The sequence below is a fragment of the Apostichopus japonicus genome, chromosome 21 (genome assembly GCF_037975245.1).
Source record: "Apostichopus japonicus isolate 1M-3 chromosome 21, ASM3797524v1, whole genome shotgun sequence".
NCBI lineage: Eukaryota > Metazoa > Echinodermata > Holothuroidea > Aspidochirotida > Stichopodidae > Apostichopus > Apostichopus japonicus.
Genome location: NC_092581.1, coordinates 14823600 through 14890069, shown reverse-complemented (window position 1 = coordinate 14890069; position 66470 = coordinate 14823600). Strand labels below are relative to the sequence as shown.

Below are 66470 nucleotides of genomic sequence, written 5' to 3'. Positions count from 1 at the left end.
AAGGAGCCTACTATTGCTTTTGGTGGAGGTCATAGATCATTTGAAATCAACAAACGCCAAACATTTACTTTGATCCCCTCTTACGTGTCTCTCTACACTTACACACCTTTCTAAACATATTATTGCAACTTTTCGCAAGGGAAGCTTGGACAGATTGCATATTTGGTATGTAATTGTACCATACTGAGTACAAGAAGCCTAATGTTGTGGGCGGAGGTCAATGGTCGTTTGGGTTCACCAGAGGTCAAATAGTGAAAACCATGTTATACACAATATTTTTCAACAAGGTCAGATGTCATATTCAGTATGTTGATGTACATATCTATCACATTTAATAGGTCATTTGGAGTCACCAAGGCCAAACTGTGGAATCTTGTTCATAATCCTCCGTATCTCGGCCCACCGACCAGCCTAATAAATAGCACGTGCATTACTACGGAGAGCCAAACGTTCCATAAATGTCGAAAAAGAAAGTGAAGTGTCCAAGTTAAAATATATATGTCCAATTCGATATCAACATGTTACAATTCCATATGAACATGTCGAAACAAAATACCAATATGTCATTACGTCTATCAACATGCCAAATTCAACATCAACATGTCGAAAACTTGTAACAGCATGCCACTACTACATTGGTCATGTCAACATTGCTTGCTAGATACAATATTGACGTCATGCTATAATTTTGGCACTTCGGCGCGCGCCAACGTTTCGTTAATGCCCAAAACTGTCTATATATATGTCTAGATTTATATGAGAATGTCCAAAACTTGTGTCAGCATGTCGAGAGAAGGAAATAAAATATTCAAGCCACAGGGATCACGTTGATGCCTTTGTGCAATTTTTGGGCCCTGTGTCTATTTTCACATGATTAATTCCTGTGTGGGCATTTGGGCCTTTGAGGTTGCTGCATGGGCCCCGTTACAGTTAAAAAATGAAGTCGTTGGTATTTTGGATACCGCAATGTCCAATAGGCCCAACACCTCTAAAAGAATTATCCTGCTTTTTGTTAACATAATCAAATCATGTGTGGGCCATGGGCACTTTATGGCTGTTGCCTGGGGCCCGGTACAGATACAAGTCGTAGATGGTATTTTTTGGTTTCTCCAATGTATAAAGGGTCCAATGCAACTACAGGAATTATCCTTGTGTCTTTGCACATGATTAAATCACGTGTGGGCCATGGGCCCTTGAGGTTGTCTGGGCCATGGTAGAGGATAAATTTGTAGTCATACGTTTTTCTTTTTTTAATACCCGATAACCATAGGGTCCAGCGCCAATAAAAAGAAATCATCCTGCTCTCTTTTCACATGATTAAATCATGTGTGGGCCATGGGCCCTTTCTGGCTGCTGTCTGGGTCCTGGTACATCATAAAGTTGTTGTAATTGGTATTTTTGGACACCCCAATGTCCAATGTACATTACGTCTCATAAGACTAGGAGGCCTGTTGGCAATTGGAAATAATCTTATGGGCATCCGTAGAATCCAATTAAGACTCACGGAAAAATCCCCATAGCCATCAGCGCGTCTCTCTGGAGCATACTTTGGCTACATACGTTGTATTGCGTGCAAAAAAGGTGTACTCTTTGTTCATACAGCGGTGCTATTGGAAGGTTTCCGTCGTATTTCGCAATTGTCGAGATTCGATCACTGCTAAATAAAAACTTCAGGTTTGGATGTAGTTTCATTGGGGAAATGACCAGGCGCTGTTTACGACACTTAAGTGTCACCTTGTTAGATTTTTGACTATGATCAATCTCAATGCGAATTACTTGAGTAAAACGGTCGTAGTCTGGCAGTGAATTCACGAGCTGTGATCTCAAGTTGTGCAGTCTCTTCCACCAGGTGCAGCATAGCTAGTCCTTAAAATGGGGACAACTCGAACAAACCTGGCTAGGCCTAGCTATGGGCAATTTTATGTAATCTAGGCCAGTAACCATGGGGTAAAATTGGATTCGTTAACACAACAACGTGAAGAATACCAGTCAGAATACCAATACACTTAAGTTAAGCTGGAAAAAAAAAACATCTCATAAATTATTTCTTAAGGCATTTTCCTACATGCCATCAGTCATAATTCGCAATACATACAACAATTTAAGGAGTTTGGGACCAGTTTGCTGTTATTGCTGCTAGGAATTTTTGGAAGATGCTTTTTCAACCTTATATTTTCATTGCGTAAAAATCGCTTTGATTTAGGCAATGTAATGGAGTAATAACGATAATATTCACCAATTTGCAGCTAAAAGATTAGATAAATAATTGGGAAAACGTACGAATCGCGCCTAATCGAATAGCGGTTCGAAGAAGCAGTGAGGTACTGTATAGGCTTAGGACTCGCGCACGCCTATAGCACACTGTATAGTATATGCCTAGTGTATGCTAGTGCCATGGAGCCCTAATGTAACAGAAGCCAAGCTATCTTCGTAGGTATTTTTGCTAGTGTTCAACCGATTATGCATAACAGAAAATACCGATTACCGATTATTTTTTCCATAATCGTACCGATTCCGATTCCGATTCCGATTATTTGAAAATGAGAAAATATCCCGTATATACGAAATCGGCAATAAAGTTTGACAGAAACAATAATTGTTGTGATTTTCCCCTGTTTCCTTTTGCTTCGTTGCTATACAAGGCTCTAAGGTATCATTTTGTATGTACAAAATTACCTCTGGAGTTTCTCGAAAAGAAAATTTTAAAATTTTAAAATTTCCAAAATACGGAAATATGACATCCTACCTAGTCAGTACTGTACTAAGCGAATGGCCTAACCACCTCGACGTGACTGTCACCTGTTAATGGCTTGAAATGGGCTAAGAATAGTTACTCAAAATATCCATCTCAAAAAGTATCTCAGACAAACCATCCATCTTCAATCTTTACCAAGTGTAAATTTTAATGACATGTTGCCTTCATTCCGACATTATTTTCTACTTATTTTCAGTATTATACTGTTTATGAACAAATAGAAATGTTACGAACTTCAAGTTAAACATACCTATTCGTTACCTCTTTAACTCTATTCAGGTTCAATTAAAAAATGTAAGCTTAGGCCAATCAAACTGAAAAGCAAATTGTACCATCGTAACTTGTTTAAAATTACTCTCTAAAATATAATACCAGATTGATGTAAAGAAATAATAACAACTAGAAACTACTCCAATATAAAATATAACATTCCCTCTCAGGACATATCACTTACAGTACCTTCCAAACAAATGCCGATTTCCAGCAAATTGAAAGTTTGCTACGCCATTTTTTTTTTTTTGCAAACCGATGGTTAGGCTACATTTCTCATTGACTTAGTGTAGTTGTTAGGCTAACATGTGGTCGAAGATTGCAGTTTCCGTGGATATTTTTATTTTTTATTTGCGACACAACTAGAGCGAATAAACAGATGGCAAGGTTAGATTTCCATGCAGTTGACTTAGTGTGAAGTAAGGCTACCATGTGGTCGGAGATTTGTGAGGATTTTAGGTTATTTTCGCTGGTACTGAAATTGCTTCGTGCACGCCGTAATTTTCCACGGGTAACTTCCCGGGGATTGTGCGCGACCATACCGCACTGCTTCAAATTTGATGCGAGATGTGAAAACTGTTTGCGCGATTCGCGCTGCAACTGCAATTCCTAGCTAAAGCAAACGCATGTCACAATTAATTTTACACAGACACCTGATATAACGAGGGCGATTTTCTTATATTTCTTTTTCACACTCGTAATTGTGCTTTCGGAGGGCTTTTTAGCACATCGCTCCCGCTTATTTCCGACCCTGTCAAGCACATTCGTTAATTCGCGAAATTGGTATTGCTGCTATGCCTACTGTGCCAAGAAATTTGAAGTCACTAACCACGAGGGTAGCAAAATCGGCGACCCTGGCAGCGTAAATTGATGAAAGTATACACTGTGAAAGACCTATAAAGGGTGTCTTATTTTAATATTTCGTAGTAAAAGAACAAACCTAATACATCAGTTGATATTTTCAACTTCCATATGTTTTTGAATAATGATATTTTCACCTTCCATATGTTTTTGAATAATCGGTATGAAATAACTGGTATATCACGTAATTTTTACCGATTCCGATTATGTTCCGATTATGCAATATTCGTACCGATTCCGACTAGGTTACTCGGTTGAACACTAATTTTTGCAAATGTTTTATTTGTATTTGTTTGAGACGCTACATGCAGTAGGCTTAGCTGCCTGTTTATGATTTTGCGACATGTCTTACATTGTTCATAACTTACTTTTGGTGAAAAAAGTTTAAATTTCATACTGCAAAGAACATAATTTTCCAATGTGCAATTACGTATCACCATGTATCTGCCTAAGTGCCTAACATATTGTTCATAGAAAGTATTGATGTTGTAGATCTGTTCTATGGAGATTTGAACAGTAGTCATAGTGGCGAGTGAATTTTGCGTTTTGGCGAGTAGACTTTCAGTCGCGGTCACCAAATAGCGAGTACATTGAAACACATTTGTCAGGCCTGAAACCATTACCATTTCTCATGGTAGAAGTCATGGATACTTTCATAGGATACATGGTATATGGATTTGTCATATTGAGAACAAGAATCCATGTTGCGTGTGAGGTCAAACCTCATTTGAGGTCAAACTCTGAAAAGCCTTTTATATGATATCTAACAATGGGAGTCGTTGATACTTCTCATACTTGGTGTGGATGCATCATATTGAGTACATGACCCCTATTGTTTTTGGTGTAGGTGTGTATTGTCAGGTACAGAAGACTGACCTGTAGGCCTAATTGTGCATCGACACTAAGTGGTCCGGGCCATTTATATTGTAACAGCTTTTTTTCTGGTTTACAAGCAGAAGTCTATAGTACAATGAAGCCATCGAAACTTCAATGCGTTTTGCATTCTGGTTTATATACTGGCGCCAACGGGTCAGACGAATTACCCTATCGAAGAAGTAAAGGATCACTAGTTAGGTCGAAGTTTTGTAACCATGGACTGGTGGTCTGGCCATAAAATAGGAAGAAATGACGGCTGTCTGAAGTGATCGGGTAACCAGCTCCATGCATGTGGGTCTTTGTAGCGTGTCAATGTGTAGACGTACGCATCTCATTATAAACACATGTATGCGGGCAGACCCGTAGCCAACATCTTGAGGGTGGGGGGGGGGGGGGAGCAAAACACTTGTCCTGTAACTTATTGAGGTTTTGTAAGTAATCACAAAAGTTGTATTTGAGATGCAGGATTTTTTTTTAAGCTGGAGAAGAGATGTGGGTGGGGAGGGGGGTTAACGGCGGGGAAGGTCATGGGCCGTCTGATATTACGTCGTAAGGGAGTGGTTACCAATCTCGTAGGCTTTAAAATTGTTCAGAAGTTACATTGGTTGGATACGATAACGCGCAGTCGTCATGATCACGTGATTTTGCCAGTGTCCACGCTGATTCCCGGGAAAATGGTCCTGAGTGTAATATTTCGTTTTCAGTTTTTTTTTTTTTTATCGCCGGTGGCATTCTTGCAGCATTATTTCATAATCCAACTTTAATTTATCATTTGAAAAGTATATTCAACATCGCAATCGTCCTTGCCGTCAGAAATGACTTTTTGGAATATGCCCAGCTTCTTTCCCTATTAAGGTACCGGTTCTTACTAACAATGGATGAAGTACATTGTGTACAACTTCGGGTCATAAATTTTCGAAGGAGCAGAATTAAAGGAAACGCCGTGCAGGTTATCGGTAAACGTTCGATATCTTGTGTCAATTAGAACTTGTCATTTTTCTGTTCATTGATCACTACCTCCGGATATGGCTGAGCTCCCACTCAGTCTCATTTCTCTGACAATAAAAAAGTCTTTGATCCCACTGGGATAAACTTACTGGTCTGTATTGTCGATTACAGACAAACAAAACCCTGCAAGTTCACTTTCACTGTAAATAAGATACAAAACTAGATAACTTCGTGAACGATGTAGCATACCGATACCACGTGAGCGATGACTATGAACAGGGGAAAGGATGCGGCGGCTGTGGTTTAGAGTTATGGGGGCGGGGGGGGGGGCGGGGGTTAAAGGATGAGATAAGAAAAAGGATAAGATGGAGAAAAAATATAGTCATACCAAAAGCCTTTGTGATACTGCACGAATTTTCTTGATGTTTCTTTTGGTTCTGTTTTCACTACAGATATACCATTATCACAGTCCACTCAAATAACTAAAAGACAGGTATTACCACAGTAACATATCTGTACATTCTTATATTCTCGTATGATAACACTATAAATCAAATACAAACACGATAGTACTGTAGCTGCTTCTATCTTGGAAAAATGTGGAAACAAATGGCAACAATTCAAATTCCTGTCATAAATATATATATATATATATATTTATACATATATATAAACATATATATATATATACATATATAAATACATATATATATATATATCAAAAAGCCAAGATAAACTGGTTTAAAAAAAATCAGCTAAAGAATCGTTTTAACGCAGTCTGTCCCGATTCGGTAACGTGTATATATATATATATATATATATATATAGGCCTATATATATATATATATCTATATATATATATTTATATATATACATATATATTTAACGTTCCATGACCGTTTAATCATATACATGAAAAATACCGCATACTTTCGATCAAATTTGGTTGGATGCACAATCTCCCATTCAAACATTGAGCACAAACATCATATATGGCACTGATGACGGTCTTTTCACACCATGATTTGCAACAAGAACGAAAAGACATGGGACATGATTTTGTGAAGTGCAAGTTAACCTGCACTATACTTATTTATTTATTTACCTATTACATAAACTTAAGATATCAACAATTATAAAAGACTAAACTCCATTTGGCCCTTACTAAATCTGTTCAACTATTCAGAATTAAACTATATCATATCATTATCATTTAAATGAATTAAATCTATGGTTGCAGGAATATTCTGTAGTCAAATAATTTATTCTGTCATCGTTCATAACTTTTCTCACAAGTGAGGTTTTGATCTAAAATGGTGGTTAATTGATCGACTACTGCATGATGTTCCTTAACCCCATTTGCAGTGATGTCGTTTAAACAGTTTCCAGTTGGAGGAATGGAAATGCAAAACTGCCACACGTTTTGCTCTAGATGCAACTTTACATCGATTCTGCCAAAATGCATGCATGTGTGAACAGCAAAGTTGGCTGTCTATCAAATTATTTGTACAATGAAAGACCTTCATATTCTGCACATTTCTATATATAAATAGCTTTTCTATCATGTAACCCGTAGATTGGTTATGGCTGTCCAAAACCATGTTAAATGGTAGAGAAACATCATAACAGCAAACAATATGACTAGGATATGACAGTGACAGGCTGAATAATTCACATAGAAGTAAACAGGATTTGGTTACACAGTATGCAAAGTACATCAGGGTTTGGACTGGAACCTCCATCATATAAAATGGTTAAGTAGATTAATGGCTGGATAACTAACTGTATTGTTGGAGCCCATGACTTGTGTATCTGGCATAACCTATTTGAATGTCATAAAAAGCAATCGTTTCTTTGCTCTCTCCAAAATAAAATATTTAGCCCTCTCAGATAATCTGGCAACATTTATCTTCAGTACTGGCATAACCTTTCCAATCTTCAAAGAAATAATGAGCCTTTTGGAGCCGTGCAGTTTCACTTGCAAGATCGTACCTTCGTATACCATGGTACGTTGGCGCCATCTACCCTCTTCCTTTTATGGTGGTGCTCTTCCAATGGATGGGCGATTCTGGGCACATTTTCCTAACTATCTTCTGCACTACGGTACCTTTGGCGCTTTTGGAGCTTTGGCTTTAATCAACAATGTCAGTTCTTTTTGGTCATTCTCAAGCCTCAGTTTCATAAGTTTCTCAAATATGTCCACCCTTAAAAAAAAACAGAAATAAAGCAAATTCTAACATAAATCAACAAGAACATATTATATTGAAAATTTACAGCACCATCTCATGGTGCAGGTTTAGACTAGGTAGAGGGGGAAGGGGGGGGGAGTTCATTCTCACCCGCCCGCCCCTACAGTTAAACAATCTGGAGCAATATCTTGACAGTATTTATTAAAGGTACTGTAATTCAATGTATGCTGTTACCTGTGCTTTTCATTGGTGATTCCCATTTGCTCCAGTTGTAGAGTGGTCAACTGTACCAGCACTTTACCTGAAAACAGAACAAATTATCTTTGAGAATTTCATGTTCATATGAGCAGAGAGAAAACTTTGAATTGAAGGTGATATGTTGCACAACCCTCGATTTAATTGTAGCTAAAGTAGATCTTTTCATACATTTCATACATTCAGATTCGACCTCGGGTCTATTTTCATGAAGTCACAACTTATCATTATTATTATAAAACTAAGTATGTAGGTTAAGAGGTTTCCATAGACTGTAAAGTTTCATCGATATGAGAAAACTTATCTTTGGTACTCATTACGAAAATAATCCTCATACTGTATGGGATATGAGTTTTATTTCAAGTTCCCTACTAAATAGATATCACAAACTTCAACCTCTGCCATGTAAAATAGGGCTAGTCTAACCAATGTAGAGGAGTATTCACATTCTTAGCATGAAATATCATGCAACTTTCCCTTCTTGAGATATTGGAATACAGAGTTTTGCATACCGTTCAGTGCTTTCACCTCTGATGACTCTGTTCGTCTACAGAATATTTGATACGATCATGACACAAATTGACATTCAATGACTTGCTAGACTCCACAAGAACAACTTGGAATTGGTACTCATCGTGACAATTCCTCATATGGAATATGATATCCAATTTCAAGTTCCATTTCTTGAGGTATCATATTTACAACATAATTCGAACTCTGCTGACTTTTGCTGTTACATAAAACCAATAGGGTTTTTTTCCCTACACAATATGGGGCATCCACATACTACATATAAGATCATATGTATGATCAAGTTTCCCTTCTTGAAATGTCACCTTGACAAGGTTCTCAAGACTTTGACTTCTGCTGACTTTTCACCTCTTATTACACATTATAGGTTTTCATCTCCATAAATATGGGGCATCCACATACAACGTTACAGATTCATCTTCCTGAGATTTCAAGCAATGCATCACACACACACATATATAGATACAACTAGAGGAGCATACACAGATACACACACAATCAAGATTACATTTGATTTATGGATTATCATTACCAAAAACCATAAAAAGGATGATATTGTGCAATAAACTTGAAAACTGCAATAAAGAGTGATTGCTTTCTCTCTCTCTCCACCTCTCTCCACGCCTCTCTCTCCACATCTCTCTCTCTCTCTTACACAAATATCAAATATTAATTATAAACATTAGATGAGGTCTTCAGACTTTTCAGAACTGCTGATTGTGCTAACTTGTGACCATGATCAGTCACTTTCTGTCAATGTTTTTTTTGGCCCAATCATAGGCAAACAATTAGTCAGAACTACGTACGATGGGTGTTTTCACTGGCTGCAACTGTGGTTCTCTACAATAACGTTTAAGTAATTTGTCTGAAGTTTTTAAATATGTTTATGTAGCAGAGGGTATTAGTAGAAACAAACACATTAGCCAACTCTCAGCTTCATAAATAGCATGTTCCATCACAAGTCAATAATTTTGAATCTATTCATCTTAGTTTGGATTGAAGAATCATAATGTGATTTGTGATGTCATGCATTATCAACACATCTAAACGTCTTTGTCTTACATTGCTGCAATTAGGGCAATAGAAACCATTGCTTATATTTTGATATCTCTTTTCAATGTGAAAGATAAAGAAAATACTCAATTGGTGCAGTACATGCATGACACACTGCAGACCACTTCTCAATGCACTTATTCAAATAATAGAAACGAGTGAATATTTCAAATCTCAACAACAAAACAAGAGCTCTTTGAAGCTGGAAGTTCGATCAATGGGCTTCATTTCACGAGCAAACCAATTATGTGTATATTTTTTTTTAGTCTCAGACTTTGTTAATATCCTCTTAAGAAATGAGCTAAATTTGGTAGGTAGATTGATTCCAATGAGCTGCAAGCAGCAAGCAAACTGTTCATACTGTATATATATATACAGTATATACAGCAATTTATCATCTTGATCAAAATAGACAGAGAGACTCATGATTTAAGTCAACTGCCTTCTGGTCAAGACTTTAAAGGACTGGTAAACAAACTTCACAGAATTTTATTCCAAGAAATGATTGTAAAGAATAAATTGAGCTCTTCTCTCGCTGTTCACACTGTTTGAATCATAGTGACCTTTGTACGGCAATCACAAGAGCGCCCTCTTGTTACCTTTGAATCCAACAATACTTTACTGTACCTGTAATATCATTCTCTCTAAAATTCTCTCCATATAATCTGTAGTATGAAGGGTGATGCCGTTGCAGCCAATGTTGCACATCATGTGCATTCCATGTAAGAACACACCTTTTCTTCAACTGAAAGCAAATAATATAGGAGTGATTGTTGATGAATGTAAAGGAATATTAAGGTGAAGTATAATGCTTGGAGATAACCAAACATTTCACTGACGATTGCCTTGCTTAGTTTATGTCAACAAACTCATTTTTGAAGACAAGGATTGTCACAATATCATATATATATATATATTACGATTTCAATTATATATATATATATATATATATATATATATATATATATATATAGAGAGTTGGTTGGTTGGCGTCTATCTTGGCGTAGAGTGCTCTATGTCCAGTGGACAGAGAGGAATATGTGTTGATACTACTGTAGTTGAGACTAGTGGAACACTAAGTAGTAGTAGTTGTAACTCGGAGTTTCACGCGGTTTAGCGATCGTCAGACAACTCTTGTTGTCTGACGATCGCTTTCTTCAGCACTAGCATTTTTTAGCAAGTGCCTATAATGGTAAAGTTCTAATGTGTTCCTGTATGTACAGTCTATTAACACATACATGTACTGATGAGGCCTTGATTCAGGCAATGGTCTAGCCATTTATACAGTGTTGCTGGAAATATGCACTTTGATTTAAGATCTGAGTTTATAAAAGATTGAGTTGGAAGCCACCCGACGATGTGCAAGGTTGTAATCCATAAGCCTTTGTGGGCTTCTTCCACATTCGTGATTGCTCGTAAATATAACTGCATGATTATTATCATAACGAAACTTAGTGAATTACTTGACTGTGGTAATGACTACACTAATGTCACAACTAAAGAAGAATGACCTGCAAGCATTTGTCACTACTTATTGCAGTACTTACACAAATTAAAAAAAAAAAAAAAAACTTAAATCAAGGAATTTGAAACATCAAGAATATGTGAAAAGTGAACACTAAGATGTAATATACAATGTAAATGGTTTAAAAGTGTGAACAAGTTAAGTCTATAACAGAGCTTCAGGCATGTCTGTTGGGATAAATTATTGCAGCCAATCATAAAATAAATCCTGATTCTTTATATTCCTTATTTTAGCAAGAGAGAGATACAGTACAGATGTTTCATGAACCTTAAATGTCCTTTTTATTAACCCAACTCCAGTTGTATCTGGAGGTACTTTGTTATCTCTTATCTTTCTAGATGTTACTTGTTTTATACGAGCATTCAATTACCCTTTGTGGGGTTTAATAAAGTTTATCTTATCTTAATGAAATATTATACAAGGGAACAATGAACCAAGGAAATTATACGTCTTGTCTGATGAAGACTTCAGTAAGGCACAATAGAAAACAACAAAAGAAACCAAACCAAACGATATACAATAAGATAAAAACCAAGGCCCTCTTTTTTGACAGTGAAGGATTATTGTTAATGAATGCAGCTGTGCATCTCTTCATCATTGCAGCTAAGTTAGAGGACCACTGTGTGTCAGTGGCGTAGCCAGCATTGTATTGTTAGGAGGGCAAGATTTTTCTTAAGGGGGGCAACCCTGTGATGGTTGATGGTAAGAATTACCAAGAAATATATGTATTAATGGGCACCTCGTCTGCACAAATACACATCCAATGGTTCAGTGCAACATGACACACTTTCACTTTATTTGTGATTAGAACTCGAAAAATGTAAAAAAGAAGTATTTTGAATACATTCATTTGGGGGGGGGGGCAAGACTGTAGCACAAAGCAGATTTTGGGGGCATTGCCCCCCTGGCCCCCCTCTGGCTATGCCACTGCTGTGTGTACTTACTGACTCTGCATACTCACATCTTTTTTGGCAGCCAGATCGCTATTTCTATTGTTTTCAACCATAGTTCAGTGAAAATACCGGCGGACTGCTCCAAAAGAAAGAGAACAAAGGAACTATTGTTTAATTTGTTACTTAACAGTAGTGAAATTTTGTTTTTATTTTCTTCGATGTGCCTAAGTGTAAAGTCTGGCAAGCTTTTAGATCGGAGTAAAACAGGGTATCCAACCACGGCTTCATTTTCTTCTCTTTCTCTGGTTAACTGGAGTCACCATCTGCTCACAATATTCAATCAGTGATACAATTGTCCTTTTTGAAAACATACAGAATTATGTGCTTGCACTGAAAAAACATAACAAATGCATTCTATATCCTACTAGAAGTAGTTATTGTAAAACAACTTTAAGTTTCTTTTAACTTTTACTTTAAATATTATTTAAAGTACTGTAGAGTTTAATTCTGAAGCTAATGCCCCAATTTGTTTTGCTACACAATTTTATGATCAAACAGCATTACAAAATGTTTACCAAAACCACTGCTGATACTGATAAGCTGATAGGATGATTTAAGGCAGAAACTTAATTTGATATGTTGTGCAGTTGTTTGCTAGAAAATACTATTAGCTGTTTGTGTTTATTTATATCCCACAAGTTCTTAATTTTTTGAGAAATGACCCTTAAATGCAACACAAAACTCATGACTGTAATGGCCTCAAATGACATACATGTATGTGTAAGATGCACTCAAAATTTGTTCAGGACAAATAGTGTTGAATGTCACCAAGGGTACTGTGTTAAGTAGAAAGAACACATTGTGGCCGAGTTTTTTAAAATTTTTATAAAAACATAAATTAATATAACATTAAAGCAGATTTTTAAAGGTGCATATCTTGAAACCAGAACAGCTACAGAAACTTTGAGGAGTGTTAGCTCAGTGGTTAACACCGGTGCCTTTCAATCATAAGGTCCCGAGTTCGAGACACTCCAAGATTAATGGTTGTTGTCCAGTAACAGAGTTGTTGTCAAATTCATAAACATGGACATTAAATATGAATCTAAGAGACTGATGTCGGTCAGCTTGCAGCTTTGATAAGCCAATGATGACTTCGTCACGAGTTCCTGCTTGCAGGAGGATCCAAAATACAATACAACACAACTTTACTAATGTTCACTCTAAGTTGTGTTTTTACTTGGACTTTAATGCCTGGGCAGGGTCCTTGTTCTTCTGTAACATTAATGTGAGCACCATGTAAAGAGCAGTACTTAGACTTATGGCACTTTACAAGTTCATATCATACAGTAAGAGCTGTTCCATACAAAGTGCTGGACAAACAATGCTTTAAACTCAACAATTAAACTTGTAAATGTCAGTATACTTTCAGGTTTATCTTATGTGATGGCTACATTTTGTCTTTGACTAGAACTGTAGGGCACCTCTGTGTGGGCTTGCATGACCTTCCCAAGATATGTTGTGGATCTACAGTGTAGATTCTACACTCACAGCAGAACCATCCAACTATTCATTTTAAATTTAATGTACACAAAACGCTCAAAAGCTCCAACACACAAAGCGCTCAAAAGCTCCAACCTACGGTACCACAAACCATTGAGTAAATCAAAGTTTAACAGTGATAGTGTGTTTCATATTTGTGCACCACGTTTATGGAATGCCCTGCCACCGGCAATTCATCTCTTACCAACTTTTGATTGTCCCAATGTAAAACTCATCTTTGTATCATACATACTTAAAGTATATACTGATTTTTTTTTAAGGTGTCTTAAAACTTTGTTTTAAATTAGTTAAATATTTAGATTTTTGGATGTATTTCTTCTTCTTCTGAGTTCTGAATTTGTTTTAAATACTATTACTTTTGTTACTCTTATGAATCTTAAATATGTACTCTTCTTAAGATTTTTGCCCTCATCTCATATAACAAGTTTTTGATATATCCTTTCATGTGATATGCTATATCAATATTATTATTACTATGACTGAGGGGTCGATTATTTTGATAAATCTAAACTTAAAGGCATTGAAGACTTGCCCAAGCCGCGCTCTGAAAAAGTTAACTTCCGTTGCTTGCAAGTGAAGGTTTTTTCTTGTCGTTACAAAATGCAGACAGTAATGAAACGTGATACCTTGTTATCTTTATCTAGATCATTGTTGCTATGTACACTGTGTTGTGGGTATTGACCGTAGCTGTATGTATTAACTGTACACTAGTGTCTAATTACCGACGGTAGCAAGCTGTGTGTGTATTTTCTTGGATTGATGGTGGTGTCTAACACTTCTGTTACACCTCATTCGAAACTAGGTCAGATTACCGGCATGTGACTTTTCTTTGTGCGCGAGTCTTCACACCCCCTTTAAGTGACTGTGGAGTACGTCAATGGTCACAATTTTGGTGACCTAGACAGGTTAATGGCCATTCCACTGAGTGTTCATAATAAGTAAGCTCTGTTTTAAGCATGCATATCACAAGTGTGATCTAGGCCTATGCTATGAGGATTAACAATTATGTATATGACTTCAAGCTGGGTTATGTCAGTTGGTCTAGCATGACATGAACACAGATATTAGCATGTTACATTTGCAGTAGGTCCAATCTTATCACAACTGTGCATTATGCAGTTTATGGCAACGTACATCACCCTATCCCTTAAATTGGAATTTAGCCTTGCCTGAATAACCTACCCTTTCTGTCGCATATACGTTAAGGACACAAGACTGTAACATAGAGTAGGCTACCTTTGGTCTTGTCGTAAAAATGGCACCTTACATTCAAGTAGACATGGCCAAGCCTAAAGTTACGGCAGACTAAGCTTAGGTTAACGTACACTCTCCAGGGTAAACAATTAGGCCATGAGCCAAACGTAAGGCTTATTTGCGTAAGGCCTAACCAGGAAGTAGGCTATACCTAGGTCGGAACAGTTGATACGGGATCTCTCAAATTAAACGACGTTTTAGATTGCGACAAATTGCAGTGACAACTGTTTATTGGATACGAGCCACTCGATTTTTACTTACATTGTAACTTTAACCACTTCGGTCAATATTCGGCTAAGTTATAGTAACATCAAGCAAGTAGGAATTACTGTTTTAGAATCAGTAACGTGATGCCACAGTACGCAAACTTAGGTACAGCGTAAGTCTCAGCACAAACAATAACATAGGCCAGCTGTATTTCCTGGCGTATTAGACATGGAACGCCAAAAGCTACAGCTGCGGAAACGCTTGTTGAAGGTATAACCACCATATACGTGCTTGTCATAAATTTTATATGAATATTTTCTAACCATAGGCCATACTTTGATGCAAGTCGGGATTTTAAAATATGTCACTGTTTTGATGAAATGGTATCACTATTGCGATGCAAATGCTCTTAGATTATTCAGTGTAAAACACTGTACACACACGTTCATAGTGTACGGGATAAAGGTATTTGTGGACTATAAATCGTCAGGTTCAAATGTACATTGCTGCTGCCTTCATGATCGTCCCATCGTCCAAATTAATTGTTAAGAGTAGGCCTATACCGTTATTGATACGGGGCTCAGTAGTTAAAATTTGGGGATGATGTCGCCTGAAGAAAGAAAAAAGTTTCGCGATACTGCGTTAGTTCAAAAAGTTCATGATCCCATGTAGGCTAAATCTAGGAAACTATAAAATCCCCTATATTATTACCGGGAAAATATATTTTTTTAAATATACTTTCAAGGTTACGACAGGAATTTTGAAAGTTACAACCAAAGTTTTTTCAGTCTGTCGTCAAAAAAAATATAATCCTCCAAATTTTCGACCGTTTTGGGGGCACATAACGCAAACCCTGTATAATATATTTTAACAATAACAACCATAGGAGAACATTTGTCCTATAATTTGGTCGTCAGTTTGCAATATAGCTTGCTCTATTGATCAACAATTTTCGCTTTCCTTTGCATGGGTTTACTATGATAGCGCTTCTGAATCCTTGAGAGGTAACACATGACAGTTCTAACATGCATGACATATGTCTGTTTTACATTTATTTTAATGCTCAGAAAACATTCGCATTGTCTCATCAATATATATAGTTATTAAAGTTGTAAACATTCGACGATAGATTATTCGCCGTTCTAATTAAATGTAGAAAGAAAATGTACTCGTTGAAATAAGAAACTAACAGACAAAGTACTCATATACACATGTTTATGTTATATTTGGTGCAGTTACACGCTTTGTTTTATTAAGGTGATATATATATATATATATATATATATATATATATATATAATCTGGGTACATATTTATTACAGCAAGATGCATCTAAATGTATAATAATAGATACCTTTTAAGATAACTATACACTGGACAATTATTACATAAGTATTTTCTGGCAAAACAATTTTCAAATTCCGACCCCATGTACATCTTACATACATCACTAGGTTTAAATTATGCAATTATAGGAATATTCTATTGACAGAATTTGCAATTCTTAAAACAAATAATAATTTCCCACAGAACGCTGTAAACAGGTATAAAAATAAAACGTTTGATACATTAACATACATTATTTTAATCCTAGTAGCTGTAGATTAAGAATTTTTATATTTTCATTAAGTGATGTTGCCCTTGATCTCCGATTGTAATGTTTATGTTAATATTGGGTTTGCGGTTCAGTATGGTCCACTAAGGACAATTGGTTTGAACAGTCTCAAAAGAAACAAACCTATATGTTCAGTTTAACTATTAGCATGAAGTTCACAAATTCACTTCATTATAATAATACACTTTATCGGTGGATGATGTCTCAGTGGTTCAGAAACTAAAAAAACATGTTGATGAACAATTATTATTTGCAACCGTTAATAATCCATATTTTGTTTGGAAGATGTGTTACCGCTTTTCGTCTCTCAGTTACCCTTAGTATAATATCAAACGTGGGTTATTATGAAGTAAAAGTAACAAAAAATATTAACATGATAAGCCTCTGCTATTTTAACTGTCTTCTTTACTTGTGGTCATATATTTTTCATATGAATCGGCAGATGTATGAATGATAATGAATTGCTAAGCAATGACAACATTAAAACACACAACTGTTAAATGTAAACATAAACATTCAGTATAAAATACCAAAAGTCTAAATAGTATTACTCGTTAATTTTAATGGATGAATCTAATCATCTTATTTAATTTAAAGAAGTTAAAAAGAACCCTTCGTTCAATCATCGAATAGGTTTTATTTTTATAAATAGTATAGTAACACTGGGTACACATTAGTAACGCTTCTCCTGAACGGATATTAACTAATTAGCCTTATATTTATTTATACAAGCCATTAGGTAAATAGAATGCTACTGTTTCTTTCTCTATGCAAGATGCTGAATATAGGATTTTCTGGAAGACACCTAGAAAAGGCACAATATATATGAACTTTAAGTCATAAACCTTTCTGCAGCATGTAGCATAATTATAAATCTCATAATGGAAAAAAAATGGTACCAAAATGAAAATGTAAGATATGTTCAGTTCGCACGTTTGTCCACAAATGACTGGGTATCAGACAGTCTGAATTTCAGGTCAAAAGATCTTCTCGTACTTAGTTTGTTGGATATCGCTTCAACTTAGTACATCGTTTCGCCTCGCTGCAAAAGAATCAACATACATTTTACCATAAACATAATACTTAAATACGGCATTAAATCAATTACATGTATCATTGTCCAGCTGGGAAATGTTACACAAAGTTGGCAGAGAATGGTGCTAATCAAGATAATTAGTGGTCTGCTCATGTCATTACATTGTTTAATATATATATATATATATATATATATATATATATATATATATATATATATATATATATATATATATATATATATATATATACATACATACATACATATAAATATATTTGTGGATTCAACGACAAGGTGAGTCTAGACCTTACATCACGTAATCCAATTAAATTAACATACGACGTGCATTTCACATAACAATAACACTAGCTTACCTATGATAACAGAGGTCATTGTCTTAAACTCCAAAAGTCACAAAGTAGGATTAATATTCGGCATAATTTTTTTTAGGGTTGTGAATGAGTGGAACGGTTTGCCTGAGAAAGTTGTACTTGCAAGTAGTGTGAATGGGTTTTAAGAATGCTTTGGACAAGCACTTTAAGCATTGTTATCGGGTCTGAGTGTTTGTGTCTTCAGATTTTTCTCGCTCCTATAGGGTCCTTGATGGTGACTTGAGTTTCCCTCCTGATCCTCTTTTTCTACTAAACTAAACTAAACTAAACTAACAACAACCATAACATCCTTCCTTACTATCTTACAATACTTTTTTAATATTATTTATGTCGTTTTTAATTCACTATCATTGCTTACCTTAGAAGGTCTAAAAACATTGCCTCGACTATCTTCAAGGATTGGAGATGCTCTGGGTATTGGAGCCTGTTATTAGAAGAAGAAAAAAACATTTTCCAAATTGATTTTGTTTCTCTGACTTAAATATAAAGACATTTTTTCGAATTCATTTATAAATAATGACTCAAAAAACAAAACAAGAACAAAACAAAAACGCATAGATCAACGCAACAAACCCCCTGATCTGAGAACTATAGTGTCACGCTTGTCACGGATATATGCTGTCACGCATGCGTTATAAGCCCGTAACCTCAGTACCAGAAACTGGTAAGGGAGCTTATATATGATCTGTCAGCCTAAGGAATACATACAAGACAAATCCAATAATTTGTTCATGAAACACACTTGTGAAGCAGACACGATATTTGGTATTGTTTACTGGTATAATGTGGTATGTTCATATCCGGGAACCAACGGCAAATATACTTTGTCCTGATTCTTTATTGACAATCGGAGCGGAATAAAGAGAGATATTTACACACAAAGTATGCAATGTAAATGTGCGGGAATTCTACTTTTTCTTTCTCAAGAAGTGAGCTGTATTTAATGAAAACAGAGCTGTTCGAATGATAAGTAAGTGTTTATTAAACATTTGGAGTATATCGTTTTAAAGCGACCTCCACATATTTTGATAATGATTATGATACTATCCATTGGTTACTGAAAATATATATTGATAAAACGGAAGAAGAAGTGATAATAGTACGCAGTTTACCATCATCCGTTGATTGGCTGTCCGTTACTTAAACGATTTAATCTTTGGCAATTAGTCCAGATTACCATATTTCACTTTTGTATATTTTATGTGACATATTGACAAACAAAACAATTTTGACTTATTTGATATCATTTATGTCCACGTGAACAAGTGAACAATCAACATGGTCGTCTTCATAGCATTCTTTGTATTACTTCATATTAACATGGTACTTGAAAGCACTTTGCATCTTTCCTGAAGATTACTTCCCATACCCGAAGAGAAATGCATGATTGAATAACTAACATCATTTAGGAAGCCGATGTTGCCCATCACTATGTTTTATACTTGTATTTACGTAATATATAAATATATATATATATATATATATATATATATATATATAGGTATATATATATATATATATATATATATATATATATATATATATATATATATATTATTAGAGAAAACCAGAGAAATAAGATATGACTCATAATTGACAAATAAGGAGTAAGTTTTAGAAAATATATTGGAAAATATATATATATATATATATATATATATATATATATATATATACATACATATATATATATATACATATGTATGTATATATATATATATATAAATAAATGAATGAATAAAAAAAAGTAATAAATAAATGAAAACGTAATGAGTTGGAAATTTAGAACAGTGAAAAAACTTCCAGCCTCCACCGGGATTCGAACCCGGCGTCCCGCTTTATATGCGGACACCCTAACCAACTAGGCTATGGACGCTGATTGTATGACCAGAGGTTCGAAACCGGTTAGGAAGGTCGTAATTCCACTGTAGGCGTTTATCACCTGTATCGAACAATACTTGTTCTGTTTTTGGTGACATATTTGCCCTACTCGAGAGATCAAACACGATTCTAACCAACTCAAAGTCATTGTGTGATTCCTAAAGCCGGATCTCGAAAGAGATACTTTAAACAGACTTTTGTTAACGAAATGGAGGAAAACGACAAAGGCAAATGAATATATATATATATGACGTCCTGGGAGAGGTGGTGGTAAAAAAGTACATCTAGAAAAGAAAATTACCAGAAGTTCACCCATATTCTGAATCGTTCTAGCGATTGCTTGCAGCTGCTGATCTTGTGTAATTTCTTCTGTTGTTGTACCTTCAACATAAGTAATACTTTCGATATCACTGGAGTTCTCTTCACTAGCTTCAGCTGTCCGTCCAGCTGAAGGAATGTTCCCACTGATAGTTGAGACGGGAAGTGCATCCCTAATACTAGGGGATGGGTAATTATCATGGTTTGTCCTATTCTCATTTGTCTTTCGTTCTGTCAACTTTGATCCAATCACAACGAGAAGAAACAAAATTCCAAGGATGATGCCTAGTGCTGTTCCAATGCACAAACCAATGATGAGGGCGTAATTAGGTCTGTTCAATTCAGCTTAAAGAAGGAAAGGATGGAAAAAAGATGAAAGCAATTGTTACCATCAACAAGTTTAGAAACAATAAACACAGCAATATCAGAATTATGCGCTGTCATAAGCGGTGACGGCTTAATGTCGCTAACCAATAATATATGTGTCGCTTTTAAATATCACAATAAAACATCCGAGTAAAGCGGAAACAACAATCGTTTGACCCATATATCAGTGTCTTCAATATGTGGATCAAAACTATACCAAAATGGGTCAAGTTCTGGTCTCAGGAATCCTTTGTATAGACATACAATATTTGGTGGGAGTAGCTGGTGGTTCAAGAAAACTCTCTTTTGTTCTTACGATGCAAAGTTTCAGAAAATAAGTATCCTGCTTATGAAAGTGTCATTTGGATATGGGCAAATATCGAATAATATATAAGAAAATGATTACCTACTTTTTGATTTAGTTACAGCTATCCAGTTATTACTTTCAATATTCTTTAAGCATTCTGAATTTCATTCTTAAAATAGAATAACGTTCTTCAAATTTAGGTAAAGCAGAGCGAATTGGATACACATTGTATAATGTAAAATTGAAGCGAATTGTGATGTCGCCGAAGATGGATTGAACAGTAAATAAGTGGACTATTTTACATTTACTAACTTATTATGAGAAAGAACACTTAATTTTACTCACATAAGTCTCTAGTTTGAACCAGAAATATCGCTACTTAACCCTTTTGACTGAACAAAATTGTCAAAGACCAAAACTATGAGTTTCATATAACAATAATGCTGTACTTAGCTGAGTCTTATCATTCCTGATGGAAGTCAACTAACGACAAAGAATTTACTTTATACAGAAACTAGAGTTGTAAAAAATACTTTAGAAAAGGGAGGGAGGTGGGGGAGGAGGGCGGGGGGGGGGGGGGAATTGGAGAAAAATGTACATCGAGAACTTTCACGACTTAATACCCAATACCTGAACACAATTACTCTATATATCGTTTCTATGAACGAAAGTTAAATTTATTGATGGAATTCTGACAAAACCTTGAGATGAAGCAGAACTTACCGACCGCCTGACATGATATACCACTGATGTCATCCGCATTGAATGCCTTCTCGTTGCACGCACATGTATAATTATTGCCTCCGTAGTAGGTACAAACGCCATACGTAGGATCACATACGTTGAAGGAGGAGTCGTCACAATAGTTGACTTCATGAACTACTTGGGGAGAAAAAAAATGGTGAATTCTTCACATGTTGAAGACAACATATACAACTTAAAACCATTTGTAAATTTAACTGGACAATCATTTTTTTGAATTATTCTTGCGTGAAATGATAAAGTGTTGTCACGGTCCCATGTAAAGAGCGGGAGGTGCTGCAAAACTGGTTCGTTAGGTGTATTCATTGTCGGTAGGGTCGATGAAATGGCTATCGTACGAGGAGTTTCTTCTTGTATGGTTGGCTCGGGTATTTTTCCATGTACTGATTAGTACGTTCGTAAATCATATTTACCAGCTGTGTTTTCTTTATCAGATCTAGTGTCCTACTTTACGAAAATTAAAGGTGAAGTTCACCAAACTAAGAACCCATCTGAAATATAAAATCACCAACGTAGCCTAATTAGCGAATTAAGGTCTATTCATTTCGACTTGTAAACACTTTTCCGACTTTCCTGTGATTATATGAATAGAAACACACCCAAAATGTTTGTTTAAATAAACTTGAATTGTTATGACATTTCGATGCAGTAATTAAAAAAAAATGAAACATAAATATTACGTACCCTCTGATGTGACTTTACTATCAAGTGTTATGTTCATTGATAGTGATGGTAAAGTGACGTTTTCACCTGGTTGATTCCGAGATTCGGCCACAATGATGTCCGTAACTTGTTCCGACGTAACGTTCTCTCGCGTGTCGTAAACTGTAACTACATCTGCAATTACGCTACCAGAAGAGAAAGATATAACGAAGCAAGACACAAAGCCGACCTTAACGTTCGTGTTCTGTTTGGTCAGGGTTATCTCAAACTAAATATCAAAAGAAGAAGAAGAGGAAGAAGAGGAAGAAAAAGGGAAACGTATGATTATGCTGCGACGCTGATCAGTTGATGTGTTGTGACGCTGTACTAATCGGATAGGTGTGATTATGTTGCGACGCCGATCAGTTGATGTGTTGTGACGCTGTAATAATCGGATAGGTGTGATTATGTTGCGACGCCGATCAGTTGATGTGTTGTGACGCTGTACTAATCGGATAGGTGTGATTATGTTGCGACGCCGATCAGTTGATGTGTTGTGACGCTGTACTAATCGGATAGGTGTGATTATGCTGCGACGCTGATCAGTTGATGTGTTGTGACGCTGTAATAATCGGATAGGTGTGATTATGCTGCGACGCTGATCAGTTGATGTGTTGTGACGCTGTAATAGTCGGATAGGTGTGATTATGTTGCGACGCTGATCAGTTGATGTGTTGTGACGCTGTAATAGTCGGATAGGTGTGATTATGTTGCGACGCTGATCAGTTGATGTGTTGTGACGCTGTAATAGTCGGATAGGTGTGATTATGCTGCGACGCTGATCAGTTGATGTGTTGTGACGCTGTACTAATCGGATAGGTGTGATTATGTTGCGACGCCGATCAGTTGATGTGTTGCGACGCTGTACTAATCGGATAGGTGTGATTATGTTGCGACGCTGATCAGTTGATGTGTTGTGACGCTGTACTTATCGGATAGGTGTGATTATGTTGCGACGCTGATCAGTTGATGTGTTGTGACGCTGTACTTATCGGATAGGTGTGATTATGTTGCGACGCCGATCAGTTGATGTGTTGTGACGCTGTACTAATCGGATAGGTGTAAGTACACCTATCCGATTAGAATATTGAACATTCCAGCTCTCTGCACGATAGCGTCACACCTGGAACCAGCGACGTAATTCAAGAATTTCAAAGGGGGGGTGAGCACATTTTGCGATTGATATGGGGGAGGGGTCTAAGGGGAGGGGGTGAGATATTTTTGAACACTTGAAGGTCCTTAGTTGCGATCTGGTGCGATGTTTTGCCATAATGTTTCATCATTATCATATGACATCATATTATCAGCAGATTTTGTTTCCTGTTTGATTTCTTTTACATATTATATCAGAAAGACAAATATAGTGCTCTTTTACAAATTTTTTTTATTGTCCAATGTCTGGATTTAAATACATTTGATGAACTTAACTGATGGACAATATAAAACTTTCATATTTTGTAAGACAACCAGATGTGCAGTGGCCTAAAAACAAATATCCTTATCTCAATGTATTAGCAGTGTAATAATTATTTATAGGAAGTGCGTATCACGTACGATTGCTTGCTTAGCTTCATAATATGCTGTTCGTGCAGCAACGTTGGATGAATCATAGAAAGGATGAGAACGAACGTTGTCGACGTCGTTGTGCATACGGTTCGTGACACTCCATCGAGTGCGGTTAGGTAGGTAATATGTATTTTATTACGTAGTGCCCAACTGTAGGCTTGTAATAGGCTATAGGCTAAATTTAGCTAATTGCATTTGCCAAACTAAGTAAGTAGCTGAATCAGTAGGCCTGAATGTTACTACGATTATCATCGAGTTAACGAAGCTGACGAGTATTTAAGATCAAAAGAGCACTGACAAAATACCATGGTAAAATACAACACTTTTTAACACTTTTTGGACACTGAAAGGGGGGGGGGGGCAGTTGCTCCCCTGTTCCCCTGGCTACGTCCCTGCCTGGAACAAACTTCTCTTATTAATTTTCTCTGTGACTTTTTACTGTTGTGCGTGTGTTCATGGACAGACGCTTTGGTGCTTGTTAATTATATTTTGAAGGTATGAACAACTTAATATAAATCACAAATCAGGTGTACAAGGGGGGGTATTATATAAGGAATTAAGAGTGATTGACTTACTGCAGTGCAAATCTCGATTTGTAGTTCGGCAAATTCTTCACTGCTTTGATTTAACAATGATGTTGTGAACTCGGTATCCAGACTAATGGTGGTTACTATAGCTTCAGTTTCTGTAAACCAAATTATCAGGGACGTTAAAGTAGTGATGAATACTGAAAGTAATATCATTACTGATATGAGTTAAAATTGTAATGCTGAAACTGCTATCACTAAACTAACAAAAAATATGCCGTTACATTATTCAGAAGGAGTGCTTTATTGGCTCCAATTATAGCACGCTATAGCTAGGAAAGTTTTGTGATTACGTAATCGACCTGCCATGGTCGTAAATCAACCCCAGGCTCTACAATTAGCCTGCATAGCTTCTTAAAACCATTAGGCTCTTTATGTTAAGACTGTGTGGTAATATGTTCATGTCTACAGTGTAGTTAATCATACATCGTTCACACAAAGACACTCATACAAGAAAAAAATATGAGGCAGGCGTTGCAGACTAATTGGTATGGATAGGTTATTTTACGACCAAGGCAGGTCGATTACGTAATCTCAAGATTTTTTTCCATGATAGCGTGCTATAGTGGGGGTCTATACAGCAGACCTTTAACTTTGATCGTCAGTTATACTCTTCTTAGGATTACTCAAAGTATCAAACTTAAACTAAGACATACCGCATGTATCATTTCCAATAAAATCATGAGCATCTATGCGTTACTGCCCATTTGTGATTCCAATCTCAAATTGTGCTGCTCCGAGACTTTCATGTATGTACTAACCACACATTAAACGCAAACTTTAATTCAGAATTACAAACTTTCCGACTTTTCCCTTCCTTTTTTAGTAAATTGACGCTCAACGCGTGAAATTAAAGACCTTTCTTCTTTTACAGTGGGACCTTATTGTTGTATCGTACGGCATAGTGTAAATATAAAAATCGATCAAAAACTGCTGTTTTAAATCTGTCTCTCGGAAACGTCTAGCAGAATTGCTAATTAGATTGAAATTTCCTTTTGTGTTCATTAGATAGCCAGTGTTGTCATGAAACAGTAATTACAAAACCAATCAGAGTTATTTTCCAAATTCAGATTATGAAACATGTAAATAATGATTCCATTTGGTTATAAACGTTTGTTCACAGACAACTTCTCAGTTAAATAAATTAAAAAAACGTTAAGGATTTAGACTTTTGTTTTTGTGTTAACAGGCAACAATGTTTGAAATCAGTGATTACAGGCTAGTTAATGAACTGCATTGTCATCGTTTGGGATAACTGTGTATTGTTTAATAAATGGGCTCTGGCTACAATGACACAATAGTTCTCTTTGTACACTTGGTTTAGAGTTGTCTTGATAATTTGGATAATTAATATATTTTGGTATGGAAAACGAAATTCTTCAGTTCCTACGTAAACTTCCAGTTTGGTAACATTCGCATAGGATTTCCTGTTATATAAAACAGGATATTTTCGTGTGACGTTTGACCAAACATTTGCCCGAGCCCAAAAGACACGACATGTAAAGCTAAAGGTAGCAATTGAGACCAACTGGCTATATGTATGGCTTTTAAAAATAAAAAAAAACTTTTTTAGTGAGAACACGCAAAATATTTCAAACTTTTCCATCGTGGTCATTCTCATTAATGACTATATCCCCTCTCTATTCCTCGTTATCGCTGAAGTTGTGTAGTACAGTAAATGTTTCAGGTTCCTTCCACATCTATGTTTAGTTTGAAAAGAGGAATTAGAAATAGCCGTCATCCTTATAACGCGCGTTATAAGGATGACGACAAAGCAGTTCGTCGAAACGAGGCAAGGCACACGTAGTAAGCGAGCGCCAATGCATGTGTGCCAATCAACTTGAATGTGTGTTCTATTAATCGCTTTTTGTGTAACGAGAGTAATTTATCTGGTCAAGGTTGATTGACGCAGGTACTCTAATACTTACCAACACATTCGTTCCCTTTCAATTCCAAGCCCAGTGGACATGCACATAATTTAGTCTCCTGATCGCAGATGTTGTTTTCTTTTCCCGCACAGTCTTCACTTATCTGACAATCTATGAATATTTAACAATAGTTTAACATTCTTCTTCCCTGGTCTACATGAATATGTACTCAACTAAAATAATGACTAAAAATTGTTATAACTAAAAGTAGTACTAAATTATTGCTAAATCAATACTAACTGGTTGAATTGAGAAGTTTAATTATTGTTGGTAATTAATAATAACAGTATCTTAATGGACCGTTATAGATGTGTAATAAACTAATACAATATATATTAGCAGGAAACATTACCGTGTCTCTCGTATGATACATAGGATTGAAAGAAATGTGAACCTTGCTGACCATGATCAATATAAGTCAGACCGTCAACACCCCCCCCCCTCCTCCATCGCTTGAAGGGAATATGTTCTAGCGTGCTTTCATAATATTTCAATATAGACTAAGTAATTGCAAGAATAATTATGATTTTTTTTTAGTAATGACAGTAACAAACTTTCTTTTATGTCCCGAAAATTGAACTCAAATATTTTTACATTGTCTATGGATCTGTAAAAAGTAATAACTCTGGTATTTTTACCACGCCATATTTTTTTTTATTGATTTCATGTTTGATAGATACTTTTATTGGTACCCAATGATAAATTAAGTTCGAAATCCTTACTTATGCAGGACGGTACAGGTGAGGGATTCCATCGATTCTCTCCTTGACAAACTTTTGTTGTTTGTCCTGATGGAGGTAGAATTTTCCCTGGATTGGTGCAGCTTAGAGCTATGGTAGCGTTGATTGGGTACGTATCTGCTGCTGGTGTCACCGTAACGCTGTCGTCAACGCTGAGTGCATCACAGGAATTAATTTCAGAAGAAACTGAAAGAGAAATGCAAACATATTAATTTTGATAATTCTCGTCCAAATTCATTTTTATTTGCAAATGGATATATTGCGTTTTGTCATAGACTATTTTTTTTTTACAATTTGCTGATTCGTTGCAAAGAGACCCCCCCCCCAAAAAAAAAAAAAAATATTCAGAGTGAAATAATGAGTAATTAATCATAACCATAATTATATGCCTCATCCAAAGTATTTGAATCTAAGCTACATGCAGTGGAATTAGTAATATTGTCATCGTGTATCTTCACTTATGTACTTTTATTCACATTCACCATGGAAAGCTATTGATTGGTTCTCTTTTTGTGTTTATCATCCAAAAAATTATCTCAATAGTTTTGTTGCATTTCTTTTTTATGTCATTTTTTTGGGGTAGGCAACGAGAATGGTTGAAGCAGACGCAAAGTTAGCTAAATGTGGATTTTCAGTTCAGATCTCCCTCTTGGCTTTACTTGGACCATGTTCATTACAAAATATTGGTTAATAAATTCAAAATGAAGTCTATTGTTCTCTAAGGCTGATGCTTACCACATGATGGTTCAACGGAAATGTCAAACTGTCCCTGATTGCACTTCGCTGTATCAGTTCCAATAAGAGTAGAGCCATCACTGCAGCTAAAAGTAACCTCACTATCATAGCTGTATTCAGTTTTATTTGGTGTTATTTCAACATTTCCATCTGCAAAAACTGGCCTGGGGCATGAAGAACCTATAGAAACATAAGATTCATGTGTACAGATACTGGACGTCTATGAATTGATGTTTGCTTCGTTTCTGAGGCAATGTTTCTTATCATCAATAATCATAAATAATTATGTATAATTAATATGTCTTTGAATACAGAATCTTAAAAGAATGTAATATGATAAACTGTACATGATTTTGTGATAAATATGCTCGTAAGATAAATCTATACACGTTAACGGTTCAGATCAGTTGAAATTATCTCCAATAAATGGTCTTGCGTTATTATCTCGTGTCCCTATTTAATGTTTGAAACAAGTTTTTCTGTCACAAACCTTTAACAAAGTTTTCGATACAAAACGAACTCTTTTTGTTTTTAAAGTACACATATTGTAAACGTTATAAGAACCACAGGGCTAAAAGCCAGATTACCTCCCCCCCCCCCCCTCCCGCCCTACCTTAAACAAGAAAAAAAGAAAAGTAAATACCCTCGCAAGTTGGATAGCTAGAAATACCAAAAGTTCCATTCACGCATACAGCTGAATTAATGCCGTTAATTTCAAAACCATCGAGACAAGAAAATGATATGGTGGATCCATTGTTATAGAAGGCTTGGTAGGGCGTTAGTCGAATCTCATTGTTATCGTCCTGATACGGAATCTCACACTGCACTGTAATGGAAACGTATAATATTGGAAATGAATAATATAATATGAAGGATAAAATGAAGGCTGATTCATACAGGTAGGCCTGACTTTCAAATGAGACAAGACTTCAGTAATTCAAAACGGCATATTGCCCCCAAAAGCGATAACTTTAGTTTACTTAAAATATTTTACCTTGGCAATATGGAATGTCAGCTGGTTGAAAGTGACCGTTGTTGCACATGGCTGAAGGTTCTCCAATAAGCTGATGACCCACTTGACAGATGTACGTAATGAAGGAGCCGTTGGTATAAATTGCCTGGTTAGGTTCTATACTTAGATGTTCGTCGGCTGAAATATCTGGCTTTTCACAACGTCCATCTAAAGAAACCAGTAACAATCGTGTCAGACATTCAGGAAAATGTGTTTCTTTTTGGTTTACATTTAAAAATCGCTGCTTTCATTCAGATATCACAATATATACTGTTGTTTATGTAGCTTTTTTCCGGAGAATGAGAATGAACATTTTGCTGGTTGTGATGGCAAGCTTTTATCATGCAATATGTGATTGTGATTTGGAAACAAAGTGCGATTTTCGTATGTGGCTACGGAAACTTCCAAAATGCCCCTCGGCTTTGTCGAGTTAATGACTGTGTATACAACTGAAATATGTATATTTACTATTGTCACACATGAATTAATGTAAATATACTCTCGTCTTGACTAACGTAGTTTATGTACCATGTAATCCTAAAAGGTAAAATACAGCTGCCAATTCTCCCTCTTTCTTCTTATCACTGTTGCTGTAATTATGGTTAGTGTGAATACCTTATGTAAATTGTCCATTGCTCCAGTATACAGATCCAACGTAAGTGTAATTTGGAATACTTTTGAATGCTGGTAATGACGTAGGTTATGCTGACAGAAATGTAATGTGAATTCCACATTTATTTCCAGTTATTTGTTTCATTAAATGGAACGTTTCACGATGTTTCTTCGTTAGATACATATCTTCGAATTTCCCTTTGAAATATGGGTAATACAAGAATACTTTTACTATACAATAAACATAACTTGAACAATCCCCCCCCCCCCCCCGAGAAAAAATAAGGACAATTTCACTTATCGAAATGGTGGTATAGTTATGCTTTGTTAATTAGATCACTACATGTGCTGGTAGGAGGTTTATTAAATTGGAAAAACAGAGAAAGGAGCAAAAGGGAAATAGCTTACAAACCTGTTGTTACAAGTGATGTTGGAATAGAAGTTGAGTAAAGGATAGTGTTAGATTTAGACGTATGGAGTGGACTTGTTATGTCCGTTGGTAAATCTGCAATAAGATGGAATAAAAATACGTTGAGTAAATTTGAAATATGCAGTTTTCATTTCACCAGTTGCACACAAGGTTGAAATATTATTAAAAACAAACCTGTTAGTATAGGATGGGCAGATGTTGAAGAAGAAAATCCACCGGTATTAATATCAGTAGTCTCTAATGGTGTTGATACAGCATTTGTTGTTACAAGTGATGTTGGAATAGAAGTTGAGTAAAGGATAGTGTTAGATTTAGACGTATTGAGTGGACTTGTTATGTCCGTTGGTAAATCTGCAATAAGATGGAATAAAAATACGTTGAGCAAATGTGAAGTGAAAGGCATTCAAGTAATATGCAGTATCATTTCACCAGTTGCACACAAGGTTGAAATATCATTAAAAACAAACCTGTTAGTATAGGATGGGCAGATGTTGAAGAAGAAAATCCACCGGTATTAATATCAGTAGTCTCTAATGGTGTTGATACAGCATTTGTTGTTACAAGTGATGTTGGAATAGAAGTTGAGTAAAGGATAGTGTTAGATTTAGACGTATTGAGTGGACTTGTTATGTCCGTTGGTAAATCTGAAATAAGATGGAATAAAAATACGTTGAGCAAATGTGAAGTGAAAGGCATTCAAGTAATATGCAGTATCATTTCACCAGTTGCACACAAGGTTGAAATATTATTAAAAACAAACCTGTTAGTATAGGATGGGCAGATGTTGAAGAAGAAAATCCACCGGTATTAACATCAGTAGTCTCTAATGGTGTTGATACAGCATTTGTTGTTACTAGGGATGTTGGAATAGAAGTTGAGTAAAGGATAGTGTTAGATTTAGACGTATGGAGTGGAATTGTTACGTCCGTTGGCAAATCTGCAATAGGATGGAATAAAAATACGTTGAGCAAATGTGAAGTGAAAGGCAATCAAGTAATATGCAGTTTTCATTTCACCAGTTATAGTATGAAAAACAAACCTGTTAGTATAGGATGGGCAGATGTTGAAGAAGAAAATCCACCGGTATTAACATCAGTAGTCTCTAATGGTGTTGATACAGCATTTGTTGTTACTAGGGATGTTGGAATAGAAGTTGAGTAAAGGATAGTGTTAGATTTAGACGTATGGAGTGGACTTGTTACGTCCGTTGGCAAATCTGCAATAGGATGGAATAAATATACGTTGAGCAAATGTGAAGTGAAAAGCAATCAAGTAATATGAAGTATCATTTCACCAGTTATAGTATGAAAAACAAACCTGTTAGTATAGGATGGGCAGATGTTGAAGAAGAAAATCCACCGGTATTAACATCAGTAGTCTCTAATGGTGTTGATACAGCATTTGTTACAACTGTTGAAAAAAGTAACTTGGTCGACGGCAAATCCGTTGTTTCTTTGTTCCCAGTCTCACTTGTGGAAGAGAAAACAACTACTTCTGATGTCCCTCCTTCACTTGTGGGAGCGGTTGAAGCAATATCTGATGTGGAATTTGTAGTTTCCTCTGTGAACAGCAAAATTATGTTATATTAGTACACTGATATTGTTTATTTATTTGTATTAATGACATGACAGAGAAAACAAGACTAGACATGCGCAGAGGAACAGGATGGGCAGATGAACCGTGGGACTGCACCTTCCATCGTCAGACGGGGAAGAATGACAACGCTGCTATGAGTTTACCACTCATGTTGACCTACTTAGCATTTCGACAGTGATGCCGATACATCATTTGAGATATCGGTTGAATAGATTGCAGAAGTAGCTTCTGTAGACGGGGAATAAGTTGTTGTTTCTTCGCTTACTGTCTCACTAGTGGAGAGGAAACCTGTTACTTCTGTTGTCTCGTCTTCAGTCGTCATTGTGGGATTTGTTGTCTCCTCTGTAAATAAACGAGATCTACTTAGCATTTCGACAGGTTGGGTGTCCTCAAGATTCGACGATTTCATGGCTCAACTGAAACAAACTTGATTTAGTCTTACCCGATTCTGATATTCTTTATCCAAAGTTGCACTAAATGCTTCTGGGGGTATACTATTGTTGTTAAATACTACTTTGATCTTATAAATCATTAAAGAGAAGAGAACTGGTATCGACAAACCTATTGTTGAAGAAGTTGTTGAAAAAATGGAAGTTACTTCACTCGTCGGAACATCAGTGGTTTGAAATAATATCGTTTTGTCGGCGGTCGTCTTATCCGTTGAATAACTTAAGGAAGACGCAGGAGTTGACTCGGACTGAGATGTAGCAAGTCTTGAGGTTAATTCTGTCGATACATCTTGATCTGTAGTTGGATATGTTGACGCTAGTGTACTAACCGTTGCTGTTGTCCCTTCCTGCGTAGATTCTGACTGTGTCGTCCTGTGTGTTGTTTGGTCTGTAAGTGTAGAAAATGTTACTTACTTTGTCTTTCTCGAAAGTGAACCAAAATATTTCAAGTCCTCTTACCTGTCAATACACATAAGATCCTCCTAATCTATTACCAGATGTGCATATGAATGGTTATTTTCGACGATTTCTCGAAAAAAAATGTCTAATTTCGACAATGAAGAAGCATTTGAGAGAGATTTATTTCTTCTAACCATCAAAATGGAGGCTTCAATCTTTGCACGGTTTGATATCTTTCCTGTTTGACATGTTGTAAGAAAGTTGCTTTCAACAAACCTGTTATTATGGAAGTCGTAGGAGTTGTGGAAGAAAATTCAACGGTAATAGAATCCGTTGTATCTAGTGATGTCGATACATCACTTGTGATTTCTGTTGAATAGATTGCAGAAGTAGATTCTGTAGACGAGGAATCAGTTGTTGTTTCTTCGCTAACTGTCTCACTAGTGGAGAGGAAACCTGTTACTTCTGTTGTCTCGTCTTCAGTCGTCATTGTGGGATTTGTTGTCTCCTCTGTAAATAAACGAGATCTACTTAGCATTTCGACAGGTAGGGTGCCCTCAAGTTTCGACGATTTCATGGCTCAACTGAAACAAACTTGATTTAGTCTTACCCGATTCTGATATTCTTTATCCACAGATACATTAATGCTTCTGGGGGTGTACTATTGTTGTTAAATACTACTTTGATCTTATAGATCATTAAAGCTAGAGAAGAGAAAAAGTATCGACAAACCTATTGTTGAAGAAGTTGTTGAAAACATTGAAGTTACTTCACTCGTCGGAACATCAGTGGTTTGAAATAATATCGTTTTGTCGGCGGTCGTCTTATCCGTTGAATAACTGAATGAAGACACAGGAGTTGACTCGGACTGAGATGTAGCAAGTCTTGAGGTTAATTCTGTCGATACATCTTGATCTGTAGTTGGAAATGTTGACGCTAGTGTACTAACCGTTACTGTTGTCCCTTCCTGCGTAGATTCTGATTGTGTCGTCCTGTGTGTTGTTTGGTCTGTAAGTGTAGAAAATGTTACTTACTTTGTCTTTCTCGAAAGTGAACCAAAATATTTCAAGTCCTCTTACCTGTCAATATACATAAGATCCTCCTAAACACTTACCAGATGTGCATATGAATGGTTATTTTCGACGATTTCTCTAAGAAATGTCTAATTTCGACAATGAAGAAGCATTTGAAAGATATTGATTTCTTCTAACCATCAAAATGAAGGCTTCAATCTTTGCACGGTTTGATATCTTTCCTGTTTGACATGTTGTAGGAAAGTTGCTTTCAACAAACCTGTTATTATGGAAGTCGTAGGAGTTGTGGAAGAAAATTCAACGGTAGTAGAATCCGTTGTATCTAGTGATGTCGATACATCACTTGTGATATCTGTTGAATAGATTGCAGAAGTAGCTTCTGTAGACGAGGAATCAGTTGTTGTTTCTTCGCTAACTGTCTTACTAATAGAGAGGAAACCTGTTACTTCTGTTGTCTCGTCTTCAGTCGTCATTGTGGGATTTGTTGTCTCCTCTGTAAATAAACGAGATCTACTTAGCATTTCGACAGGTAGGGTGCCCTCAAGTTTCGACGATTTCATGGCTCAACTGAAACAAACTTGATTTAGTCTTACCCGATTCTGATATTCTTTATCCACAGATACATTAATGCTTCTGGGGGTATACTATTGTTGATAAATATTACTTTGATCTTATATATCATTAAAGAGAAAAGAAAAAGTATCGACAAACCTATTGTTGAAGAAGTTGTTGAAAACATTGAAGTAACTTCACTCGTCGGAACATCAGTGGTTTGAAATAATATCGTTTTGTCGGCGGTCGTCTTATCCGTTGAATAACTTAATGAAGACGCAGGAGTTGACTCGGACTGAGATGTAGCAAGTCTTGAGGTTAATTCTGTCGATACATCTTGATCTGTAGTTGGAAATGTTGACGCTAGTGTACTAACCGTTACTGTTGTCCCTTCCTGCGTAGTTTCTGATTGTGTCGTCCTGTGTGTTGTTTGGTCTGTAAGTGTAGAAAATGTTACTTACTTTGTCTTTCTCGAAAGTGAACCAAAATATTTCAAGTCCTCTTACCTGTCAATACACATAAGGTCCTCCTAATCTCTTACCAGAGGTTCATATGAATGGTTATTTTCGACGACTTCTCGAAAAAAATGTCTAATTTCGACAATGAAGAAGCATTTGAAATAGATTTATTTCTTCCAACCATCAAAATGGAGGCTTCAATCTTTGCACGGTTTGATATCTTTCCTGTTTGACATGTTGTAAGAAAGTTGCTTTCAACAAACCTGTTATTATGGAAGTCGTAGGAGTTGTGGAAGAAAATTCAACGGTAGTAGAATCCGTTGTATCTAGTGATGTAGATACATCACTTGTGATATCTGTTGAATAGATTGCAGAAGTAGCTTCTGTAGACGAGGAATCAGTTGTTGTTTCTTCGCTTACTGTCTCACTAGTGGAGAGGAAACCTGTTACTTCTGTTGTCTCGTCTTCAGTCGTCATTGTGGGATTTGTTGTCTCCTCTGTAAATAAACGAGATCTACTTAGCATTTCGACAGGTAGGGTGTCCTCAAGTTTCGACGATTTCATGGCTCAACTGAAACACACTTGATTTAGTCTTACCCGATTCTGATATTCTTTATCCACATATACATTAATGCTTCTGGGGGTATACTTTTGTTTTTAAATACTACTTTGATCTTATATATCATTAAAGAGAAGAGAAAAAGTATCGACAAACCTATTGTTGAAGAAGTTGTTGAAAACATTGAAGTTACTTCACTCGTCGGAACATCAGTGGTTTGAAATAATGTCGTTTTGTCGGCGGTCGTCTTATCCGTTGAATAACTTAATGAAGACGCAGGAGTTGACTCGGACTGAGATGTAGCAAGTCTTGAGGTTAATTCTGTCGATACATCTTGATCTGTAGTTGGAAATGTTGACGCTAGTGTACTAACCGTTACTGTTGTCCATTCCTGCGTAGATTCTGACTGTGTCGTCCTGTGTGTTGTTTGGTCTGTAAGTGTAGAAAATGTTACTTACTTTGTCTTTCTCGAAAGTGAACCAAAATATTTCAAGTCCTCTTACCTGTCAATACACATCAGATCCTCCTAATTTCTTACCAGATGTGCATATGAATGGTTATTTTCGACGATTTCTCTAAGAAATGTCTAATTTCGACAATGAAGAAGCATTTGAAATAGATTTATTTCTTCCAACCATCAAAATGGAGGCTTCAATCTTTGCACGGTTTGATATCTTTCCTGTTTGACATGTTGTAAGAAAGTTGCTTTCAACAAACCTGTTATTACGGAAGTCGTAGGAGTTGTGGAAGAAAATTCAACGGTAGTAGAATCCGTTGTATCTAGTGATGTCGATACATCACTTGTGATATCTGTTGAATAGATTGCAGAAGTAGCTTCTGTAGACGAGGAATCAGTTGTTGTTTCTTCGCTAACTGTCTCACTAGTGGAGAGGAAACCTGTTACTTCTGTTGTCTCGTCTTCAGTCGTCATTGTGGGATTTGTTGTCTCCTCTGTAAATAAACGAGATCTACTTAGCATTTCGACAGGTAGGGTGTCCTCAAGTTTCGACGATTTCATGGCTCAACTGAAACAAACTTGATTTAGTCTTACCCGATTCTGATATTCTTTATCCACATATACATTAATGCTTCTGGGGGTATACTATTGTTGTTAAATACTACTTTGATCTTATATATCATTAAAGAGAAGAGAAAAAGTATCGACAAACCTATTGTTGAAGAAGTTGTTGAAAACATTGAAGTTACTTCACTCGTCGGAACATCAGTGGTTTGAAATAATGACGTTTTGTCGGCGGTCGTCTTATCCGTTGAATAACTTAATGAAGACGCAGGAGTTGACTCGGACTGAGATGTAGCAAGTCTTGAGGTTAATTCTGTCGATACATCTTGATCTGTAGTTGGAAATGTTGACGCTAGTGTACCTACCGTTACTGTTGTCCCTTCCTGCGTAGATTCTGATTGTGTCGTCCTGTGTGTTGTTTGGTCTGTAAGTGTAGAAAATGTTACTTACTTTGTCTTTCTCGAAAGTGAACCAAAATATTTCAAGTCCTCTTACCTGTCAATACACATAAGATCCTCCTAATCACTTACCAGATGTGCATATGAATGGTTATTTTCAACGATTTCTCTAAAAAAAATGTCTAATTTCGACAATGAAGAAGCATTTGAAATAGATTTATTTCTTCCAACCATCAAAATGGAGGCTTCAATCTTTGCGCGGTTTGATATCTTTCCTGTTTGACATGTTGTAAGAAAGTTGCTTTCAACAAACCTGTTATTATGGAAGTCGTAGGAGTTGTGGAAGAAAATTCAACGGTAGTAGAATCCGTTGTATCTAGTGATGTCGATACATCACTTGTGATATCTGTTGAATAGATTGCAGAAGTAGCTTCTGTAGACGAGGAATCAGTTGTTGTTTCTTCGCTTACTGTCTCACTAGTGGAAAGGAAACCTGTTACTTCTGTTGTCTCGTCTTCAGTCGTCATTGTGGGATTTGTTGTCTCCTCTGTAAATAAACGAGATCTACTTAGCATTTCGACAGGTAGGGTGTCCTCAAGTTTCGACGATTTCATGGCTCAACTGAAACAAACTTGATTTAGTCTTACCCGATTCTGATATTCTTTATCCACATATACATTAATGCTTCTGGGGGTATACTTTTGTTTTTAAATACTACTTTGATCTTATATATCATTAAAGAGAAGAGAAAAAGTATCGACAAACCTATTGTTGAAGAAGTTGTTGAAAACATTGAAGTTACTTCACTCGTCGGAACATCAGTGGTTTGAAATAATGTCGTTTTGTCGGCGGTCGTCTTATCCGTTGAATAACTTAATGAAGACGCAGGAGTTGACTCGGACTGAGATGTAGCAAGTCTTGAGGTTAATTCTGTCGATACATCTTGATCTGTAGTTGGAAATGTTGACGCTAGTGTACTAACCGTTACTGTTGTCCCTTCCTGCGTAGTTTCTGACTGTGTCGTCCTGTGTGTTGTTTGGTCTGTAAGTGTAGAAAATGTTACTTACTTTGTCTTTCTCGAAAGTGAACCAAAATATTTCAAGTCCTCTTACCTGTCAATACACATAAGATCCTCCTAATCACTTACCAGATGTGCATATGAATGGTTATTTTCGACGATTTCTCGAACAAAATGTCTAATTTCGACAATGAAGAAGCATTTGAAATAGATTTATTTCTTCCAACCATCAAAATGGAGGCTTCAATCTTTGCACGGTTTGATATCTTTCCTGTTTGACATGTTGTAAGAAAGTTGCTTTCAACAAACCTGTTATTACGGAAGTCGTAGGAGTTGTGGAAGAAAATTCAACGGTAGTAGAATCCGTTGTATCTAGTGATGTCGATACATCACTTGTGATATCTGTTGAATAGATTGCAGAAGTAGCTTCTGTAGACGAGGAATCAGTTGTTGTTTCTTCGCTAACTGTCTCACTAGTGGAGAGGAAACCTGTTACTTCTGTTGTCTCGTCTTCAGTCGTCATTGTGGGATTTGTTGTCTCCTCTGTAAATAAACGAGATCTACTTAGCATTTCGACAGGTAGGGTGTCCTCAAGTTTCGACGATTTCATGGCTCAACTGAAACAAACTTGATTTAGTCTTACCCGATTCTGATATTCTTTATCCACAGATACATTAATGCTTCTGGGGGTATACTATTGTTGTTAAATACTACTTTGATCTTATATATCATTAAAGAGAAGAGAAAAAGTATCGACAAACCTATTGTTGAAGAAGTTGTTGAAAACATTGAAGTTACTTCACTCGTCGGAACATCAGTGGTTTGAAATAATGTCGTTTTGTCGGCGGTCGTCTTATCCGTTGAATAACTTAATGAAGACGCAGGAGTTGACTCGGACTGAGATGTAGCAAGTCTTGAGGTTAATTCTGTCGATACATCTTGATCTGTAGTTGGAAATGTTGACGCTAGTGTACTAACCGTTACTGTTGTCCCTTCCTGCGTAGTTTCTGACTGTGTCGTCCTGTGTGTTGTTTGGTCTGTAAGTGTAGAAAATGTTACTTACTTTGTCTTTCTCGAAAGTGAACCAAAATATTTCAAGTCCTCTTACCTGTCAATACACATAAGATCCTCCTAATCACTTACCAGATGTGCATATGAATGGTTATTTTCGACGATTTCTCGAAAAAAAATGTCTAATTTCGACAATGAAGAAGCATTTGAAATAGATTTATTTCTTCCAACCATCAAAATGGAGGCTTCAATCTTTGCACGGTTTGATATCTTTCCTGTTTGACATGTTGTAAGAAAGTTGCTTTCAACAAACCTGTTATTATGGAAGTCGTAGGAGTTGTGGAAGAAAATTCAACGGTAGTAGAATCCGTTGTATCTAGTGATGTCGATACATCACTTGTGATATCTGTTGAATAGATTGCAGAAGTAGCTTCTGTAGACGAGGAATCAGTTGTTGTTTCTTCGCTAACTGTCTCACTAGTGGAGAGGAAACCTGTTACTTCTGTTGTCTCGTCTTCAGTCGTCATTGTGGGATTTGTTGTCTCCTCTGTAAATAAACGAGATCTACTTAGCATTTCGACAGGTAGGGTGTCCTCAAGTTTCGACGATTTCATGGCTCAACTGAAACAAACTTGATTTAGTCTTACCCGATTCTGATATTCTTTATCCACAGATACATTAATGCTTCTGGGGGTATACTATTGTTGTTAAATACTACTTTGATCTTATATATCATTAAAGAGAAGAGAAAAAGTATCGACAAACCTATTGTTGAAGAAGTTGTTGAAAACATTGAAGTTACTTCACTCGTCGGAACATCAGTGGTTTGAAATAATGTCGTTTTGTCGGCGGTCGTCTTATCCGTTGAATAACTTAATGAAGACGCAGGAGTTGACTCGGACTGAGATGTAGCAAGTCTTGAGGTTAATTCTGTCGATACATCTTGATCTGTAGTTGGAAATGTTGACGCTAGTGTACTAACCGTTACTGTTGTCCCTTCCTGCGTAGTTTCTGACTGTGTCGTCCTGTGTGTTGTTTGGTCTGTAAGTGTAGAAAATGTTACTTACTTTGTCTTTCTCGAAAGTGAACCAAAATATTTCAAGTCCTCTTACCTGTCAATACACATAAGATCCTCCTAAACACTTACCAGATGTGCATATGAATGGTTATTTTCGACGATTTCTCGAACAAAATGTCTAATTTCGACAATGAAGAAGCATTTGAAATAGATTTATTTCTTCCAACCATCAAAATGGAGGCTTCAATCTTTGCACGGTTTGATATCTTTCCTGTTTGACATGTTGTAAGAAAGTTGCTTTCAACAAACCTGTTATTATGGAAGTCGTAGGAGTTGTGGAAGAAAATTCAACGGTAGTAGAATCCGTTGTATCTAGTGATGTCGATACATCACTTGTGATATCTGTTGAATAGATTGCAGAAGTAGCTTCTGTAGACGAGGAATCAGTTGTTGTTTCTTCGCTTACTGTCTCACTAGTGGAAAGGAAACCTGTTACTTCTGTTGTCTCGTCTTCAGTCGTCATTGTGGGATTTGTTGTCTCCTCTGTAAATAAACGAGATCTACTTAGCATTTCGACAGGTAGGGTGTCCTCAAGTTTCGACGATTTCATGGCTCAACTGAAACAAACTTGATTTAGTCTTACCCGATTCTGATATTCTTTATCCACATATACATTAATGCTTCTGGGGGTATACTTTTGTTTTTAAATACTACTTTGATCTTATATATCATTAAAGAGAAGAGAAAAAGTATCGACAAACCTATTGTTGAAGAAGTTGTTGAAAACATTGAAGTTACTTCACTCGTCGGAACATCAGTGGTTTGAAATAATGTCGTTTTGTCGGCGGTCGTCTTATCCGTTGAATAACTTAATGAAGACGCAGGAGTTGACTCGGACTGAGATGTAGCAAGTCTTGAGGTTAATTCTGTCGATACATCTTGATCTGTAGTTGGAAATGTTGACGCTAGTGTACTAACCGTTACTGTTGTCCCTTCCTGCGTAGTTTCTGACTGTGTCGTCCTGTGTGTTGTTTGGTCTGTAAGTGTAGAAAATGTTACTTACTTTGTCTTTCTCGAAAGTGAACCAAAATATTTCAAGTCCTCTTACCTGTCAATACACATAAGATCCTCCTAAACACTTACCAGATGTGCATATGAATGGTTATTTTCGACGATTTCTCGAACAAAATGTCTAATTTCGACAATGAAGAAGCATTTGAAATAGATTTATTTCTTCCAACCATCAAAATGGAGGCTTCAATCTTTGCACGGTTTGATATCTTTCCTGTTTGACATGTTGTAAGAAAGTTGCTTTCAACAAACCTGTTATTATGGAAGTCGTAGGAGTTGTGGAAGAAAATTCAACGGTAGTAGAATCCGTTGTATCTAGTGATGTCGATACATCACTTGTGATATCTGTTGAATAGATTGCAGAAGTAGCTTCTGTAGACGAGGAATCAGTTGTTGTTTCTTCGCTTACTGTCTCACTAGTGGAAAGGAAACCTGTTACTTCTGTTGTCTCGTCTTCAGTCGTCATTGTGGGATTTGTTGTCTCCTCTGTAAATAAACGAGATCTACTTAGCATTTCGACAGGTAGGGTGTCCTCAAGTTTCGACGATTTCATGGCTCAACTGAAACAAACTTGATTTAGTCTTACCCGATTCTGATATTCTTTATCCACATATACATTAATGCTTCTGGGGGTATACTTTTGTTTTTAAATACTACTTTGATCTTATATATCATTAAAGAGAAGAGAAAAAGTATCGACAAACCTATTGTTGAAGAAGTTGTTGAAAACATTGAAGTTACTTCACTCGTCGGAACATCAGTGGTTTGAAATAATGTCGTTTTGTCGGCGGTCGTCTTATCCGTTGAATAACTTAATGAAGACGCAGGAGTTGACTCGGACTGAGATGTAGCAAGTCTTGAGGTTAATTCTGTCGATACATCTTGATCTGTAGTTGGAAATGTTGACGCTAGTGTACTAACCGTTACTGTTGTCCCTTCCTGCGTAGTTTCTGACTGTGTCGTCCTGTGTGTTGTTTGGTCTGTAAGTGTAGAAAATGTTACTTACTTTGTCTTTCTCGAAAGTGAACCAAAATATTTCAAGTCCTCTTACCTGTCAATACACATAAGATCCTCCTAATCACTTACCAGATGTGCATATGAATGGTTATTTTCGACGATTTCTCGAACAAAATGTCTAATTTCGACAATGAAGAAGCATTTGAAATAGATTTATTTCTTCCAACCATCAAAATGGAGGCTTCAATCTTTGCACGGTTTGATATCTTTCCTGTTTGACATGTTGTAAGAAAGTTGCTTTCAACAAACCTGTTATTATGGAAGTCGTAGGAGTTGTGGAAGAAAATTCAACGGTAGTAGAATCCGTTGTATCTAGTGATGTCGATACATCACTTGTGATATCTGTTGAATAGATTGCAGAAGTAGCTTCTGTAGACGAGGAATCAGTTGTTGTTTCTTCGCTAACTGTCTCACTAGTGGAGAGGAAACCTGTTACTTCTGTTGTCTCGTCTTCAGTCGTCATTGTGGGATTTGTTGTCTCCTCTGTAAATAAACGAGATCTACTTAGCATTTCGACAGGTAGGGTGTCCTCAAGTTTCGACGATTTCATGGCTCAACTGAAACAAACTTGATTTAGTCTTACCCGATTCTGATATTCTTTATCCACAGATACATTAATGCTTCTGGGGGTATACTATTGTTGTTAAATACTACTTTGATCTTATATATCATTAAAGAGAAGAGAAAAAGTATCGACAAACCTATTGTTGAAGAAGTTGTTGAAAACATTGAAGTTACTTCACTCGTCGGAACATCAGTGGTTTGAAATAATGTCGTTTTGTCGGCGGTCGTCTTATCCGTTGAATAACTTAATGAAGACGCAGGAGTTGACTCGGACTGAGATGTAGCAAGTCTTGAGGTTAATTCTGTCGATACATCTTGATCTGTAGTTGGAAATGTTGACGCTAGTGTACTAACCGTTACTGTTGTCCCTTCCTGCGTAGTTTCTGACTGTGTCGTCCTGTGTGTTGTTTGGTCTGTAAGTGTAGAAAATGTTACTTACTTTGTCTTTCTCGAAAGTGAACCAAAATATTTCAAGTCCTCTTACCTGTCAATACACATAAGATCCTCCTAATCACTTACCAGATGTGCATATGAATGGTTATTTTCGACGATTTCTCGAACAAAATGTCTAATTTCGACAATGAAGAAGCATTTGAAATAGATTTATTTCTTCCAACCATCAAAATGGAGGCTTCAATCTTTGCACGGTTTGATATCTTTCCTGTTTGACATGTTGTAAGAAAGTTGCTTTCAACAAACCTGTTATTATGGAAGTCGTAGGAGTTGTGGAAGAAAATTCAACGGTAGTAGAATCCGTTGTATCTAGTGATGTCGATACATCACTTGTGATATCTGTTGAATAGATTGCAGAAGTAGCTTCTGTAGACGAGGAATCAGTTGTTGTTTCTTCGCTTACTGTCTCACTAGTGGAAAGGAAACCTGTTACTTCTGTTGTCTCGTCTTCAGTCGTCATTGTGGGATTTGTTGTCTCCTCTGTAAATAAACGAGATCTACTTAGCATTTCGACAGGTAGGGTGTCCTCAAGTTTCGACGATTTCATGGCTCAACTGAAACAAACTTGATTTAGTCTTACCCGATTCTGATATTCTTTATCCACAGATACATTAATGCTTCTGGGAGTATACTTTTGTTTTTAAATACTACTTTGATCTTATATATCATTAAAGAGAAGAGAAAAAGTATCGACAAACCTATTGTTGAAGAAGTTGTTGAAAACATTGAAGTTACTTCACTCGTCGGAACATCAGTGGTTTGAAATAATGTCGTTTTGTCGGCGGTCGTCTTATCCGTTGAATAACTTAATGAAGACGCAGGAGTTGACTCGGACTGAGATGTAGCAAGTCTTGAGGTTAATTCTGTCGATACATCTTGATCTGTAGTTGGAAATGTTGACGCTAGTGTACTAACCGTTACTGTTGTCCCTTCCTGCGTAGTTTCTGACTGTGTCGTCCTCTGTGTTGTTTGGTCTGTAAGTGTAGAAAATGTTACTTACTTTGTCTTTCTCGAAAGTGAACCAAAATATTTCAAGTCCTCTTACCTGTCAATACACATAAGGTCCTCCTAATCTCTTACCAGAGGTGCATATGAATGGTTATTTTCGACGACTTCTCGAAAAAAATGTCTAATTTCGACAATGAAGAAGCATTTGAAATAGATTTATTTCTTCCAACCATCAAAATGGAGGCTTCAATCTTTGCACGGTTTGATATCTTTCCTGTTTGACATGTTGTAAGAAAGTTGCTTTCAACAAACCTGTTATTATGGAAGTCGTAGGAGTTGTGGAAGAAAATTCAACGGTAGTAGAATCCGTTGTATCTAGTGATGTCGATACATCACTTGTGATATCTGTTGAATAGATTGCAGAAGTAGCTTCTGTAGACGAGGAATCAGTTGTTGTTTCTTCGCTTACTGTCTCACTAGTGGAAAGGAAACCTGTTACTTCTGTTGTCTCGTCTTCAGTCGTCATTGTGGGATTTGTTGTCTCCTCTGTAAATAAACGAGATCTACTTAGCATTTCGACAGGTAGGGTGTCCTCAAGTTTCGACGATTTCATGGCTCAACTGAAACAAACTTGATTTAGTCTTACCCGATTCTGATATTCTTTATCCACATATACATTAATGCTTCTGGGGGTATACTATTGTTTTTAAATACTACTTTGATCTTATATATCATTAAAGAGAAGAGAAAAAGTATCGACAAACCTATTGTTGAAGAAGTTGTTGAAAACATTGAAGTTACTTCACTCGTCGGAACATCAGTGGTTTGAAATAATGTCGTTTTGTCGGCGGTCGTCTTATCCGTTGAATAACTTAATGAAGACGCAGGAGTTGACTCGGACTGAGATGTAGCAAGTCTTGAGGTTAATTCTGTCGATACATCTTGATCTGTAGTTGGAAATGTTGACGCTAGTGTACTAACCGTTACTGTTGTCCCTTCCTGCGTAGTTTCTGACTGTGTCGTCCTGTGTGTTGTTTGGTCTGTAAGTGTAGAAAATGTTACTTACTTTGTCTTTCTCGAAAGTGAACCAAAATATTTCAAGTCCTCTTACCTGTCAATACACATAAGATCCTCCTAATCACTTACCAGATGTGCATATGAATGGTTATTTTCGACGATTTCTCGAACAAAATGTCTAATTTCGACAATGAAGAAGCATTTGAAATAGATTTATTTCTTCCAACCATCAAAATGGAGGCTTCAATCTTTGCACGGTTTGATATCTTTCCTGTTTGACATGTTGTAAGAAAGTTGCTTTCAACAAACCTGTTATTATGGAAGTCGTAGGAGTTGTGGAAGAAAATTCAACGGTAGTAGAATCCGTTGTATCTAGTGATGTCGATACATCACTTGTGATATCTGTTGAATAGATTGCAGAAGTAGCTTCTGTAGACGAGGAATCAGTTGTTGTTTCTTCGCTAACTGTCTCACTAGTGGAGAGGAAACCTGTTACTTCTGTTGTCTCGTCTTCAGTCGTCATTGTGGGATTTGTTGTCTCCTCTGTAAATAAACGAGATCTACTTAGCATTTCGACAGGTAGGGTGTCCTCAAGTTTCGACGATTTCATGGCTCAACTGAAACAAACTTGATTTAGTCTTACCCGATTCTGATATTCTTTATCCACAGATACATTAATGCTTCTGGGGGTATACTATTGTTGTTAAATACTACTTTGATCTTATATATCATTAAAGAGAAGAGAAAAAGTATCGACAAACCTATTGTTGAAGAAGTTGTTGAAAACATTGAAGTTACTTCACTCGTCGGAACATCAGTGGTTTGAAATAATGTCGTTTTGTCGGCGGTCGTCTTATCCGTTGAATAACTTAATGAAGACGCAGGAGTTGACTCGGACTGAGATGTAGCAAGTCTTGAGGTTAATTCTGTCGATACATCTTGATCTGTAGTTGGAAATGTTGACGCTAGTGTACTAACCGTTACTGTTGTCCCTTCCTGCGTAGTTTCTGACTGTGTCGTCCTGTGTGTTGTTTGGTCTGTAAGTGTAGAAAATGTTACTTACTTTGTCTTTCTCGAAAGTGAACCAAAATATTTCAAGTCCTCTTACCTGTCAATACACATAAGATCCTCCTAAACACTTACCAGATGTGCATATGAATGGTTATTTTCGACGATTTCTCGAACAAAATGTCTAATTTCGACAATGAAGAAGCATTTGAAATAGATTTATTTCTTCCAACCATCAAAATGGAGGCTTCAGTCTTTGCACGGTTTGATATCTTTCCTGTTTGACATGTTGTAAGAAAGTTGCTTTCAACAAACCTGTTATTATGGAAGTCGTAGGAGTTGTGGAAGAAAATTCAACGGTAGTAGAATCCGTTGTATCTAGTGATGTCGATACATCACTTGTGATATCTGTTGAATAGATTGCAGAAGTAGCTTCTGTAGACGAGGAATCAGTTGTTGTTTCTTCGCTTACTGTCTCACTAGTGGAAAGGAAACCTGTTACTTCTGTTGTCTCGTCTTCAGTCGTCATTGTGGGATTTGTTGTCTCCTCTGTAAATAAACGAGATCTACTTAGCATTTCGACAGGTAGGGTGTCCTCAAGTTTCGACGATTTCATGGCTCAACTGAAACAAACTTGATTTAGTCTTACCCGATTCTGATATTCTTTATCCACAGATACATTAATGCTTCTGGGAGTATACTTTTGTTTTTAAATACTACTTTGATCTTATATATCATTAAAGAGAAGAGAAAAAGTATCGACAAACCTATTGTTGAAGAAGTTGTTGAAAACATTGAAGTTACTTCACTCGTCGGAACATCAGTGGTTTGAAATAATGTCGTTTTGTCGGCGGTCGTCTTATCCGTTGAATAACTTAATGAAGACGCAGGAGTTGACTCGGACTGAGATGTAGCAAGTCTTGAGGTTAATTCTGTCGATACATCTTGATCTGTAGTTGGAAATGTTGACGCTAGTGTACTAACCGTTACTGTTGTCCCTTCCTGCGTAGTTTCTGACTGTGTCGTCCTGTGTGTTGTTTGGTCTGTAAGTGTAGAAAATGTTACTTACTTTGTCTTTCTCGAAAGTGAACCAAAATATTTCAAGTCCTCTTACCTGTCAATACACATAAGATCCTCCTAATCACTTACCAGATGTGCATATGAATGGTTATTTTCGACGATTTCTCGAACAAAATGTCTAATTTCGACAATGAAGAAGCATTTGAAATAGATTTATTTCTTCCAACCATCAAAATGGAGGCTTCAATCTTTGCACGGTTTGATATCTTTCCTGTTTGACATGTTGTAAGAAAGTTGCTTTCAACAAACCTGTTATTATGGAAGTCGTAGGAGTTGTGGAAGAAAATTCAACGGTAGTAGAATCCGTTGTATCTAGTGATGTCGATACATCACTTGTGATATCTGTTGAATAGATTGCAGAAGTAGCTTCTGTAGACGAGGAATCAGTTGTTGTTTCTTCGCTAACTGTCTCACTAGTGGAGAGGAAACCTGTTACTTCTGTTGTCTCGTCTTCAGTCGTCATTGTGGGATTTGTTGTCTCCTCTGTAAATAAACGAGATCTACTTAGCATTTCGACAGGTAGGGTGTCCTCAAGTTTCGACGATTTCATGGCTCAACTGAAACAAACTTGATTTAGTCTTACCCGATTCTGATATTCTTTATCCACAGATACATTAATGCTTCTGGGGGTATACTATTGTTGTTAAATACTACTTTGATCTTATATATCATTAAAGAGAAGAGAAAAAGTATCGACAAACCTATTGTTGAAGAAGTTGTTGAAAACATTGAAGTTACTTCACTCGTCGGAACATCAGTGGTTTGAAATAATGTCGTTTTGTCGGCGGTCGTCTTATCCGTTGAATAACTTAATGAAGACGCAGGAGTTGACTCGGACTGAGATGTAGCAAGTCTTGAGGTTAATTCTGTCGATACATCTTGATCTGTAGTTGGAAATGTTGACGCTAGTGTACTAACCGTTACTGTTGTCCCTTCCTGCGTAGTTTCTGACTGTGTCGTCCTGTGTGTTGTTTGGTCTGTAAGTGTAGAAAATGTTACTTACTTTGTCTTTCTCGAAAGTGAACCAAAATATTTCAAGTCCTCTTACCTGTCAATACACATAAGATCCTCCTAAACACTTACCAGATGTGCATATGAATGGTTATTTTCGACGATTTCTCGAACAAAATGTCTAATTTCGACAATGAAGAAGCATTTGAAATAGATTTATTTCTTCCAACCATCAAAATGGAGGCTTCAATCTTTGCACGGTTTGATATCTTTCCTGTTTGACATGTTGTAAGAAAGTTGCTTTCAACAAACCTGTTATTATGGAAGTCGTAGGAGTTGTGGAAGAAAATTCAACGGTAGTAGAATCCGTTGTATCTAGTGATGTCGATACATCACTTGTGATATCTGTTGAATAGATTGCAGAAGTAGCTTCTGTAGACGAGGAATCAGTTGTTGTTTCTTCGCTTACTGTCTCACTAGTGGAAAGGAAACCTGTTACTTCTGTTGTCTCGTCTTCAGTCGTCATTGTGGGATTTGTTGTCTCCTCTGTAAATAAACGAGATCTACTTAGCATTTCGACAGGTAGGGTGTCCTCAAGTTTCGACGATTTCATGGCTCAACTGAAACAAACTTGATTTAGTCTTACCCGATTCTGATATTCTTTATCCACAGATACATTAATGCTTCTGGGAGTATACTTTTGTTTTTAAATACTACTTTGATCTTATATATCATTAAAGAGAAGAGAAAAAGTATCGACAAACCTATTGTTGAAGAAGTTGTTGAAAACATTGAAGTTACTTCACTCGTCGGAACATCAGTGGTTTGAAATAATGTCGTTTTGTCGGCGGTCGTCTTATCCGTTGAATAACTTAATGAAGACGCAGGAGTTGACTCGGACTGAGATGTAGCAAGTCTTGAGGTTAATTCTGTCGATACATCTTGATCTGTAGTTGGAAATGTTGACGCTAGTGTACTAACCGTTACTGTTGTCCCTTCCTGCGTAGTTTCTGACTGTGTCGTCCTGTGTGTTGTTTGGTCTGTAAGTGTAGAAAATGTTACTTACTTTGTCTTTCTCGAAAGTGAACCAAAATATTTCAAGTCCTCTTACCTGTCAATACACATAAGATCCTCCTAAACACTTACCAGATGTGCATATGAATGGTTATTTTCGACGATTTCTCGAACAAAATGTCTAATTTCGACAATGAAGAAGCATTTGAAATAGATTTATTTCTTCCAACCATCAAAATGGAGGCTTCAGTCTTTGCACGGTTTGATATCTTTCCTGTTTGACATGTTGTAAGAAAGTTGCTTTCAACAAACCTGTTATTATGGAAGTCGTAGGAGTTGTGGAAGAAAATTCAACGGTAGTAGAATCCGTTGTATCTAGTGATGTCGATACATCACTTGTGATATCTGTTGAATAGATTGCAGAAGTAGCTTCTGTAGACGAGGAATCAGTTGTTGTTTCTTCGCTTACTGTCTCACTAGTGGAAAGGAAACCTGTTACTTCTGTTGTCTCGTCTTCAGTCGTCATTGTGGGATTTGTTGTCTCCTCTGTAAATAAACGAGATCTACTTAGCATTTCGACAGGTAGGGTGTCCTCAAGTTTCGACGATTTCATGGCTCAACTGAAACAAACTTGATTTAGTCTTACCCGATTCTGATATTCTTTATCCACAGATACATTAATGCTTCTGGGAGTATACTTTTGTTTTTAAATACTACTTTGATCTTATATATCATTAAAGAGAAGAGAAAAAGTATCGACAAACCTATTGTTGAAGAAGTTGTTGAAAACATTGAAGTTACTTCACTCGTCGGAACATCAGTGGTTTGAAATAATGTCGTTTTGTCGGCGGTCGTCTTATCCGTTGAATAACTTAATGAAGACGCAGGAGTTGACTCGGACTGAGATGTAGCAAGTCTTGAGGTTAATTCTGTCGATACATCTTGATCTGTAGTTGGAAATGTTGACGCTAGTGTACTAACCGTTACTGTTGTCCCTTCCTGCGTAGTTTCTGACTGTGTCGTCCTGTGTGTTGTTTGGTCTGTAAGTGTAGAAAATGTTACTTACTTTGTCTTTCTCGAAAGTGAACCAAAATATTTCAAGTCCTCTTACCTGTCAATACACATAAGATCCTCCTAATCACTTACCAGATGTGCATATGAATGGTTATTTTCGACGATTTCTCGAACAAAATGTCTAATTTCGACAATGAAGAAGCATTTGAAATAGATTTATTTCTTCCAACCATCAAAATGGAGGCTTCAATCTTTGCACGGTTTGATATCTTTCCTGTTTGACATGTTGTAAGAAAGTTGCTTTCAACAAACCTGTTATTATGGAAGTCGTAGGAGTTGTGGAAGAAAATTCAACGGTAGTAGAATCCGTTGTATCTAGTGATGTCGATACATCACTTGTGATATCTGTTGAATAGATTGCAGAAGTAGCTTCTGTAGACGAGGAATCAGTTGTTGTTTCTTCGCTTACTGTCTCACTAGTGGAAAGGAAACCTGTTACTTCTGTTGTCTCGTCTTCAGTCGTCATTGTGGGATTTGTTGTCTCCTCTGTAAATAAACGAGATCTACTTAGCATTTCGACAGGTAGGGTGTCCTCAAGTTTCGACGATTTCATGGCTCAACTGAAACAAACTTGATTTAGTCTTACCCGATTCTGATATTCTTTATCCACAGATACATTAATGCTTCTGGGAGTATACTTTTGTTTTTAAATACTACTTTGATCTTATATATCATTAAAGAGAAGAGAAAAAGTATCGACAAACCTATTGTTGAAGAAGTTGTTGAAAACATTGAAGTTACTTCACTCGTCGGAACATCAGTGGTTTGAAATAATGTCGTTTTGTCGGCGGTCGTCTTATCCGTTGAATAACTTAATGAAGACGCAGGAGTTGACTCGGACTGAGATGTAGCAAGTCTTGAGGTTAATTCTGTCGATACATCTTGATCTGTAGTTGGAAATGTTGACGCTAGTGTACTAACCGTTACTGTTGTCCCTTCCTGCGTAGTTTCTGACTGTGTCGTCCTCTGTGTTGTTTGGTCTGTAAGTGTAGAAAATGTTACTTACTTTGTCTTTCTCGAAAGTGAACCAAAATATTTCAAGTCCTCTTACCTGTCAATACACATAAGGTCCTCCTAATCTCTTACCAGAGGTGCATATGAATGGTTATTTTCGACGACTTCTCGAAAAAAATGTCTAATTTCGACAATGAAGAAGCATTTGAAATAGATTTATTTCTTCCAACCATCAAAATGGAGGCTTCAATCTTTGCACGGTTTGATATCTTTCCTGTTTGACATGTTGTAAGAAAGTTGCTTTCAACAAACCTGTTATTATGGAAGTCGTAGGAGTTGTGGAAGAAAATTCAACGGTAGTAGAATCCGTTGTATCTAGTGATGTCGATACATCACTTGTGATATCTGTTGAATAGATTGCAGAAGTAGCTTCTGTAGACGAGGAATCAGTTGTTGTTTCTTCGCTTACTGTCTCACTAGTGGAAAGGAAACCTGTTACTTCTGTTGTCTCGTCTTCAGTCGTCATTGTGGGATTTGTTGTCTCCTCTGTAAATAAACGAGATCTACTTAGCATTTCGACAGGTAGGGTGTCCTCAAGTTTCGACGATTTCATGGCTCAACTGAAACAAACTTGATTTAGTCTTACCCGATTCTGATATTCTTTATCCACATATACATTAATGCTTCTGGGGGTATACTATTGTTTTTAAATACTACTTTGATCTTATATATCATTAAAGAGAAGAGAAAAAGTATCGACAAACCTATTGTTGAAGAAGTTGTTGAAAACATTGAAGTTACTTCACTCGTCGGAACATCAGTGGTTTGAAATAATGTCGTTTTGTCGGCGGTCGTCTTATCCGTTGAATAACTTAATGAAGACGCAGGAGTTGACTCGGACTGAGATGTAGCAAGTCTTGAGGTTAATTCTGTCGATACATCTTGATCTGTAGTTGGAAATGTTGACGCTAGTGTACTAACCGTTACTGTTGTCCCTTCCTGCGTAGTTTCTGACTGTGTCGTCCTGTGTGTTGTTTGGTCTGTAAGTGTAGAAAATGTTACTTACTTTGTCTTTCTCGAAAGTGAACCAAAATATTTCAAGTCCTCTTACCTGTCAATACACATAAGATCCTCCTAATCACTTACCAGATGTGCATATGAATGGTTATTTTCGACGATTTCTCGAACAAAATGTCTAATTTCGACAATGAAGAAGCATTTGAAATAGATTTATTTCTTCCAACCATCAAAATGGAGGCTTCAATCTTTGCACGGTTTGATATCTTTCCTGTTTGACATGTTGTAAGAAAGTTGCTTTCAACAAACCTGTTATTATGGAAGTCGTAGGAGTTGTGGAAGAAAATTCAACGGTAGTAGAATCCGTTGTATCTAGTGATGTCGATACATCACTTGTGATATCTGTTGAATAGATTGCAGAAGTAGCTTCTGTAGACGAGGAATCAGTTGTTGTTTCTTCGCTAACTGTCTCACTAGTGGAGAGGAAACCTGTTACTTCTGTTGTCTCGTCTTCAGTCGTCATTGTGGGATTTGTTGTCTCCTCTGTAAATAAACGAGATCTACTTAGCATTTCGACAGGTAGGGTGTCCTCAAGTTTCGACGATTTCATGGCTCAACTGAAACAAACTTGATTTAGTCTTACCCGATTCTGATATTCTTTATCCACAGATACATTAATGCTTCTGGGGGTATACTATTGTTGTTAAATACTACTTTGATCTTATATATCATTAAAGAGAAGAGAAAAAGTATCGACAAACCTATTGTTGAAGAAGTTGTTGAAAACATTGAAGTTACTTCACTCGTCGGAACATCAGTGGTTTGAAATAATGTCGTTTTGTCGGCGGTCGTCTTATCCGTTGAATAACTTAATGAAGACGCAGGAGTTGACTCGGACTGAGATGTAGCAAGTCTTGAGGTTAATTCTGTCGATACATCTTGATCTGTAGTTGGAAATGTTGACGCTAGTGTACTAACCGTTACTGTTGTCCCTTCCTGCGTAGTTTCTGACTGTGTCGTCCTCTGTGTTGTTTGGTCTGTAAGTGTAGAAAATGTTACTTACTTTGTCTTTCTCGAAAGTGAACCAAAATATTTCAAGTCCTCTTACCTGTCAATACACATAAGATCCTCCTAATCACTTACCAGATGTGCATATGAATGGTTATTTTCGACGATTTCTCGAACAAAATGTCTAATTTCGACAATGAAGAAGCATTTGAAATAGATTTATTTCTTCCAACCATCAAAATGGAGGCTTCAATCTTTGCACGGTTTGATATCTTTCCTGTTTGACATGTTGTAAGAAAGTTGCTTTCAACAAACCTGTTATTATGGAAGTCGTAGGAGTTGTGGAAGAAAATTCAACGGTAGTAGAATCCGTTGTATCTAGTGATGTCGATACATCACTTGTGATATCTGTTGAATAGATTGCAGAAGTAGCTTCTGTAGACGAGGAATCAGTTGTTGTTTCTTCGCTAACTGTCTCACTAGTGGAGAGGAAACCTGTTACTTCTGTTGTCTCGTCTTCAGTCGTCATTGTGGGATTTGTTGTCTCCTCTGTGAATAAACGAGATCTACTTAGCATTTCGACAGGTAGGGTGTCCTCAAGTTTCGACGATTTCATGGCTCAACTGAAACAAACTTGATTTAGTCTTACCCGATTCTGATATTCTTTATCCACAGATACATTAATGCTTCTGGGGGTATACTATTGTTGTTAAATACTACTTTGATCTTATATATCATTAAAGAGAAGAGAAAAAGTATCGACAAACCTATTGTTGAAGAAGTTGTTGAAAACATTGAAGTTACTTCACTCGTCGGAACATCAGTGGTTTGAAATAATGTCGTTTTGTCGGCGGTCGTCTTATCCGTTGAATAACTTAATGAAGACGCAGGAGTTGACTCGGACTGAGATGTAGCAAGTCTTGAGGTTAATTCTGTCGATACATCTTGATCTGTAGTTGGAAATGTTGACGCTAGTGTACTAACCGTTACTGTTGTCCCTTCCTGCGTAGATTCTGACTGTGTCGTCCTCTGTGTTGTTTGGTCTGTAAGTGTAGAAAATGTTACTTACTTTGTCTTTCTCGAAAGTGAACCAAAATATTTCAAGTCCTCTTACCTGTCAATACACATAAGATCCTCCTAATCACTTACCAGATGTGCATATGAATGGTTATTTTCGACGATTTCTCGAAAAAAATGTCTAATTTCGACAATGAAGAAGCATTTGAAATAGATTTATTTCTTCCAACCATCAAAATGGAGGCTTCAATCTTTGCACGGTTTGATATCTTTCCTGTTTGACATGTTGTAAGAAAGTTGCTTTCAACAAACCTGTTATTATGGAAGTCGTAGGAGTTGTGGAAGAAACTTCAACGGTAGTAGAATCCGTTGTATCTAGTGATGTCGATACATCACTTGTGATATCTGTTGAATAGATTGCAGAAGTAGCTTCTGTAGACGAGGAATCAGTTGTTGTTTCTTCGCTAACTGTCTCACTAGTGGAGAGGAAACCTGTTACTTCTGTTGTCTCGTCTTCAGTCGTCATTGTGGGATTTGTTGTCTCCTCTGTAAATAAACGAGATCTACTTAGCATTTCGACAGGTAGGGTGTCCTCAAGTTTCGACGATTTCATGGCTCAACTGAAACAAACTTGATTTAGTCTTACCCGATTCTGATATTCTTTATCCACAGATACATTAATGCTTCTGGGGGTATACTTTTGTTTTTAAATACTACTTTGATCTTATATATCATTAAAGAGAAGAGAAAAAGTATCGACAAACCTATTGTTGAAGAAGTTGTTGAAAACATTGAAGTTACTTCACTCGTCGGAACATCAGTGGTTTGAAATAATGTCGTTTTGTCGGCGGTCGTCTTATCCGTTGAATAACTTAATGAAGACGCAGGAGTTGACTCGGACTGAGATGTAGCAAGTCTTGAGGTTAATTCTGTCGATACATCTTGATCTGTAGTTGGAAATGTTGACGCTAGTGTACTAACCGTTACTGTTGTCCCTTCCTGCGTAGTTTCTGACTGTGTCGTCCTGTGTGTTGTTTGGTCTGTAAGTGTAGAAAATGTTACTTACTTTGTCTTTCTCGAAAGTGAACCAAAATATTTCAAGTCCTCTTACCTGTCAATACACATAAGATCCTCCTAATCACTTACCAGATGTGCATATGAATGGTTATTTTTCGACGATTTCTCGAACAAAATGTCTAATTTCGACAATGAAGAAGCATTTGAAATAGATTTATTTCTTCCAACCATCAAAATGGAGGCTTCAATCTTGCACGGTTTGATATCTTTCCTGTTTGACATGTTGTAAGAAAGTTGCTTTCAACAAACCTGTTATTATGGAAGTCGTAGGAGTTGTGGAAGAAAATTCAACGGTAGTAGAATCCGTTGTATCTAGTGATGTCGATACATCACTTGTGATATCTGTTGAATAGATTGCAGAAGTAGCTTCTGTAGACGAGGAATCAGTTGTTGTTTCTTCGCTTACTGTCTCACTAGTGGAAAGGAAACCTGTTACTTCTGTTGTCTCGTCTTCAGTCGTCATTGTGGGATTTGTTGTCTCCTCTGTAAATAAACGCGATCTACTTAGCATTTCGACAGGTAGGATGTCCTCAAGTTTCGACGATTTCATGGCTCAACTGAAACAAACTTGATTTAGTCTTACCCGATTCTGATATTCTTTATCCACAGATACATTAATGCTTCTGGGGGTATACTTTTGTTTTTAAATACTACTTTGATCTTATATATCATTAAAGAGAAGAGAAAAAGTATCGACAAACCTATTGTTGAAGAAGTTGTTGAAAACATTGAAGTTACTTCACTCGTCGGAACATCAGTGGTTTGAAATAATGTCGTTTTGTCGGCGGTCGTCTTATCCGTTGAATAACTTAATGAAGACGCAGGAGTTGACTCGGACTGAGATGTAGCAAGTCTTGAGGTTAATTCTGTCGATACATCTTGATCTGTAGTTGGAAATGTTGACGCTAGTGTACTAACCGTTACTGTTGTCCCTTCCTGCGTAGATTCTGACTGTGTCGTCCTCTGTGTTGTTTGGTCTGTAAGTGTAGAAAATGTTACTTACTTTGTCTTTCTCGAAAGTGAACCAAAATATTTCAAGTCCTCTTACCTGTCAATACACATACGATCCTCCTAATCACTTACCAGATGTGCATATGAATGGTTATTTTCGACGATTTCTCGAAAAAAATGTCTAATTTCGACAATGAAGAAGCATTTGAAATAGATTTATTTCTTCCAACCATCAAAATGGAGGCTTCAATCTTTGCACGGTTTGATATCTTTCCTGTTTGACATGTTGTAAGAAAGTTGCTTTCAACAAACCTGTTATTATGGAAGTCGTAGGAGTTGTGGAAGAAAATTCAACGGTAGTAGAATCCGTTGTATCTAGTGATGTCGATACATCACTTGTGATATCTGTTGAATAGATTGCAGAAGTAGCTTCTGTAGACGAGGAATCAGTTGTTGTTTCTTCGCTTACTGTCTCACTAGTGGAAAGGAAACCTGTTACTTCTGTTGTCTCGTCTTCAGTCGTCATTGTGGGATTTGTTGTCTCCTCTGTAAATAAACGAGATCTACTTAGCATTTCGACAGGTAGGGTGTCCTCAAGTTTCGACGATTTCATGGCTCAACTGAAACAAACTTGATTTAGTCTTACCCGATTCTGATATTCTTTATCCACATATACATTAATGCTTCTGGGGGTATACTTTTGTTTTTAAATACTACTTTGATCTTATATATCATTAAAGAGAAGAGAAAAAGTATCGACAAACCTATTGTTGAAGAAGTTGTTGAAAACATTGAAGTTACTTCACTCGTCGGAACATCAGTGGTTTGAAATAATGTCGTTTTGTCGGCGGTCGTCTTATCCGTTGAATAACTTAATGAAGACGCAGGAGTTGACTCGGACTGAGATGTAGCAAATCTTGAGGTTAATTCTGTCGATACATCTTGATCTGTAGTTGGAAATGTTGACGCTAGTGTACTAACCGTTACTGTTGTCCCTTCCTGCGTAGTTTCTGACTGTGTCGTCCTCTGTGTTGTTTGGTCTGTAAGTGTAGAAAATGTTACTTACTTTGTCTTTCTCGAAAGTGAACCAAAATATTTCAAGTCCTCTTACCTGTCAATACACATAAGATCCTCCTAATCACTTACCAGATGTGCATATGAATGGTTATTTTCGACGATTTCTCGAAAAAAATGTCTAATTTCGACAATGAAGAAGCATTTGAAATAGATTTATTTCTTCCAACCATCAAAATGGAGGCTTCAATCTTTGCACGGTTTGATATCTTTCCTGTTTGACATGTTGTAAGAAAGTTGCTTTCAACAAACCTGTTATTATGGAAGTCGTAGGAGTTGTGGAAGAAAATTCAACGGTAGTAGAATCCGTTGTATCTAGTGATGTCGATAAATCACTTGTGATATCTGTTGAATAGATTGCAGAAGTAGCTTCTGTAGACGAGGAATCAGTTGTTGTTTCTTCGCTTACTGTCTCACTAGTGGAAAGGAAACCTGTTACTTCTGTTGTCTCGTCTTCAGTCGTCATTGTGGGATTTGTTGTCTCCTCTGTGAATAAACGAGATCTACTTAGCATTTCGACAGGTAGGGTGTCCTCAAGTTTCGACGATTTCATGGCTCAACTGAAACAAACTTGATTTAGTCTTACCCGATTCTGATATTCTTTATCCACAGATACATTAATGCTTCTGGGGGTATACTTTTGTTTTTAAATACTACTTTGATCTTATATATCATTAAAGAGAAGAGAAAAAGTATCGACAAACCTATTGTTGAAGAAGTTGTTGAAAACATTGAAGTTACTTCACTCGTCGGAACATCAGTGGTTTGAAATAATGTCGTTTTGTCGGCGGTCGTCTTATCCGTTGAATAACTTAATGAAGACGCAGGAGTTGACTCGGACTGAGATGTAGCAAATCTTGAGGTTAATTCTGTCGATACATCTTGATCTGTAGTTGGAAATGTTGACGCTAGTGTACTAACCGTTACTGTTGTCCCTTCCTGCGTAGTTTCTGACTGTGTCGTCCTCTGTGTTGTTTGGTCTGTAAGTGTAGAAAATGTTACTTACTTTGTCTTTCTCGAAAGTGAACCAAAATATTTCAAGTCCTCTTACCTGTCAATACACATAAGATCCTCCTAATCACTTACCAGATGTGCATATGAATGGTTATTTTCGACGATTTCTCGAAAAAAATGTCTAATTTCGACAATGAAGAAGCATTTGAAATAGATTTATTTCTTCCAACCATCAAAATGGAGGCTTCAATCTTTGCACGGTTTGATATCTTTCCTGTTTGACATGTTGTAAGAAAGTTGCTTTCAACAAACCTGTTATTATGGAAGTCGTAGGAGTTGTGGAAGAAAATTCAACGGTAGTAGAATCCGTTGTATCTAGTGATGTCGATACATCACTTGTGATATCTGTTGAATAGATTGCAGAAGTAGCTTCTGTAGACGAGGAATCAGTTGTTGTTTCTTCGCTTACTGTCTCACTAGTGGAAAGGAAACCTGTTACTTCTGTTGTCTCGTCTTCAGTCGTCATTGTGGGATTTGTTGTCTCCTCTGTAAATAAACGAGATCTACTTAGCATTTCGACAGGTAGGGTGTCCTCAAGTTTCGACGATTTCATGGCTCAACTGAAACAAACTTGATTTAGTCTTACCCGATTCTGATATTCTTTATCCACATATACATTAATGCTTCTGGGGGTATACTTTTGTTTTTAAATACTACTTTGATCTTATATATCATTAAAGAGAAGAGAAAAAGTATCGACAAACCTATTGTTGAAGAAGTTGTTGAAAACATTGAAGTTACTTCACTCGTCGGAACATCAGTGGTTTGAAATAATGTCGTTTTGTCGGCGGTCGTCTTATCCGTTGAATAACTTAATGAAGACGCAGGAGTTGACTCGGACTGAGATGTAGCAAATCTTGAGGTTAATTCTGTCGATACATCTTGATCTGTAGTTGGAAATGTTGACGCTAGTGTACTAACCGTTACTGTTGTCCCTTCCTGCGTAGTTTCTGACTGTGTCGTCCTCTGTGTTGTTTGGTCTGTAAGTGTAGAAAATGTTACTTACTTTGTCTTTCTCGAAAGTGAACCAAAATATTTCAAGTCCTCTTACCTGTCAATACACATAAGATCCTCCTAATCACTTACCAGATGTGCATATGAATGGTTATTTTCGACGATTTCTCGAAAAAAATGTCTAATTTCGACAATGAAGAAGCATTTGAAATAGATTTATTTCTTCCAACCATCAAAATGGAGGCTTCAATCTTTGCACGGTTTGATATCTTTCCTGTTTGACATGTTGTAAGAAAGTTGCTTTCAACAAACCTGTTATTATGGAAGTCGTAGGAGTTGTGGAAGAAAATTCAACGGTAGTAGAATCCGTTGTATCTAGTGATGTCGATAAATCACTTGTGATATCTGTTGAATAGATTGCAGAAGTAGCTTCTGTAGACGAGGAATCAGTTGTTGTTTCTTCGCTTACTGTCTCACTAGTGGAAAGGAAACCTGTTACTTCTGTTGTCTCGTCTTCAGTCGTCATTGTGGGATTTGTTGTCTCCTCTGTGAATAAACGAGATCTACTTAGCATTTCGACAGGTAGGGTGTCCTCAAGTTTCGACGATTTCATGGCTCAACTGAAACAAACTTGATTTAGTCTTACCCGATTCTGATATTCTTTATCCACAGATACATTAATGCTTCTGGGGGTATACTTTTGTTTTTAAATACTACTTTGATCTTATATATCATTAAAGAGAAGAGAAAAAGTATCGACAAACCTATTGTTGAAGAAGTTGTTGAAAACATTGAAGTTACTTCACTCGTCGGAACATCAGTGGTTTGAAATAATGTCGTTTTGTCGGCGGTCGTCTTATCCGTTGAATAACTTAATGAAGACGCAGGAGTTGACTCGGACTGAGATGTAGCAAATCTTGAGGTTAATTCTGTCGATACATCTTGATCTGTAGTTGGAAATGTTGACGCTAGTGTACTAACCGTTACTGTTGTCCCTTCCTGCGTAGTTTCTGACTGTGTCGTCCTCTGTGTTGTTTGGTCTGTAAGTGTAGAAAATGTTACTTACTTTGTCTTTCTCGAAAGTGAACCAAAATATTTCAAGTCCTCTTACCTGTCAATACACATAAGATCCTCCTAATCACTTACCAGATGTGCATATGAATGGTTATTTTCGACGATTTCTCGAAAAAAATGTCTAATTTCGACAATGAAGAAGCATTTGAAATAGATTTATTTCTTCCAACCATCAAAATGGAGGCTTCAATCTTTGCACGGTTTGATATCTTTCCTGTTTGACATGTTGTAAGAAAGTTGCTTTCAACAAACCTGTTATTATGGAAGTCGTAGGAGTTGTGGAAGAAAATTCAACGGTAGTAGAATCCGTTGTATCTAGTGATGTCGATAAATCACTTGTGATATCTGTTGAATAGATTGCAGAAGTAGCTTCTGTAGACGAGGAATCAGTTGTTGTTTCTTCGCTTACTGTCTCACTAGTGGAAAGGAAACCTGTTACTTCTGTTGTCTCGTCTTCAGTCGTCATTGTGGGATTTGTTGTCTCCTCTGTGAATAAACGAGATCTACTTAGCATTTCGACAGGTAGGGTGTCCTCAAGTTTCGACGATTTCATGGCTCAACTGAAACAAACTTGATTTAGTCTTACCCGATTCTGATATTCTTTATCCACAGATACATTAATGCTTCTGGGGGTATACTTTTGTTTTTAAATACTACTTTGATCTTATATATCATTAAAGAGAAGAGAAAAAGTATCGACAAACCTATTGTTGAAGAAGTTGTTGAAAACATTGAAGTTACTTCACTCGTCGGAACATCAGTGGTTTGAAATAATGTCGTTTTGTCGGCGGTCGTCTTATCCGTTGAATAACTTAATGAAGACGCAGGAGTTGACTCGGACTGAGATGTAGCAAGTCTTGAGGTTAATTCTGTCGATACATCTTGATCTGTAGTTGGAAATGTTGACGCTAGTGTACTAACCGTTACTGTTGTCCCTTCCTGCGTAGTTTCTGACTGTGTCGTCCTGTGTGTTGTTTGGTCTGTAAGTGTAGAAAATGTTACTTACTTTGTCTTTCTCGAAAGTGAACCAAAATATTTCAAGTCCTCTTACCTGTCAATACACATAAGATCCTCCTAATCACTTACCAGATGTGCATATGAATGGTTATTTTTCGACGATTTCTCGAAAAAAATGTCTAATTTCGACAATGAAGAAGCATTTGAAATAGATTTATTTCTTCCAACCATCAAAATGGAGGCTTCAATCTTTGCACTGTTTGATATCTTTCCTGTTTGACATGTTGTAAGAAAGTTGCTTTCAACAAACCTGTTATTATGGAAGTCGTAGGAGTTGTGGAAGAAAATTCAACGGTAGTAGAATCCGTTGTATCTAGTGATGTCGATACATCACTTGTGATATCTGTTGAATAGATTGCAGAAGTAGCTTCTGTAGACGAGGAATCAGTTGTTGTTTCTTCGCTTACTGTCTCACTAGTGGAAAGGAAACCTGTTACTTCTGTTGTCTCGTCTTCAGTCGTCATTGTGGGATTTGTTGTCTCCTCTGTAAATAAACGCGATCTACTTAGCATTTCGACAGGTAGGATGTCCTCAAGTTTCGACGATTTCATGGCTCAACTGAATCAAACTTGATTTAGTCTTACCCGATTCTGATATTCTTTATCCACAGATACATTAATGCTTCTGGGGGTATACTTTTGTTTTTAAATACTACTTTGATCTTATATATCATTAAAGAGAAGAGAAAAAGTATCGACAAACCTATTGTTGAAGAAGTTGTTGAAAACATTGAAGTTACTTCACTCGTCGGAACATCAGTGGTTTGAAATAATGTCGTTTTGTCGGCGGTCGTCTTATCCGTTGAATAACTTAATGAAGACGCAGGAGTTGACTCGGACTGAGATGTAGCAAGTCTTGAGGTTAATTCTGTCGATACATCTTGATCTGTAGTTGGAAATGTTGACGCTAGTGTACTAACCGTTACTGTTGTCCCTTCCTGCGTAGTTTCTGACTGTGTCGTCCTCTGTGTTGTTTGGTCTGTAAGTGTAGAAAATGTTACTTACTTTGTCTTTCTCGAAAGTGAACCAAAATATTTCAAGTCCTCTTACCTGTCAATACACATAAGATCCTCCTAATCACTTACCAGATGTGCATATGAATGGTTATTTTCGACGATTTCTCGAAAAAAATGTCTAATTTCGACAATGAAGAAGCATTTGAAATAGATTTATTTCTTCCAACCATCAAAATGGAGGCTTCAATCTTTGCACGGTTTGATATCTTTCCTGTTTGACATGTTGTAAGAAAGTTGCTTTCAACAAACCTGTTATTATGGAAGTCGTAGGAGTTGTGGAAGAAAATTCAACGGTAGTAGAATCCGTTGTATCTAGTGATGTCGATAAATCACTTGTGATATCTGTTGAATAGATTGCAGAAGTAGCTTCTGTAGACGAGGAATCAGTTGTTGTTTCTTCGCTTACTGTCTCACTAGTGGAAAGGAAACCTGTTACTTCTGTTGTCTCGTCTTCAGTCGTCATTGTGGGATTTGTTGTCTCCTCTGTGAATAAACGAGATCTACTTAGCATTTCGACAGGTAGGGTGTCCTCAAGTTTCGACGATTTCATGGCTCAACTGAAACAAACTTGATTTAGTCTTACCCGATTCTGATATTCTTTATCCACAGATACATTAATGCTTCTGGGGGTATACTTTTGTTTTTAAATACTACTTTGATCTTATATATCATTAAAGAGAAGAGAAAAAGTATCGACAAACCTATTGTTGAAGAAGTTGTTGAAAACATTGAAGTTACTTCACTCGTCGGAACATCAGTGGTTTGAAATAATGTCGTTTTGTCGGCGGTCGTCTTATCCGTTGAATAACTTAATGAAGACGCAGGAGTTGACTCGGACTGAGATGTAGCAAGTCTTGAGGTTAATTCTGTCGATACATCTTGATCTGTAGTTGGAAATGTTGACGCTAGTGTACTAACCGTTACTGTTGTCCCTTCCTGCGTAGTTTCTGACTGTGTCGTCCTCTGTGTTGTTTGGTCTGTAAGTGTAGAAAATGTTACTTACTTTGTCTTTCTCGAAAGTGAACCAAAATATTTCAAGTCCTCTTACCTGTCAATACACATAAGATCCTCCTAATCACTTACCAGATGTGCATATGAATGGTTATTTTCGACGATTTCTCGAAAAAAATGTCTAATTTCGACAATGAAGAAGCATTTGAAATAGATTTATTTCTTCCAACCATCAAAATGGAGGCTTCAATCTTTGCACGGTTTGATATCTTTCCTGTATGACATGTTGTAAGAAAGTTGCTTTCAACAAACCTGTTATTATGGAAGTCGTAGGAGTTGTGGAAGAAAATTCAACGGTAGTAGAATCCGTTGTATCTAGTGATGTCGATAAATCACTTGTGATATCTGTTGAATAGATTGCAGAAGTAGCTTCTGTAGACGAGGAATCAGTTGTTGTTTCTTCGCTTACTGTCTCACTAGTGGAAAGGAAACCTGTTACTTCTGTTGTCTCGTCTTCAGTCGTCATTGTGGGATTTGTTGTCTCCTCTGTGAATAAACGAGATCTACTTAGCATTTCGACAGGTAGGGTGTCCTCAAGTTTCGACGATTTCATGGCTCAACTGAAACAAACTTGATTTAGTCTTACCCGATTCTGATATTCTTTATCCACAGATACATTAATGCTTCTGGGGGTATACTTTTGTTTTTAAATACTACTTTGATCTTATATATCATTAAAGAGAAGAGAAAAAGTATCGACAAACCTATTGTTGAAGAAGTTGTTGAAAACATTGAAGTTACTTCACTCGTCGGAACATCAGTGGTTTGAAATAATGTCGTTTTGTCGGCGGTCGTCTTATCCGTTGAATAACTTAATGAAGACGCAGGAGTTGACTCGGACTGAGATGTAGCAAATCTTGAGGTTAATTCTGTCGATACATCTTGATCTGTAGTTGGAAATGTTGACGCTAGTGTACTAACCGTTACTGTTGTCCCTTCCTGCGTAGTTTCTGACTGTGTCGTCCTCTGTGTTGTTTGGTCTGTAAGTGTAGAAAATGTTACTTACTTTGTCTTTCTCGAAAGTGAACCAAAATATTTCAAGTCCTCTTACCTGTCAATACACATAAGATCCTCCTAATCACTTACCAGATGTGCATATGAATGGTTATTTTCGACGATTTCTCGAAAAAAATGTCTAATTTCGACAATGAAGAAGCATTTGAAATAGATTTATTTCTTCCAACCATCAAAATGGAGGCTTCAATCTTTGCACGGTTTGATATCTTTCCTGTTTGACATGTTGTAAGAAAGTTGCTTTCAACAAACCTGTTATTATGGAAGTCGTAGGAGTTGTGGAAGAAAATTCAACGGTAGTAGAATCCGTTGTATCTAGTGATGTCGATAAATCACTTGTGATATCTGTTGAATAGATTGCAGAAGTAGCTTCTGTAGACGAGGAATCAGTTGTTGTTTCTTCGCTTACTGTCTCACTAGTGGAAAGGAAACCTGTTACTTCTGTTGTCTCGTCTTCAGTCGTCATTGTGGGATTTGTTGTCTCCTCTGTAAATAAACGCGATCTACTTAGCATTTCGACAGGTAGGATGTCCTCAAGTTTCGACGATTTCATGGCTCAACTGAAACAAACTTGATTTAGTCTTACCCGATTCTGATATTCTTTATCCACAGATACATTAATGCTTCTGGGGGTATACTTTTGTTTTTAAATACTACTTTGATCTTATATATCATTAAAGAGAAGAGAAAAAGTATCGACAAACCTATTGTTGAAGAAGTTGTTGAAAACATTGAAGTTACTTCACTCGTCGGAACATCAGTGGTTTGAAATAATGTCGTTTTGTCGGCGGTCGTCTTATCCGTTGAATAACTTAATGAAGACGCAGGAGTTGACTCGGACTGAGATGTAGCAAGTCTTGAGGTTAATTCTGTCGATACATCTTGATCTGTAGTTGGAAATGTTGACGCTAGTGTACTAACCGTTACTGTTGTCCCTTCCTGCGTAGTTTCTGACTGTGTCGTCCTCTGTGTTGTTTGGTCTGTAAGTGTAGAAAATGTTACTTACTTTGTCTTTCTCGAAAGTGAACCAAAATATTTCAAGTCCTCTTACCTGTCAATACACATAAGATCCTCCTAATCACTTACCAGATGTGCATATGAATGGTTATTTTCGACGATTTCTCGAAAAAAATGTCTAATTTCGACAATGAAGAAGCATTTGAAATAGATTTATTTCTTCCAACCATCAAAATGGAGGCTTCAATCTTTGCACGGTTTGATATCTTTCCTGTTTGACATGTTGTAAGAAAGTTGCTTTCAACAAACCTGTTATTATGGAAGTCGTAGGAGTTGTGGAAGAAAATTCAACGGTAGTAGAATCCGTTGTATCTAGTGATGTCGATACATCACTTGTGATATCTGTTGAATAGATTGCAGAAGTAGCTTCTGTAGACGAGGAATCAGTTGTTGTTTCTTCGCTTACTGTCTCACTAGTGGAAAGGAAACCTGTTACTTCTGTTGTCTCGTCTTCAGTCGTCATTGTGGGATTTGTTGTCTCCTCTGTAAATAAACGAGATCTACTTAGCATTTCGACAGGTAGGGTGTCCTCAAGTTTCGACGATTTCATGGCTCAACTGAAACAAACTTGATTTAGTCTTACCCGATTCTGATATTCTTTATCCACAGATACATTAATGCTTCTGGGGGTATACTTTTGTTTTTAAATACTACTTTGATCTTATATATCATTAAAGAGAAGAGAAAAAGTATCGACAAACCTATTGTTGAAGAAGTTGTTGAAAACATTGAAGTTACTTCACTCGTCGGAACATCAGTGGTTTGAAATAATGTCGTTTTGTCGGCGGTCGTCTTATCCGTTGAATAACTTAATGAAGACGCAGGAGTTGACTCGGACTGAGATGTAGCAAGTCTTGAGGTTAATTCTGTCGATACATCTTGATCTGTAGTTGGAAATGTTGACGCTAGTGTACTAACCGTTACTGTTGTCCCTTCCTGCGTAGTTTCTGACTGTGTCGTCCTGTGTGTTGTTTGGTCTGTAAGTGTAGAAAATGTTACTTACTTTGTCTTTCTCGAAAGTGAACCAAAATATTTCAAGTCCTCTTACCTGTCAATACACATAAGATCCTCCTAATCACTTACCAGATGTGCATATGAATGGTTATTTTTCGACGATTTCTCGAAAAAAATGTCTAATTTCGACAATGAAGAAGCATTTGAAATAGATTTATTTCTTCCAACCATCAAAATGGAGGCTTCAATCTTTGCACTGTTTGATATCTTTCCTGTTTGACATGTTGTAAGAAAGTTGCTTTCAACAAACCTGTTATTATGGAAGTCGTAGGAGTTGTGGAAGAAAATTCAACGGTAGTAGAATCCGTTGTATCTAGTGATGTCGATACATCACTTGTGATATCTGTTGAATAGATTGCAGAAGTA

At 36.8% G+C, this 66470-nt stretch overlaps 2 protein-coding genes across 2 annotated transcripts; both read right to left on the bottom strand.

The window, feature by feature from the left end:
* Positions 1-6626: 6626 nt before the first annotated feature.
* LOC139962826 (sterile alpha motif domain-containing protein 12-like) lies at positions 6627-15391 on the bottom strand. The gene is made up of 5 exons (XM_071963184.1): positions 15232-15391; positions 12225-12292; positions 10366-10483; positions 8134-8200; positions 6627-7914 (listed from the first exon to the last, which is right to left on the bottom strand). The coding sequence occupies exons 2-5, from the start codon at positions 12267-12269 to the stop codon at positions 7809-7811; spliced, it is 336 nt and encodes a 111-aa protein (XP_071819285.1). The 5' UTR covers positions 12270-12292; positions 15232-15391; the 3' UTR covers positions 6627-7808.
* A 1003-nt stretch (positions 15392-16394) lies between these two features.
* Positions 16395-32521, bottom strand: LOC139962649 (uncharacterized). Its single transcript, XM_071962811.1, has 18 exons — positions 32324-32521; positions 31484-31726; positions 31206-31382; positions 30927-31103; positions 30634-30810; positions 30341-30517; positions 30149-30241; positions 29107-29292; positions 28756-28938; positions 28113-28292; positions 27360-27563; positions 26638-26748; positions 24698-24807; positions 22539-22785; positions 21816-21971; positions 20403-20764; positions 18579-18644; positions 16395-17834 (listed from the first exon to the last, which is right to left on the bottom strand). Exons 8-18 carry the CDS (start codon positions 29153-29155, stop codon positions 17814-17816), a joined length of 1689 nt encoding a protein of 562 aa, XP_071818912.1. The 5' UTR covers positions 29156-29292; positions 30149-30241; positions 30341-30517; positions 30634-30810; positions 30927-31103; positions 31206-31382; positions 31484-31726; positions 32324-32521; the 3' UTR covers positions 16395-17813.
* Between the last annotated feature and the right edge of the window lie 33949 nt (positions 32522-66470).

Coding starts and splice junctions, on each gene's coding strand:
- LOC139962826 (XM_071963184.1), bottom strand. CDS start 12,269: ATGGTTGAAAACAATAGAAATAGCGATCTGGCTGCCAAAAAAGAT. Junction 10,484..12,224: donor ATCTGGCTGCCAAAAAAGAT/GTGAGTATGCAG, acceptor ATTTGCTTTCAG/TTGAAGAAAAGGTGTGTTCT. Junction 8,201..10,365: donor TAGAGAGAATGATATTACAG/GTACAGTAAAGT, acceptor TTCTGTTTTCAG/GTAAAGTGCTGGTACAGTTG.
- LOC139962649 (XM_071962811.1), bottom strand. CDS start 29,155: ATGTGCAACAACGGTCACTTTCAACCAGCTGACATTCCATATTGCCAA. Junction 21,972..22,538: donor TAGTAAAGTCACATCAGAGG/GTACGTAATATT, acceptor CTCCCCAAGTAG/TTCATGAAGTCAACTATTGT. Junction 18,645..20,402: donor AGAATATGGGTGAACTTCTG/GTAATTTTCTTT, acceptor TTCTAATAACAG/GCTCCAATACCCAGAGCATC.